Consider the following 72,089-nt stretch of genomic DNA (forward strand, 5'->3'; position numbering starts at 1 on the left):
GTCGAACATAATATCGACGAGCCCCGAGCTTGGAACGCGGAACTACTCCGCCCATTTTACACTTAAGTTTATCACTCGGATGAGTTGCAATAAAGTACTCCTGTAGTTCATGGATTTCAAAATAATAGTGTCATAGTTCCTCCATAATTTTTGTCACTTTTTATTTTGTCCAATAAAATTTTCCCCTCAGTGGGTGACTTAGCCGCGAATCCGTTTCGCCTAAGTTTGTAAAAATCCTTACCGAGTGGTGAGCCAGACTCCCACTCGGAGGCTTAGCTGCGAATCCGTTTCGCCTAAGATTAAATAAAATCCTACCGAGTGGTAAGCCAGACTTCCACTCGGAGGCTTAGCTGCAGTCCAAGTACTCGCCTAAGTTATAAAAATCCTACCGAGTGGTAAGCCAGACTTCCACTCGGAGGCTTAGCTGCAGTCCAAGTACTCGCCTAAGTTATAAAAATCCTACCGAGTGGTAAGCCAGACTTCCACTCGGAGGCTTAGCTGCAGTCCAAGTACTCGCCTAAGTTATAAAAATCCTACCGAGTGGTAAGCCAGACTTCCACTCGGAGGCTTAGCTGCAGTCCAAGTACTCGCCTAAGTTATCAAAATCCTACCGAGTGAAGAGCAAACCTCTCACTCGGGGGCTTAGCTGCAGCCCAGTGCTCGCCTAAGTTATAAAATCCTACCGAGTGAAGAGCAAACCTCTCACTCGGGGGCTTAGCTGCAGTCCAAGTGCTCGCCTAAGATATAAAAATCCTACCGAGTGAAGAGCAAACCTCTCACTCGGGGGCTTAGCTGCAGCCCAGTGCTCGCCTAAGATATAAAAATCCTACCGAGTGAAGAGCAAACCTCTCACTCGGGGGCTTAGCTGCAGCCCAGTGCTCGCCTAAGATATAAAAATCCTACCGAGTGAAGAGCCAAACCTCTCACTCGGGGGCTTAGCTGCAGCCAAGTGCTCGCCTAAGATATAAAAATCCTACCGAGTGGTAAGCCAGACCTTCCACTCGGAGGCTTAGCTGCAGTCCAAGTACTCGCCTAAGTTATAAAAATCCTACCGAGTGAAGAGCAAACCTCTCACTCGGGGGCTTAGCTGCAGCCCAGTGCTCGCCTAAGTATAAAAATCCTACCGAGTGAAGAGCAAACCTCTCACTCGGGGGCTTAGCTGCAGCCCAGTGCTCGCCTAAGATATAAAAATCCTACCGAGTGAAGAGCAAACCTCTCACTCGGGGGCTTAGCTGCAGCCCAGTGCTCGCCTAAGATATAAAAATCCTACCGAGTGAAGAGCAAACCTCTCACTCGGGGCTTAGCTGCAGCCCAGTGCTCGCCTAAGATATAAAAATCCTACCGAGTGAAGAGCAAACCTCTCACTCGGGGGCTTAGCTGCAGCCCAGTGCTCGCCTAAGATATAAAAATCCTACCGAGTGAAGAGCAAACCTCTCACTCGGGGGCTTAGCTGCAGCCCAGTGCTCGCCTAAGATATAAAAATCCTACCGAGTGAAGAGCAAACCTCTCACTCGGGGGCTTAGCTGCAGCCCAGTGCTCGCCTAAGATATAAAAATCCTACCGAGTGAAGAGCAAACCTCTCACTCGGGGGCTTAGCTGCAGCCCAGTGCTCGCCTAAGATATAAAAATCCTACCGAGTGAAGAGCAAACCTCTCACTCGGGGGCTTAGCTGCAGCCCAGTGCTCGCCTAAGATATAAAAATCCTACCGAGTGAAGAGCAAACCTCTCACTCGGGGGCTTAGCTGCAGCCCAGTGCTCGCCTAAGATATAAAAATCCTACCGAGTGAAGAGCAAACCTCTCACTCGGGGGCTTAGCTGCAGCCCAGTGCTCGCCTAAGATATAAAAATCCTACCGAGTGAAGAGCAAACCTCTCACTCGGGGGCTTAGCTGCAGCCCAGTGCTCGCCTAAGTGGATTAAGGAATAAGTCGACTGCAGTGAGCGTCTTGCTTTGAACCTGCAAAAGACATTTCAAGCCAAAAGCAATCATATTCAAACATCAAATTCAAGTTCGGAACGATACCTAAAGGAACCGAAAGTGCTCAGGCGCTAAGCCTGTTAAGGTTTATCGGTTACAACTCCACTCGGCATACCGAGGCAAATTTAAAGCGTCGAGCTTAAAAGAAGTTTTTTACCCCTCCTGTGGAGGGCTGGAAGGTGCAACAAACTCATCAAGATCAATTCCATCTGCGATCCGAGTGGCAGCAGCAATGAAAGTTTCCATAAAGGACCTGAAGTCGTGTTTCTTGGTGTTGGCCACCCGGAGGGCCGCCAGCTTGTCTTCTCGCGCATCTTTGCAGTGGACTCGGGCCAGACACAGAGCAACATCTGCACCGCACCGAGCCGAGGACTTTTTCCACTCCTGCACTCGACCAGGGACCGTGTTCAAGCGAGCCACCAGCGACTCGAGGTCGTTCTGGAGTGTCTCCCTGGGCCAGAGCGTTGAGTCGATGCGAGATGTGGCGACCTTCAGCCTTGCAAGATAGTCCACGACAGCTGCAACACGGGACTCCAGTCGGAAAACATTCATGGCAACTTCGTCGTTCACCGGAGAATTGACAGGGTCAAGGTTTGGTTCCAGCCGGCTAGTCTCTTCTTCAAAGTCTTGACAAAATTCTGCAAGGGCGATCACCGAGTCAAGGCAATGGTCGAATGGAAAAATCACAGTTGAAAATGATTGTTGAGCATAAAGGTTTACCTTCAAGCATAAGGAACAGCTTCTTGGCAAGACCACTCAGGAAGGCCTCCAGATCATTTTTCTTCTCAAGAGCAGCTTTCAGATTGGTATTTTCTTGTTCAAGCTTGGTGACTGAAGCTAACTTCTCGTCGGCAAGCTTGATCCTCTCAGCTAGTTCAAGGTCTTTTTTCTGTTGGGCCTCCTTCACCTTACCTGCAAGTTACAGCAAGATCAGATTTTGAAACAAGTAAAGGGAAAAAGCAGTCGTCGAGGTCTCACCAAACATACCTTTGGTCTCCTCCTTTGCCTTCGTCAGATTCTCCTGAGCCAGCTTCAAATCCAGCTCGAGCTGAATGTGCTTGTTTTCCAGCTCAGTGTAGCGAGCCGCAAGGTCACAGGATCTCTGCGAAGAATCAATCGACTAAATGTCAAAGATAATTCACTTCCGAGTGGAAAAGGAAAAATCATGCGTTTCTAAGACTACAGCCGAATACAAGCATTCGACCGTAGTCTCGGGGACTACACCCAGTGGGTGCACTCAGCGTGCCCCCACTAATCCTGTTGAAGACAGAGTCGACCAGTCGACCTCAAAAAAAACAAGATGTATTCTTTAAGACTGTAATCGACTGCAAGCAGTCGACCACAGTCTCGGGGACTACACCCAGTGGGTGCACTCAGCGTGCCCCCACCGGTTTGCGAAATCCATTCGCCATAGTCGAATGACGGAAAGACTGAACTTATAAAGCCTAAGGCCGACTGCCCGCAGTCGACCTTAGCCTTGGGGACTGCACCCAGTGGATGCACTCAGCGTGCCCCCACCGGTTTGCGAAATCCATTCACCATAGTCGAATGACGGAAAGACTGAACTTATAAAGCCTAAGGCCGACTGCCAGCAGTCGACCTTAGCCTTGGGGACTACACCCAGCGGGTGCACTCAGCGTGCCCCCGCTAACACGGAGTTTAAATCGACACACCCACTGGGTGATTACTATAAATTCTGGAAAGAAAACAAGCGGTGGTCGACTGACCTGAACATTGCTTTGAAGGGCGGAACTGGCATCGTAAGCTGCCTGGCTCGCATCCCGGATGGTCTTCAACTGCTCCATCATGATCCCTGCCTGGCGTATCGCCTCCTTCGCGGCGCCAGCTTGGTCCTCTGGGACGTGGTGCGTCGTGAAGAGGGAGGGCTGCAGAGCACTCGTCAGTGGATCTGCGAAGGACACAGTGTGTCGAGTGGTGTTCTCCTCCTCCACGACCAGAGTCTCAGGCACCGTCACATCCTGGGACACCCTGCCGGCAGACGCTTTCCTACTCCTTCTGTGCTTCAGCGGTTCCTCATCTTCATCATCATCAGGGAGAGTGATAACAACATTGGATGGAGCTACAGAAAAGAATCAGAATTAGAGATCATGAGTCAGTCGACTAGAAACGGTGTTAAGAGTATAGTACCAGGTTTTGAGGTTGCTGCGTCCTCCATCTCATGGTCGTCAGCCCGGGCTGAGGTCTCAGAAGTAGCAGCACTGCAACTCCAAAGAGTCAGTCGACTAACTCCAGCGCCAACCAGAGATAATGTTCGCACAAAACAAGAAGACTCAAGCAGCATGATTACCCTGATATGGTGGGGATGGACACCTTCATCTTCGGCAGGAGCTTGGTCGGCTTTGACGGGGCCGCCCTGGGCTGCTTCGACGCCTTTTCAGTCGGCGCCGGAGAGGTGGTCCGAGGGCGCTTGGTCGACTGTGTAACAGTCGCAACCCCCTTGCCACGTTCAGTCGCAGGGTCATGGACAAGTTTCGACCGCCTTTCCGAGCGCGGTGGTGCGACCTCCTCCTCCTCCTCCTCTTCCTCGTCCTCATCATCATCATCATCATCGTCATCATCATCATCATCATCCTCAGCGGCGTCCGAGTCCCACTCCTCCTCCTGGCTCTCGCCCCCGCTCGCTTCTCCCTCCTCGGTCGGAGCCTGTGCTCCATTGGGCATCGAGTACAGCTCAGTGAGGGCCTGATAGACATCAAGACAAAGATCAGTCGACCGATCGGCAGAGAAAACAGAAATAAATGTGACAAGAATACAATGGGAAGTGGAGCAGACATACCTTGTTTGGATCACTGTGGCAGTCGAGTGGAGGAATCCTTCTGGCTCCGCGAGGGTTATCCTTGTTCCCAGTAACAGCGGCCATCCACCTTTCCAGAGTGGCATCGTCGACTGCTTCTGGATTGACCCGAGTCACATCCTCAGTCCCGCAGTACAACCACATGCAATGGCTCCGGAACTGAAGAGGCTGGATACGACGCCTAAGAAAAACCTCCAGGAGATCCATACCCGTCACTCCCTCCCGAACCAACTGAACTACACGCTCCATCAGCATCTTCACGTCAGCTTTCTCCTCCGGAATCACCTTCAGAGAGGAGGGCTTGTTCACTCGGCCCATGGTGAACTGAGGGAGTCCACTCGACTGCCCCGGCGTCGACTGATCCTGGCAGTAGAACCAGGTCGACTGCCAGCCTCTGACTGACTCGGGAAATGTCATGGCTGGGAAGGTGCTCTTGTTCCTCACCTGGATCCCCAGACCCCCACACATTTGGACAACTCGGGTTTTTTCGTCGCCTGGGCTCGCCTTCTTCACGGTCTGAGAGCGACACGTGAATATGTGCTTGAACAAACCCCAATGCGGTCGACAACCCAGGAAACTCTCACACATGGACACAAACGCGGCAAGATAGGCGATAGAATTCGGGGTGAAGTGGTGGAGTTGCGCTCCAAAGAAGTTCAAGAAACCACGGAAGAAAACGCTCGGCGGCAAAGAAAATCCGCGGTCGACATGGGTAGCCAGAAGCACGCACTCACCCTCTTCCGGCTGGGGCTACCACTCTTTCCCCAGAAGCCTTGCAGCTCCATGAGGGATCAGGCCCTCGTTGGCCATGTCGAGGAGATCCTTCTCCGTGATGGTCGATTGGATCCAATCTCCCTGGACCCAGCCTTTCGGCAGGCGAGATCTAGACGAAGACCCGCCACGACTGGTGGATCTCCCCTTCGCCTTCTCCGTCGCCGACGCCTTCTTCGCGCGTTCTAGCGCCGCCGTCTTCTCCTTGGCCATGGCTGCCGGCGAGACGCGCGAGGAGAAGTTGTGCGGAGGCGAGAGCGAGCGCGTTGGGCGGAGACGAAGGGAACAGAGGGAGAATGCTGAGGCACTGTTCAAAAAACCCTCGCCGGGCGCATTTATAAGATCCCTTCCGAGTGGATGACAGGTGGGCCCGGTCGATCTAATCATATCCTGAACAGTTACGCGGACGCGATACGTGGCGAAAAAAGCGGCGCGGGGATCGAGGCGTCTATGCCCTGTCCCGTCCGAACACCGCGGTCCGCCCCGCTTCGCGCGCTTCCCCAAATTTCGCATCCCGCGGAATCCGCGAACGGCAGATCGGTCTGCCAAACGCGGGATTTCCTGCGATCCGTCGCTCGGAAATCGGCGAAGTCCAAAAGATCACTCGACGAAGGAAAAGAATGGATCGAGTCGACTGAAGAAAAGTTGCTCACTATCAACAAAGAGATTTTTTGGTTCAAAACAACGCACGACCAGTATGCGAAGGCTAATCGGAAACAACATCAACTCCTTCATCACTCAAGCCTCAATCCATTCGGGGGCTAATGATGGAGTCATGTACCTAGGGTAGGGTCACAGACCTGATCTAAGTACCCTGCCCAAGGACACCCTTAGAAGAGATCACCTTCCAGTCGACCTACGAGGGACTCACTCGACTGACTTGAAGGACTCGACCACGAAGACTCACTCGACCACCAGAAGGTCAAGAGGCACTCTGCACTGCAACGGTCTGTAATTAAGTAGACTTTATGATAGTAAAGACACTTTATGTGGGGCGTTACCAGTAACGCCCCGGACTTAATGTACCTTAAACCCTTCATTACGTGGGTTGGCTGGGGTCCTGGCGCACTCTATATAAGCCACCCCCCTCCACAGGCAGAAGGGTTCGGCACCCTGTAATCCATACACACATAATCCACTCGACCGCCTCCGGGCTCCGAGACGTAGGGCTTTTACTTCCTCCGAGAAGGGCCTGAACTCGTACATCTCTTGTGTTTACAACCTCTCGATAGCTTGGACCTTGCCTCTCCATACCTACCCCCACTCTACTGTCAGACTTAGATCCACGACACCCGGGGCCTCCCCGCGCCATGACCTGCGTCCACCGGGACCTCGCTGCCCGCGCAGCCGAGGGGAACCGGCCTACCTCACCGACGAGCACTCCCCGCCACGGGGGGAGCACCGACCGCACCAACGAGGCCGCCGCCTCAGATCCAGACTCTCACCATCGAAAGGGAGTAGTCTCGCCCCGTCGCCACCATCCCGGGAGCCGGCGCCGGCTTCGCCGGCCGTTCCTCCGGTGGCGGCGAGGTGGGGAGGGAGATGGGAAGGGTGAAGGGCGGCCGGATCTGGGTTCCCCCGTCGCCGGCTCATGGTGGTCAGTGGACTTTGGAACTCATTGTCATGAATTTCACATCTCCTTGCCCACCATATTACCCAGAGGGTAACCAAGACCCGAGCTAGATCATGTTGACTCGTAGTTTCAAACAGCCAGAAGAGCCATAGGCAAGCATCTTCAGTGTGGTTTGATATTATGTGCTCCAAAATCACTTCGTCACCAAAGTGCCCAAACACACCTGGCCATGCTACATTCAAACAAAGAATGCCTCCAGTTATCCCCCGCTGCATTGCAAATTGAGCAAACCGGAGAAGTTATCATGTTCCTTTTATACCTCGCCATTCCAGTTGGCAGTGATGCATGCGCTAATCTCCAAGTGAAAGGCCGCAGTTTTGAAGGCACCAAGACCTTCCACAATCTAGTCCGGTCCTTCTTTTCTCATTCTTGGTTCGAGTGGCTTGTTTTATTCTCTAACCAGTCTTCTCTCTGAGCCTTAATTCCTGTGAGCATTTTATAGGCCGATCTCACTAAAAAGGTGCTTGATAAATGATCGTGTGGCCTGCTCCGATTTGCTTTTGGGTATCGATGGTTAGATGTGCACCATCGTTTGCATGTCGGGTGGGGAACGTCGTTCGCATATCAAGGGACGGGCGAAATGTTGGTGTGCTAGCGGCGCACATACAAAACTTTTGGTCATGGCAAAAGGAAGCACTAGCTGCTTTTTGTTTTTTGGGGAAGCAGTTACCTACTTATGGATGGTATATGGCGGGTAAGTTCAACCAACTCCAATAGCAAATACCATGACTGACGAAAAATCCGGAGAAATCGAGAAATGCTTCGGGTACAAAAAATTCTATTTACTCAAGAGCTACACCTATTGCTAATAATATGATAATTTTCTTACAAGTCCAGCTATCTCTATTTTTAATCTTGTTTAACTACTGTATATACTCGGTCAGTATCCGATTCGGCGATTCCCATGGCTGCTTTTGCTGGACTGGAGTAACGAACCAGTAGTAGTACTCAGTACCATGATGACGTACTTACGAGCCTTCTCCCAAGGGCACAACACTTGCAGGATTAACAGCGGTGACGACACCATTACGCCACGTTGTATTTACTCATGACTCATAGCGTTGTTGTTTGCGTAGAGACGCTAGTGCTGAACACTAGTACTGTTCGCTTGTGCTGTAATACTGTTGCTCACTTCACTCTGACGTAGAAAAACCAAAGAACAGCACACGTTCTCGATCGCCGATGCGTCTGCGTCTCGCCGGCGCTCAAGTTGAGGCTCAACTTGCTCCGTAATTTACAGGGCTGCATGATCGATCCAGGCCATGATGGACGGTCCACGCCGTGCGTCTTATCTGCTAAGCATAGGCAGACACTCCAAATTCTCTACTGCACTAAACTGAACTGGAAGACCGAGACGGTGACGCGCTGTCCTCGCGTACTCATGACTCGCGCGGAAGACCCCGCATCCCGACGCACGCGCTGGCCCCCACCCGCCAGCCTCCGCGCAGGGGCATCTCACGGAGATCAGGAACGGGTAGCGGCACCGGTGACCTGTGATGACGTACGGAGGATGCCGCGGGCGGGGGTGGAGGCAAGCGGAGGGGACGACGACCTGCGACCCCGGGCTGGCCTGGCCGTTGTCCCTTCCCGTGGCCCGTATGCGAGCTGGCGCGGACGGATCTGTTCGGTTCCGCGTCCACACGGAACGGCACAAACGCCATCGCGCCCGTGGACGCGGGGTCTGCCTCGGAAGGAAAGGAAATGGATTCGGACATTAGATCGCCTCCATACGGTACGCATGTAATATGCGCGCAAAGATTCCATACGCTTTTCGTGCTTGTCTCGCCCCGTCGTGTATACGTGTACCAGCGCATCATTGCGTCGACCACGTGCGTCCAGTTTCGCCTATCTCGATCGTCTGCCGATATGATGCCTGCAGTCGGCAGATGCGCGCGCGATCGAAGAACGAAGCAACGTATACGTACGCGAGAAACTTGGTCAGAGATGGCGATGATTGATGCTAGGTAGCCACAGTAGATAAGTGACCTATACCGATCACCTAATGGCCAGTGAGTACATGCAATAATGGTGCTGACATAGTACGAGTTTTGGCATTGTTAGGAGCAGGGAGCCATGCATGCACGGCAAGGAATTTCACAAGGAATAATCCAGTGCTAGCTAGCTAGGAGAAAGGGCACCGGACAATTTAAGTTGCCGTATGGACCATGCAGTCCAGGTTGCCCCGGCCGCAATGCACGGGCGAGCGCGCATGCAAGCGAGACGGACCCTACTCTCTCTCCCGTTCCCATCCAACCACAACTGGCTGTCGCCCGTGCATGCATGGCATTCGTCTCCACTCCCCATCGGTCCAACTCCTAACCGAAGCAACGCACGCCCGATCTATCTTCCGGTAGTCTGGTAGACGCCGGCACGCCTACGTGCTCGGGCTTGTCGTAGGCGGGAATCCGCGCTGGCTTTGTAGCAAATGGAGCTGCATTGCACGTGAGAACAACGGAGACAAATAGTACGAAATCACACAAAGAGCTTTCTTATACGGATTCACTCACGTACAATAATAAGCCAGTGGCCATTCCAATACTAATTAACCGGAAATTAAATGAAATGATACAGTGGTAGTGGTATATTGAATCGAGGTAGCACGTTTCGGTACGTCTACACGCGCCATGCTGATGGCGATGGCGAGTGGTGGTGGCGCGGAGGGGTCCTCGGCATGGGCGGCCTTCCGTCGGCGGGCTCCTCGCGGCGGGTGTGCTTGCTGGGCGGGGCGGTGGCGGGGACGGGCACGTAGGAGGCCGCGAACACGGCGTCCCAGATCTCCGCGAAGGCGCGGAGGATGACGTCGTGGTGGTGCGGCGCGTTGAGGGTGAGGAAGCGGCGGAGCATCTGGCGCAACTCCTCCCCGGCGATGATCCCGTTCTCCACGATCATCTGCACCATCGACTGCCGGAAGTCGCTCAGCGGGTCCTCGGACTGCTTCACCACTGCCACGCTGCCGTCGAGCCCAACTTCCACGCAGGCGTCAACAGTCACCGGTTCGACGCTGTCACCGACGCGGCGATCCTTAGCGCCGCCCGTCGTGACGTCGCCGCCCTTGACGCCACTTTTCATGGTCGCCTTCTTGTGCTCCGGTGGCGGTGTCGAGGCTTTCTTGTCGCGGTTGCGGTGGCTCTTCCGGCCCCACGACACGACGCTCTGCTCCAGCTCGTTGAGCTCGCGCAGCAAGCCGGAGAAGCTCTGCGTGGCTGCCGATCCCTCCATCTTGAAGTGGCCGTCGTCGCCGCATTCGAACTCCGCCACGGCGTCCTCCCATAGCAAGGACGACGACGAGGCAGAGGTCAGAGTGTCCGTCGTCATCGACGCCGACGGGTTGGCCCTCCCGCCCCTGCGCCGCGTCTCGGTTGTGGTCGATGTACCCGCGCCGGACGGCGAGGGCGACGCAGACACCGACGCGGGGACCACCGACACGCTCTTGGCGTCCTTGCAGCCACACCCGAGCGCGAACCCGGCACCGCCGTGGCGCTTCTTGACCGAAATGCCGGGGCTCAACATTCTTTCTGTTCTTGTCCTTCCGGAGTGTGCGCGTGTGGGACGGCACTACCACCCGGAGGGACTTGCTCGTGTGAGGCTAATTGCGCAGCGCTCTAGGTTGTCCACTTTTGGTTTATCTTGCTGGGTCGGGGCCTCGGGGCTTTATATAGAAGAAGAAGTGTGCATCGCTCAGCTAGGCAGCTAGCCCCCTGCCCTGTACACATGGGCGCACACGACCCACTTTCGTTTCTACACTACTATCTCTACTATCTAAAAGAAACGCAAGGTTCCGTTTCTCATCTTACGTCGCTCGGTATCGTCGTCCCTCGTTGCTCGTCCCGCGCAGCCGCACATGGGCCAAGCCCCACAAAGCCCACATCTCTCACGTCACACAACAAACACACTATGTAGGGTTCCAACCCCACCCGCCCCTCTGGTCCTCGGCCGCCGCTCGCCATCCTCGGCACCACCTCGCAATCGCGCTCGCCCACTCGTGCTCCTCCACCGATCGCTGCAGCCCGTTGCCCCGACGACCTCATCTGCGGCCCTCCCGGACGTGGACCAGGGACTCAACTGCGCAGCCGCAATGGACCCTCACATCGGCCAGATCCGAGCACCTTCGGCGCCGCCTTCACATGTCTCCGTCACTTCCACGAGAACTACTGGTTCCGCCTGCTGGGTCCTGTCCCCGCCGTGGGTGTCGTTCTTCATGTTGTCCCGGTTTGGTCGGCCGCATGGGAAGAGGAAGAGGAAGGAGAGGGCAACACAGCCCAAACTCACAACGGACCGCCTCTCCAATGACGACGTGGGCTTCTACCTCCCCCTTATTTGTTCTTAGCGTGATTTCATTCTTCAGCATCTGAAGTAGTAGACCATTTAATTAATTGTTGCCGATAGGCTAGCTCATATGTTCTGATCTAAAGTGGTTTCACATGTTTGTTCATTGATTGGGAAATGATATTGTTTCTTCATGAAGCATCACAAGAAGGTTGATTCTTCTCCGTATGTTCAAATCAATTGTTGATTGATTAGCCAAGGTTGATTTGGGTCGTCCATGTCTGCAAGTGTTCAATTGCAACCTTAAAACCAATCACAAAGTTGATTTGGTCCATGTATGACTTAATTTTTTTTTCAGGTTTAGGTTATTGAGATTGTACATCAGTATGATATTTCTATACATGTTGATTTGTTCATTTGTTTAGAAGTATAAGAGGTGCAGAGCACAGGATTTGGAGGTATGGAGTTTATGATACAGTGACATATTTTGTTTTGGTACTGAATATCAAATTGTGTCTTTTCTATTTATGAACTCTTTGGATATGTTCTTTACTGGGCGGATCCGTGCACTGCCGAGACCTCTCTATCCATTGTAGCTCATACCATTTGACAGTTGTTTAGATATTTTTTTCCATGCCCGTTTTGTTGATCAAATTTCTGATTTTATATTTAGGTAGGAGTATTTTATGAACTTACTCTTCTCCATGGCGCGTCCACGAGGTCAGAAATTTCATGCTCCAAATGTGTTTGGCGAGCATAAGGTTATTTGGTGATTGCTTTTGTCAACTGCCGGTTATGAGATTTGTGTGCATCATGGTTTGTCGATTCACGTAGTGCAGGTAGTAGCCATTTATTACAGAACATGCTTCGCGATGGAAGAGAAAGTAATTTGTATGTGTGAATCATGAAGCGGATTGACGAGTTCACCGACGCGCAGGTATGACTGCTTTATGCATTTTCAGAGGTTTGATGCACGGGCTGCAATGGTTTAATAAATTGAATCTTCTATCATCCTAACATTTGGTAGACGATGAGGCAGGTCAAATAGATTATTCTCACACTGCACACATAATAAATTTTCAGAACCTTTTGTCCGGTCAATGTTATGACTAGAGTAGTTCATCTAACTTTTTTCATACGGCCTTAACCAGTTTCAGAGGTTGCGGCGCAAGCATGTGGAAACATATGCAGTTGATGAAAAGGCTAATCTTCTTTCACATGTTTTTGTGCCTTTTACCACTGCAAATTTGTGTTCAATTTGTTCAGTCTAGCTATACCAATTTGTTTATGCAATTAACTATAAGATTGTCTGGTATTGAGGGTCCTTTATATATTTAGATGTCCCAACCACTTCATACTTGCATTACAAAGGTGCGCGTGTGATATTTGTGATGTGTTTTACACTAATTGAATGCAAGTAAGGTGTGCTCTTCTCCTTTTCAATTGCTCTTATCTATTTAGATGTCCCAGCCACAGCCAGTTCACAGTTATATTACAAAGGTGTGCGTGTGATATTTGTTTTGTTTTTTTTTACACTGATTGAATGCAAGTAAGGTGTGTTCTCCTTCTTATTGAACAAATGAAATTCACACTTGGATGGAAGGATTTGTGATGTGCTTAGATCGATGATAAGATTCAGCAATAAGCATTTTTTTTGTAAAAATACATATTATGATTTGGTTAGTTTATCCGCACACCCACATGCATAGAAGTTAGGCCTGTTCTTTTTCTTCGCGTAATTGTGTTAAGAACAGAGAAAACATAACTTTGTATACTGATAGCTGTACAACATAATACAAGTACTTGTTGCTTGAGTATTATTGACATTCCTCCTCTCTGACGTTGTCTCCATCATGACGCTCTAGACGACAGGTGCCTGAGATGGTCCCATCAGTATATATGCAGCGAAAGTATTTGCAGAAGTAGTGGCATGTTTCAGTAAAGGCGGTCGACAATTTGGCTTTTATTCAATTGGTAATAGAAGCGTGCACAAATGCGAGCAAGGCTGGGTCACCTGGGTGTCATTCTGTAGTTTCGACTGTCTTATAAAGTGCTAACCTGCCATAATACAAAGCGCTAGGTAAAAAGTTGCTCCTATACTCATCTCATACATTCATTTGATCATCTTAACCCCAAGTGATCAGTTCTAATTTTCTTTCTACACCGGCTACGGTAATATTGATATATATGTATAGTTTTGTTTTTGTTTGAAGTAATACTGCTGATATGATTTTCCCTTCTTTTTATGCTTTTAGGTATTTGTATGATTGATCAGAATATTGAGCAGCAAAAGAGAGGAGAGAGAGGAGCTACCACGGTGGCCAGGTAAGTCGAAGATGTAGTGGAATGAGATAGAATAAGCGTGCACTCTACAAGCTTATCACGCCATGCTATTTGGATAAGTCACATAGCATAATTAGGATACGAGATACAACAAAATATTTGAGGGATTGCAAGGTGCTATAGGACTCGAACATCAATGGCGCTGATCATTTCAAACTTAGGCTTTATGATCAAATGGCAAGCATAGGGAGCTCTCATCATGGGAATCATATTTGAAGCGGCCTGAGGCAGTGTGTTTAGTCTCCATATCTCTACATCGCTACAGGATATTCACATAATGGAGACATTGCTGGAGAATGGTGAGCCACCCTTTCGCTGCTGGTGTCAATGATGTCCAATTTATAGTTCTCTTTCCAGAAACAAAGAAATTCAGATGAGTAGTGAATTCATTGCAGACATACAAGGTGCATCAGCTGACACAAAATTCATTTTGTAGCAGCTTGCAAGTGACTCAAGGTTTGGCAATAAAAACATAGGGCACACAATATTGATCAATGCCTTTATTCATATGGTCCCGTAGCAACGCACGGGCATTGTCCTAGTATTAAACAAGAAAACATGTTTCAGGACGGACGAAAACTCTCGCGTTTGCACGCCCGCATAGCGGAAACAACCGCATCCTCGATCAGCTCCTTAATTTTCGGGCCGATTCCAAGTGAATCGTGCCTCCCCGATCCTTCTTTCTCTTCCCAGATCGAGAAAAACGGCGCCGCCGCTCCTCGCTTCTCCTCCTTCTGTGCACTTCCCCCCGATCCACCCGAGTCGACCCTGCCTCCAGTCGTCGCTCGCGCTCCTGCAAGCCGCCGCCGACCTCATCAGCCGGTCAACCGCGCCCAACGCCCTCCTTCATTTTCTCCCCCTCTCCCCACTAATCTCTCTTTGTTCCCAAACTACAGGACGCCATGGCCACCGGGGGCAGGGGGACGCGGCCGCGATGGCCCCGAGCTCGGCGGCATGGAAGCCATTGGAGGCACTAGCGAGGCCGATGTCGGTGAGCCTAGCAGCGGCGGTCGGGTGCATTGAGCGCAGGTCTTCCCCGCCACGGCGCCCTGATGCTCTGCACCGCCATCGTTGCCACCGGATTCGGCAGGGAACAGACGGATCCGTGGAGCCCGCATCGTATCCGCCGTCCCAGCTTCCCGTTGCTCCACCGGCGTCCTGGTCCGTCCTGGTCTTCGTCACCAGCCAAGATCCCTTAGCACCGCCGCCCCGAACGATCTCCAGCCGCCTCCACGCGCACGGGATCGAGCAAGGCCGCGCCTGCGTCCCACGTCCGCTTCATCCCATGGGTCGTTAGCCTTCGCCTCGGCCCAGCTGCCTTGCGTCCAGCCTACAGCCGCCCTAAGGTGTAATGTTGCTGTTGATTATTTAAGTGTATTGTCATAAGGTGTAATGTTATAGCATATTTACTTGGAGAATCTCATGCATTCTTCATTCGGTATATGTTTTTTCAACTTTTTCTGCTGACTATATCTGAAGGAGCAATCCTCATTTAGCATTTGGAAGCCCATGTTTCCGTCACCCCGGATGTTGACGGGCGGCAGCTCGAAGGACGTGTGGCCACGATGAAAATGGCGCAGCAACCGGCACAAGTGGCGGGAGCAGCGGTCAGGACCACGGGCATGGCTGGGTAGTGACATGTGCGTAAGCAATGTCGAGCGTGGCGGATGACGCCAAGATGAGATTCTCCATATCGTTATTTCCTCTCTCTCTCTCTACCAATCCTTCTTGCTTCCCCTCTGTCTCTCTCAATGCCACTATATGCAGGTTCTGACATGTGCTTTTGTTTGATCCCGGCTTGATTTTTTCTTTGGTAAGATTCAATGATGGTTGATGCAAGCCCATGCTTCTCACAAGTTGGATTGAAGTTTGTTGTTCCTCTATTTGTACTATTGTTTCCTTACCAAGTACTATCAGTACTGGGGTAGAAAACACTTACCTATTACATAGTTCTTTGCTGACAGCCGAATGTGATGTTTGAACGGTTTCCCCTATATGCAGGAAGTACAATTTGCATGTAATTTTTTACTTTTAGTTTCAGATTATCCCCTTTTCTGTGTGCATTTACTAGAAGCTTATATGAATCTGTGTCATCTTTCATCGAGTAAAATGTAAGTCAGTTCAAGTTAACATTGAGCATTTTTCAGTTCTCTCTCTTGTTAGGCTAATTTAGGTAGTTTTACTGGGCCATGCATACTTGCTTCATGTCCTTTCTTTCAGACATTTGGCAAATTAAATCATCCAATGTTTAGTTATTTTCTCATTATATTTTCCTGAAGGTGTCCAAATACAATCAATTTACCCCCTGTAAGTGCACCCAATTCGATGTTTTTGTCAATTGTATTATTTAGAAGGCGCAGATTTCTAGCAACCATATAATTTAGAAATGGTATGATATATGTTGCCGTCTTGTGACCCCCAGTTGACAAGCAATTTCAAGAAAAAACACCATTTCACTTAGTTTGATTATCATTTTGCAGGCCTGGTATAGCAGAATTAGAGTTGAAGCTCTCTGAGTATACCAAAAAGATGTCATATCTGCAACAGATGGTTCAGGAGCTAGCCTCAAAGGTATAAATTCAGCACTGGATCTTATTTCCTTATTCACACAGTTGTGATCTGGTCATATATTCAAAATCAATTTATACAGTTCTATCTAAAATTCCCACGCATATCTTATTAGTTAGTTTGTTGACAGTACACTGCAATATACTATCTACACTAACAGGGTAGTCTCTACTGCCCAGTATGACTATAATCTGAATGAAGACTATGCCGAGACAGAGCTGAAGTTGAGGGAACATTGCAATCGTTTATCGGAACAGTAAAATCCTTCAATATGATATACAGTAAGGTGAACATCATTTCTACTTCTCATTATCATTTTCCATGTGTTTTTTAGTTGTGAGAAGATTGAAGTTATTTGTCATTGTACGAAATCCATCCTTTGGCCCACATGATGGAGGTGCCACTTGTTAGAGAGGCTTATAAGTTATAACACAATTTTAAAGGCACTTTCTACATTTTTTGAATCGTTTATTGGTTTGTTACTCATTTGAATTTCTTGTCTATCTCTGACCTACATGTCATGATCTGGTTATTTGAACTTTTGATGGGATGAAAATAGTGAAAGTTCATTTTTAAGTACGCACTTAGTATGTCATAGTACTGCCATAGTTCTATGGCATTTCTTTGAAGTTTCAGTGAACTTATTATTAAAGGCAATTTATTATCCTGCAACATGAACTTAGTGCGCAAGGCACATGTTTGTTTTTTCCTGTGAATAACTCAAAAATAGTCTTCGTACTAAACCTTATTTGTGTTATTTTTGAAAAATTCTGATGGCCGGCAATAATATCTTCTGAACTCTAGCCAACAGGAATTAAACACGCCGCTGCAAATTTAAAATCAACTAAAATGATGCATAGAATGTAACCTCCTAAGTAGACCATCTCCGGCAGAGCAAAAACTTCTACCGAATTGACATATATGCTCCGCACCGAGTTGTCGTCATCGGTGTCGATGAGGGGCGTAGGCACAGAGATGACGCCAATCGACAGCCAGGAGTAGTCGAGGAGCGGCACTCTGGCCGGAGCCGCCACGCCATCTCTTAACCAGCTCTGCTCTAAATTTTGAACTCTTAACAAAACTGTGAAACAAATCTCAGCTGGTTGTAATTGTGCAAATATATGTCAGGTGCAGGCCGGTCAAATGAGGGCACGGGCGAAGAACAACATGACCAAGAGACTGTCCCCATTGGGCCACAAGGTGGAGGGGAAGCATGCGAGGGTCGAGGCTGAGGTAGAACTGGCGGGCACTCTGGCTGGCGCGACAGGTGGAGCGCATCCGGAAGACCGAGCGCATGTCGTCCCGGTTCCGGTGCTGCAACTGGTTCATGTGCTGAAAACCAAACAAAACTCAGATGCGTCTGAAATGCAACCTGACTGAAGAAGCCTCAAGGTCTCAGTGCAAGCTTCTGGGGCAAGATGTACATGAAATTATTTGAATCAATGTGCTGTAGGTGTTGCTTTACTCTATAATCTATACAATCTTAATGGCTGTGACCTGAGATTCAGTAGCATGTTATGAGCTAGCGGTAATGGCCTGCTGACTAATGTACTCGGAACTTTAAGTCATCTTTTCTTTAAGCTTAGTGGTAATTGTAGAAAAAAGAAAAACATCAGGTAATACTATGATCTTTTATCTTCACACTTATTGGCACTTATTTTCGGTGTTATATTTTATCTCACTACTTTCTGGTTGCTTCCTAGCTTTTCTTCGGGAACAAATATTAAATTGTGAATTCATTTGAGACCTTGCCATCTTATAATGAAGAATCTATAAGAGATTGTTCAGTTCATGTGTCTTCTCACACTTTCATTGTGGGGTTTAGACTGTTTTAGGTGAAATTGTGAAGGGGCTGTGATATGGTTGATAACATTCAAATATGGAATTTTGATAACTCATTTATGTGCACGAGACCAGTAGATGGTAGGATGCCCTGGATATTGATTCGGTAATACCGGAAAAGAGACTTCGGAATTGTATAGCTATTCTATCCGAGTGATAACTGGGATAGATGTCCATGATGTACTAAATCTCGGTATATTGTAGGAGATCTCATCAAAATTTAAACTCGCGGAGTTTATGGAATGTATTGAAATCATTGCACATATATGTGGATTGAAAATTTAAGCTTTAAGTATTCGAATTTTGAATTCTGACAAGACGTGCATTGCACGTGCACACTTACTAGTCTAGATAAAGAGGCGCTTTATCTGTACTCTTAATGAAGCAGTTGGTAAATAGTCCAGGCGGTTTATTTTCACTGGTTTATTTTCGTCATCCCTCACCACCATTTTTTTTCGTCATCATCCCATCTCTGCCAAAAAACCTTTGCGAAAAAAACCCTCGAGCCCGAGCAGATCGATCTCCCGCGCCGACTAGACCTTCTCACGCCCGATCGCACGCCCGATCTACCACTACTCCCCCTCCCCGGCCGATCCATCCCGACCGCCGCCGCCCTCTCCCCGCACCCGTACCCAAGGAATCAGCCGGCGGCCAGATCCGCCCCTCCACTCATCCAACTCTCCCTCCGCCGCCGTGGACCTCGCAGGGAAGACGCGGACGAGATCCCAAGCCGCTCCTCCTCCTCTCCCGGGATGCAGCCGCCGCCGCCGAACCAGGGAGACGCCGCCGCCTGCACCGCCACCGCCGCGGCATCCCGGCTGGCGTTGGCGAATCCATTCCCAGCGGCGGGGGCTTCCGGCGAGGAGGCGAGCGAGCTCGGGGAGCTCCGGCGGGGGCTTGTCGCCGGTGAGGCGAGGCCAAGGCGGCGGCGCGCGGGCGCAAGGAGGCGGGGTCGAGGAGGCGCAGGAGGACGCCGACCGGTGGGGCTCCGACGGGGGCTTGGCGAGGGCGGCGGCGGCCGGCGTGCTCGCTTGGGAGGATGGAGGCTGCCTCACCGGGGCTCGGGCGCGGCAGCATGGCGTCGGGCCGTTGCCGATGGCGCCGGGGCCGGGGCGGTGGTTTGACGGGCGACGAGGAGGAGGTGCTGTCCTGGAGCCAGCGATGGCGACTGCAGCTTGACGATGCTGGCGTCAACAGCTTGCTTCAGGGGCTGCAGGCCGTGAACGGCGTTGTGCTTGCGCGCGAGACCCGTGTCTGATTTGGAAAGAATCAATCCGGTGAAGAAGAAGGCCAATGCAATTGCTCTCTAGCTAGGCATTGGAGTATCTGCACCCCCAATGGAACGCTACGAATTGCTGCTGGTACTGAACATTGACAGGTAAAACTTAGCATATCCAGAAGGGAAATACATCATTATAAGCTACTTCCATAGATGCATCTAGATCATAGCATCTGAACTTGAGGATAGCAGACAAAAATTCAAACAGAAAGCAAGCTACGCTCCATATTGTGTTCCGGGAAAAGTATATTTTTCGTCCCTCGATTATTTCAAAAGTATAGAAATGGTTTCTCAACTTCAAAACCAGCAAAACTTAGTCCCTTAATTTTTTAAACTGGATAAGTTTAGTCCCTCGTGCAACTTTGGGTGGTTTTCTGCCGATCTTTGAGCGGTTTTTGACTCGGATTGGCAAAGTGTGGGCCCCACCACCTCTACCCATTTTTTAAATTTTAATTCCGGTTATTTATCCCTCTAACTTACCTATGGACCCCACTGTAATGAGCATCGTCAACCTCAAACAGCACACGGTTCGTGTGTCGGCACCCTGGATGCCGGTGCTCTGAAGCTCGCCGATGACCAAGCCTGGCTCCGGAGGCGGCACGCGGCAGCATGCACTCCCTCGCCACGGCTCTATTTCTTGCTTGAGCTCTTGCGCTCAACGCTCCTTGTGGCTGAACGCGCGCACGGCCGTCGGAGGAACTTGCACGCGACGCGCTCCACCAGGAGTTGATGGGCTGCTGCGCATTGAGTAGCTCTAGGATTTGTGCTTGTGTGTGTGTGCTACCGTTCGCGCTGAGTGTGCGTGCTCCGTTCTGGGTTGACGTTGCTGCTCTTGTCTGTGTGCGTGATTTGCGTGATGCGCTCGGTGTGAGAGGGCGACGATGTGGTCGCCCGTGATTGCTGGGCGTTGTGATGACGGGACTCATGAACTCGCGGGTGGCGGCAGCGAACGTGCAACGACGGTGCGGGCCGACGGGATGGCTGTAGGCCGGGTTCCTGATGCAGAGAAGGTGCAGGATGCCGAGGCATGGCGAGGTCAGCAGGGTTGGGACAGAGTTTTGCGTGCAGTCAGCAGGCGCAGACGCACGCGACAGCTTGGCCTCCGCATACATGCGAGCTCGTACAACAGCAAGGCCAGGGCGGAGCTGTGCGTGCGGCCAGCGGGCCGGACACATGCGGCGGCAGCCTTCACGTCAACCCCGTGGGCGGCGCGCTGCGGGAAGCGCCGGAGCGGCCTTACGGAGGTCTCCAAGGACTAGAGCCACCTCGCCGGAGGCCTCCATGCCCACGCCATTCTCCTGCTGCTGGACGCGCATCAACTGCTTGATGAAATGCCTAGCCAAGTTCGAATGATAAGCAACGAGAAGATCCACCTGGGATCGCCACGTGGACGTAGACCCGGTCAAAACCACACAAAGCAGCACAGAGGGACTAAAATTATCTGGTTTGAAAAATTGAGGGACTAAAATTATCTGGTTTGAGAAATTAAGGGACTATGGTTTGCTGGTTTTGAAGTTGAGGGACCATTTCTATACTTTCGAAATAATTAAGGGACCAAAAATATACTTTTCCCTTATATCCCATATCGAATAACAGGTTCATATTTGATTGGTTTCTTCACAGCAGCGCATGGAAGATAAAATATCTCTGTTTTGATATATTTCTATGCCACTGTTTTTGAATTTTTTTCATCCATAAATCATGCGACTCAAGTCAATTTGAGATCGAATTTGTTCATGAGGTCAAGACTGAACCTTGCGACAGCTCCAGGTTAACATACATCCATACTGAATTTTCTTGGCTAATTGTAAATATTGTTCTATGTATTTTTGTGACAGCAACGTGAGGTTTTTAATTGGTATTGTGCTTGAAACAAAGTTGGATGATGCATATTTCCTACAATCATTTTGAAAGGTTTGCCCCCTTTATAGGTTATAAGGTAGGTCCCGAATTCTTGCCAGATATTGTATGAACGCCTATTCAGAGTATTTCGCCCTTGATTGCAAAGATATTTTCTTACAGATAACCTTTGACTTCTCGATGAACTCTGTACTGTCAGTATTTGTGCACAATGCACATTCTGAAACTTACAACTATTAGTGATCAATGAGACAAGAGTACTTGATCCTCGATCCTTAAACTATCATCTTACTCATAACCATGTACTACTCGGTGAACCCTATATATCTATCAGTAGTTGGAAGCACTACAAAGCAGTGTCAAATTCAGTATTATATGTACATGAGTTTGCTGATTTCAGGCAAGCAACAACAAACAGACTTTGCTGTTTTCAGTCTATTGAGATATTTGTTGGGCATCACCGAGGAACGCCAGCAAAGGCGTGAAGAAATACTCGCAATCAGGTATATATTTCAGTGGTCTTAATCGCACAAACCTTCAGTATAGTTACGGTATCATCCCACCTTTATGTTTTGCGACCATTAGACATCCAAAGGTCGAGCTATGCGTCGTGTGCCATCTGAGTCAACTGCTTCTCACTTGTAATCCATCTGATTGAACAATTGATCGACCATCTCTCATCGACCCATGCATGCAGCGATGGATTTACTCTGAATTTTTTCATGTCCTGGAACATTAACTGGATTGATTCATGGATGCAGTGTGACATGTCGTGTGAGATGAAGGTGGCAAACCATCCAAACTTGAAGCCAAGCATGTGGTGGATCCGCCATGGATGATGGATGGACCGGTGAGTGTAGAAGTTTGAGCTGTGAAACTTTGTGCGATCGAGCTCCTGGTGTAATTAAGCATATGGCTTTTGTGATGTGTTATGTAGGTAGTGATTGCCTATATTTCTTTCCCTCTTAAATTTGTTGTAATAAGGTTGTCCTTTGCAGAAGGAAGATTGAACCGCCTTTTGGTTTAGGTAGAAGCACCCATTGATGTTTTCCAGTTCTTTGTATTCATTCTATTATGTGCTATAATAGTTAATTGCATATATATGTACTATGTTTGGATATTCTCACGCAACATCTATGTACAACAGATGCAGATTTTCAGAATATTTAACCAAAAACCTTTGCCTGCACTGTTCAGAATATGAAGCCATATTATAACAAAGTTTATTACTACATTATTTATTTTATTCATGCTAGAAATGACTTTTGTTTTCACAAAGTCCCTAGCTTATAGGTTTGTGCTTTACTTTACTTTTTACTGCAGTAACAATGTTACAACACGATGCAACATCCCCTCATGATACTCAAGTTATCCGTTGCTTATAGCATTCAATTTGGTTTGGTCAGTCAAAATGATACCATTGGTATCTAAAACTCTTGCTATTTAGTTCTGACTCTCAAGTGGCAATATATGTGCCAGATTTACTGAATCTTAAATGTATTGTTTTCCTGTATTTCTGTGGTATAACTTGTGCCATATTAAGTGGAAAAGACACTTAGCTTCTTATCACAGGTGACGTGCTCTAATTTGAACTTTTTTCTTTTCTGTTTGACAACAGACAACGGGTTCCCTCTATTTATGGGCAACTCATCTTGTTGGCCCGGTCTGGGGTCAGTGTTGCTGGATACCTTTTTTCCAATAGAGCCATAGATGATGTGCTTTCTTGCTTTTTTACTTCCAAGGGGGTGTTTAGAAATTCAGTATGATATATTTTTCATCATTCACAAATATGTTCAGAGAGTTCTTGGTTGTGTCGTTCCAGATACAGGGACGACACAAGCAACACCTCCTTGAACACATCTGTTGTTGTTACTACTAAGGGGAAGTTTAGATAAAATTCAGTGTGATATATTTTCCATCATTCACAAATGTGTTCCGAGAGTTTTTGCTTGTGTCGTTCCTGTTCTTGGCAAAGGCACCACTCTGGCCATTCGCCACTCTGCCTCCAAGCTCGACACCACAGTTTGACAGGGCAAAGGAGGTTCTTGACGATGACGAATATGGCGCCCTGGTTGTCTCAGTTTATGAGATTCTCCTATGGTGGACATATTTGTATCACACTAGGCTGCTCCTCTCCTATTGCAAATCAGAGCTAGCTTATATCCATCTGTCCATCATGGCTGGCTCTAAAGGCAACACTCCTCCAGTCCTCATGTGCGTGATGGCAAAGCTAAACTACATTATATTAACAGGTTATCATTACTCACCACTCACTAGACCACCTTTTGCTGTACTTTTTCTTCTGGTCAGATTTATTTCATGTCCCAATGTTCCGTTATGTGCAGCTATGAAATTTTATTTGAAGAACCATGCAAAGCAATTTGAGATGATGCATATAAAGCATCATTGATTTATTAAGAGTTTTTTAAGTGTTCAATTTATTAAGAGTTCATTTATCATTGTTATGGAAATCTCATTTGTTATGGTTGGACTAGCTTTAGAATGTAGCAATGCTTTTATTCTCACAATGTTTTTATACTGTAGTATTTGTTTAACTTCCATAGTGTAGCTTGTATAGTGATGTATGCTTGATCACCGTAATTTTTCATGATGAATCATGCTTTGATGTGGTTTGCACAACAAAAAAAATCATGAACTTTTATAGTGAACAATACATGTGTTAGAAAGTCATAACATGATATTATCAGGTTATCATTACTCACCGGGTCACATTTGATGTTCTTTTTTCTTCATTTTGTTCAGATTTATTTCATGTCCCAATGTTCTCTTGAAAAAGATGTATGGTCTCGGATTGAGAGATAGGGAGGGAGAGAGATCCTGGGAGGGAAGCCACTTCTGCTTTGATGATTTCTTGAAGTTCAGGTTAATTTACAATCAGTATATACAAGTCAGGTTTTTTTGCGAGAGAATTTAATTCCATTGTCATTGTCATTGTTGTTGCCTACAAGGCACTTGAACAAAATGTCCGAGACATATTCTAAGGAGTATAATTAATCTATGAGCATATTATCACACAAATGTCACCGAGCGCGTCAATCTATCGGCTTACTGAAGTGAACTTTTTTATTTTTCTGTGTGGACTTCCACAGGCTTACTATAGTACATCTTATTTATTCTTTTAGGAAATTAGTTCCTTGATCTTTGCAGCTGCCCATGTCCATATCACAAAGGTGCTTAGTGCAATGCATCCTGCAGTGATTCCATCATAGGAATTAGGAACAAGTATGGAAATCTGGAACAAATCACTTTTGTTGCGTAATAGTACTTTGTTTGATCCTAGAGGAAGTAGTTGAGGGGTCATCGCTTTTTCACCACTGATCATAATGAATTGTCATCCTTTTTCTTTTGTTGAAGTTGATGCATATCATGGCAAAGCATACGATACCCAAATTTCAATTCTGTAATGTTTCCGTTACTCTTTAATGAAACATGCTTGGGCTGTTATAAAAATGAAGCTCTATGCTTCATCGTTCTTAAGTTTCTGCAATTTTCCCGCTTGTTCAAACATGTTTGATGTACTTACACAATAAGATGTTGGATGTACTTGCACATTAACAAAAATGATATGTAACATTCATGTCCAATTATTTGTGTCTACTCCTCTGCTTTTCTACTGATTATTTGATGATGAGGATAACAGATGTTCCTGTTTTTAAGTATAGTTATTTGTGCTTATAGTTGGTAGAGATCAAAGTATTAACTCAACTGAAGTAGGGAAAAAGAGCTATTTTTATTGACACCACTAGCAGTGGATACATGGTGATCCTTTTTGAAGTTATTTTATGAAATAAGGCACGTATAAGGTGGCTGGTCTATTGGGTATACAATCCTTTCTTGAGAATACTATGTTTGCATGAGAATAACACTGTTATTATAGAATGCCACTTTTTCAGGCGGAGGCATGCCATTTTGTCTCCTTCACTACGGACCCTTAATTGGCTGAACTCAACATGTGTAGACGGGCTGCTCAACTTGCATGTGAACTGGATGTGGCAAAACTTATCTTAGAGACAGACTGGAAACCAGTGGCCGCTAAGTTAAGAAGCTCATAAATGGATATATCTCTCAATCTATGGGCCTATTGTGAAGGAGTAAGAGGAGTGCATTCGATCAAGGGAGGAGTTCAGGATGACATGGGTGAAATGCTCAGCTAATGGAGCTGCTCATCAGCTAGCGAAGGAGGGTTGTGCGAACGCGTTAAGTAAAGCTTGGGTCAGGTACCCGCTGGGTTGTATTCATGATCTTTGCATCAGATTGTGCCAAGATGAATGAATAAAACACAACCAATTCCAGCTAAAAACATATTTTTTCTTTGAGCTGATTGTTAGAAGAAAAGATGTGTGTTAGCTAAGACGGCACAGTTTTCCGTTAATTTAGCTCTATGAATAATATTTTATTTTTTAAAGCCCGTGGCAACGCACAGGCGTTTTACTAGTTAACTGTAACATCGCATCAAACGATACAAGTAAAACGAGCACACACCCATAGCATCTGAGCATGGCTATACTACTGTTTTCTTTTTCTTCTGAACTAGCTCATCAGGGCACCTTCAACGGCAACCTGCAAATTTCCTCCCGCATCCGTATGCCAACAGGGGAGACCAGTCCACGGACATGGATGCGGGAGGCCGCCATCCAACCGCAGCCGCATACATTTCAAACTCTTTTTCAACAAACTGGATGAAATTCGTACATATCAGGCCGAATTTCATATAAACATGATTGATTTTATTACATTTACATCAAAGCGATGCTAGTCCGGCTCTAGAGGTATAATCAATACCTAATCTAAATGGCCGCGAGCGCCCGTTCCCCGTGTCCGGCCATCAACCCTGAGAACTGAAACTTCATCGTCTCCACTTCCGCCTCGGCGCTCTCTAGCTCCGCCCCCGTAACCTCTGCCTCTGGAGGCCCAGGAAGTGAAGCTGTCCGCCTCCACATCGCCACCAAGTGACTAATCGGCCGAAGACGGTGAGCCCAAAAAGCTTGGCGTCGACGGGAGGAGAGAAGCGGTGGCCTTCCTGGGACACGAGCAGTGGTGACCTACCATGCACTACTCTTCCTCGCCGCCGCCTGCGGACGTGCCGGCTACGTGGTCGCCGCGGCGGGGCATGGACTCGACGATGTCCTCCTCCTTGTTGTTGGTCTCGCCAAACACCGCCTCGCCCGCGTCATCGCTCTCCTTGTAGGCGGCGGCCACCTCCGCCACCCGCTGGTAGTGCCGCCACCAGGCGAGGCGGATCTCGCGGGCAGAGTGGTAGGACTCGAGTAGCGCCTCCTGCTCCGACAGGTCCGCGTTCTGCGCGACAGCCCTGCCGACGGCGAGCTGCTCCTCTGCCTGCACGTGCTCCTGCAAAAGGTGGTGGTTGTAGGTGGTGTCGGCATGCGCCTCCCGGAACTTCCCCTCTCGCTCCTCCCGCACCATGCCCATGTAGTGGGCACGGGCCTCGCCGATGATCAAGGTGCAATGCACCGGCATGGTTGGCGCAGAGGAGGAGGAGGGTGGCGCCGGTTCGTCGTTGGCGGCGTCCTCCATTGGGACCAGTAAAATGGAGGGTTGGTTGGGCTGTGTGACGCCCCCGATTCAATCGTACACTAATCATGCACGCAAACGTGTACGATCAAGATCAGGGACTCACGGGAAGATATCACAACACAACTCTAAAAACATAAATAAGTCATACAAGCATCATAATACAAGCCAGGGGCCTCGAGGGCTCGAATACAAGTGCTCAATCATAGACGAGTCAGCGGAAGCAACAATATCTGAGTATAGACATAAGTTAAACAAGTTTGCCTTAAGAAGGCTAGCACAAACTGTGATACAGATCGAAAGAGGTGCAGGCCTCCTGCCTGGGATCCTCCTAAACTACTCCCGGTCGTCATCAGCGGCCTGTACGTAGTAGAAGGCACCTCCATTGTAGCAGGAATCGTCGTCGATGGTGGTGTCTGGCTCCAGGGCTCCAACATCTGGTTGCGACAACCAGGTAGAAGGGAAAGGGGGAAAAGAGGGAGAAAAGCAACCGTGAGTACTCATCCAAAGTACTCGCAAGCAAGGAGCTACACTACATATGCATGGATATATGTGTAAAGGCCATATCAGTGGACTGAACTGCAGAATGCCAGAATAAGAGGGGGATAGCTAATCCTGTCGAAGACTATGCTTCGGGCAGCCTCCGTCTTGCAGCATGTAGAAGAGAGTAGATTGAAGTCCTCCAGTAGCATCTCCAAGTAGCATCGCATAGCATAATCCTACCCGGCGATCCTCTCCTCGTCGCCTTGTTAGAGAGCGATCACCGGGTTGTTTCTGGCACTTGGAAGGGTGTGTTTTATTAAGTATCCGGTTCTAGTTGTCATAAGGTCAAGGTACAACTCCAAGTCGTCCTGTTACCGAAGATCACGGCTATTCGAATAGATTAACTTCCCTGCAGGGGTGCACCACATAACCCAACACGCTCGATCCCATTTGGCCGGACACACTTTCTTGGGTCATGCCCGGCCTCGGAAGATCAACACGTCGCAGCCCCACCTAGGCACAACAGAGAGGTCAGCACGCCGGTCTAACTCCTATGGCGCAGGGGTCTGGCCCATCACCCTTTGCACACCTGCACGTTGCGAACGCGGCCGGAAGCAGAACTAGGCCCCTTAATACAAGTGCATGCTTATGTTCCAATCCGGCGCGCGCCACTCAGTCGCTGATGTCAAGAAGGCTTCGGCTGATACCACGACGTCGAGTGCCCATATCTTTCCCACGTAGTTGGTTAGTGCGTATAGGCCAGTGGCTAGACTCAGATCAAATACCAAGATCTCGTTAAGTGTGTTATTATGAAGCAACCGCGAACGCCGACCAGGGCCAGGCCCACCTGTCTCCCAGGTGGTCTCAACCCGCCCGGTCGCTCCGCCACAAAGATCCACACAGAGGGCCGTCGGGACAAAGGTCCTTTCAGCCCCCAATCCGTGAATCACTCGCGGGTACTCCTCGAGCCGACCCGACTTTAGTCACCATCTGTAGTAAGTATATATGTATAGTATATACCCGTGATCACCTCCCGAGTGATCACGGCCCAATAGTATAGCAAGGCAGACTGACAAGAATGTAGGGCCAATGATGATAAACTAGCATCCTATACTAAGCATTTAGGATTGCGGGTAAGGTATCAATGACTGTAGCAACAATGACAGGCTATGCAACAGAATAGGAGTAACCGAACAGTAACAAGCTACACTACTCTAATGCAAGCAGTATAGAGAAGAATAGGCGATATCTGGTGATCAAGGGGGGGGGGCTTGCCTGGTTGCTCTGGCAAGAAGGAGGGGTCGTCAACTTCGTAGTCAAACTGGGCAGCAGCAGCGTCGGTCTCGTAGTCTATCGGAGAGAAGAGGGGGAAGAAACAATAAATACAATGCAAACAGATGCATATCGATGCATGACATGACAAGTAATGATGCTAGGTGTGCCCAATCACGGTAGTAAGTGATACCGACGAAGGGGGGAAACATCCGGGAAAGTATCCCCGATGTTTCGCGTTTTCGGGCAGAGGTACCGGAGGGGGAAAGTTGCGAGTCCGATAGGTTAGGGATGTGTGGCAGACGAACGGGCTGCGTATCCGGATTCATCTCGTCGTTCTGAGCAACTTTCATGTAGAAAGTATTTTCATCCGAGCTACGGTTTATTTTATATTAATTTTAAAAGATTTAAATCATTGTTAGGATTTATTTAACTATTTAATTTTAACATTATCCAGAATAGTGTTTGCTGACGTCATCATGACGTCAGCATGACATCAGCAGTCAACAGAGGTGTTGACTGGTCAACTGACGTGTGGGCCCAGTGGGACCCACCTGTCATACACTGTTAGGTTGATTAGGGTTTAGGTTAAACTAATTACTGTTTAATTAAACTAACAGATTAATTAGATTAATTAAATGGGATTAATTAACTTAATTAATTTAATTAATTAATTAATCAATTAATTAAATTTATTATTATTACTATTATTTTTCTATCTCCTTTTCTTTTTATAAAACGTTTGGGGGGGGGGGCCCTTGTCATTGGCCCCAAAGGGCCTTAACGGGCACGGGCATGCAAGCGCTGGGTTAGCGGGCGAACGGGCGCCGTTGCGGGCGCCCAACAGAGCACTGCGAGGTCGGCGGCGGGGCATGGCGTGTCAACGCGGGGAGGTGAGGACGGCGCGCCGGAGTTGCAGCGCCGTTGGTGGAGCGGTGAGGCGACGAGGTGGGGCGCAAGGCGAGGGGCGCCGTGGTTGGGTCGTCGGACGCAGGTGCGCGGTCAGGGCCGGACCGGACAGCTGCGCGGGCAGAGCCGCGCCGGAGCAGAAGTGAGCAGGGGGAGAGGCGCACGAGGCACGCTGCAAGCGGGCGCAAGGTGCGGCGCGGCCGTGGCGCGATGGAGGCAAAGGACGCCGGCGGGGGCGCACGCGAGCCATGGCGAGGGCACGGGACTGCGGGGGAAGTGCGAGTCAGGGGAGGTCCGGGGCGCAGGCGACGCGCGGGTGCAGCAGAGGGCACCGACGACGTCGGGCGCGGGCGCGGTCTGGCGCGATGTGCAGGGAGCGGGAACGGCACGGGCGGCGAGTGTGCGCATGTGGACGCGACGGTGGATCCGCCAGGGAAGAAGAGGGGAAGGGAAGGGGGGCTCACATAGCCCTATAGATGTGCTATAGCGGGCTCGGGGCGGTGCCGGAGCTCGGGCCGGCGGTGGTCGATGACGAGACAGCAGCATCGGGCGATGGCACGCGACGGAGGCAGCTGGTCTTCGGGAAGGGCATCCGGTGCGCGATGTGGCGCAGGAGGTTGGCGAGGTCGCCAGCGGGAGGTAGGAGGCGCACTAGGCGGGGTGGGGTGCTACCCTGCGCGAGCACGGTTGTGCGGCGACGCGTGTGGAGCGAGGGGATCGGGCTCGATCCAAATCCAGCGAGGGTGGGGGGAGAACGAGAGAGAGACGTGGGGGAATGGGGCGGTTGGGGACTAGGGTTCGGTTCGGTGGGGGGTTGGGGTGACCTAGTAGGGCACCGGGGTGGGCCGGCCTTGTCGGCCTGATTGGCCCAGAGGCCAGCTGGGCCATGGCCCAAAAGGGGGGGGGGGTTCTCCTTTTGTTTTATTTGCACTTTTCCTTTTGTTTATTTCCTTTTCTGTTTTATTTCATTTCAAAGTAATCAGGCATTTTCTAAAAATGTGTTTACTTCACCATAATTACCATTGCAATATTTGGCACCCACCAAACATTTTTGTTTTGACTTTTGAAAACTTTGGTGTTTGTCGCTAATTCATTTTTGAATTTGCAATGTTTTTGAACTACCACTTAATTAGCAACAGGAACATAGATGACAAGGCATCATCAGGAGAGTTTTACTGTAGCATAATTATCCGGGCGTTACAAATCTCCTCCACTACAAGAAATCTCGTCCCGAGATTTAGGAGGTAGAAGGAAAGAGTGCGGGGTATTCATCACACAGACGATCCTCTCGTTCCCAAGTGGCTTCATCTTCAGAATGGTGCGACCACTGAACTTTGAGGAACTTGATCGCCTTCTGACGTGTGCGGCGTTCAGCTTGGTCGAGAATGCGAACCGGATGCTCTTTATAGGAGAGGTCCTGTTGTAATTCGAGCACTTCATGATCCACTCCTCGGATTGGGTCCTTGAAGCAGTGGTGGAGTTGTGACACGTGGAACACATCGTGAACGTGAGAAAGGTTCAGCGGAAGCTCCAGTTGATATGCCACTTTTCCACGCCTTTCGAGAATAGTGAATGGGCCAATATAGCGAGGAGCTAGTTTGCCCTTGATCCCGAAGCGGTGAGCACCCTTCATTGGTGTAACTCGAAGATAGGCCTTTTCGCCAGGTTGATAGACCATGTCCTTATGTTTACGGTCATACTGACTCTTCTGACGCGACTGAGCAGTCTTGAGATTCTCGCGAATAATGCGGACTTGTTCTTCGGCATTTTGGCTAATATCTGGACCAAAGAGTGGACGTTCCCCAGTTTCTGACCAGTGCAGAGGGGTTCGGCACTTTCGTCCATATAACACTTCGAAGGGGGCCATCTTCAAACTAGCTTGATAGCTATTATTATAAGAGAACTCAGCATACGGGAGAGATTCCTCCCATTTCTTGCCGAAGGAAATAACACAAGCTCGAAGCATGTCTTCGGGAATTTGGTTGACACGTTCAACTTGCCCTTGCGACTGCGGATGAAACGCAGTACTAAATGACAGATGCGTTCCCATAGCTTCTTGGAAACTTTCCCAGAATCTTGAAGTGAATAAGCTGCCACGGTCCGAACTGATAACCAGTGGAATACCGTGAAGTGAAACAATTCTGGACATGTAGAGAGTTGCAAGCTGACTAGCAGTGATCGTTTCTTTGACCGCCAGAAAATGTGCAACCTTAGAAAGCCGGTCAATGACGACAAGAATAGCATCATTACCTTTTTGCGATTTGGGAAATCCAGTGACGAAGTCCATTTCAACATGGTCCCATTTCCATTCAGGAATAGAGATAGGTTGCAGAGTTCCAGCAGGCCTTTGATGTTCTGCTTTGATACGACGGCAAACGTCACACTCAGCAACATAGCGAGCAATGTCTTGCTTCATGTTAGACCACCAGAATCTTTGACGAATGTCCTGGTACATCTTTGTACTACCAGGATGAATAGACAAAGGTGTATCATGAGCTTCTTTCATAACCTCGTGGGTCATATCCAGGTTACCTTTTGAAGGGACCACTAGGCGACCGTTAAAGAACAAGGTGCCAGTATCATCAACAGTGAAGAACGAGGGCTTCCCTTCTTTAAGGTAGTGTTTAATCTTATGGGCTTGAGAGTCATACTTCTGCAGCGTCTTGATGCTTTCCACGAGATCTGGTATAGCAACCAGGGTATTGAGAGAACCCTGGGAAACAACATGGAGGTTCATCTTGCGGCTCTCAGGAGGAGGAGGAGTGAGAGCTCCAGGAGGAACAATATGGAGGTTCAGCTTCCTGAATTCCTCAACAAGCGAGGGCTGAACTTTGTGAACCTGGAGGTGGTTGCAGTAAGACTTGCGGCTCAAGGCATCAGCCATTACATTAGCCTTGCCTGGGGTATACGAAATACCCAGGTTAAAATCTGCAACAATCTCCATCCATCTTTGCTGACGGAGGTTCAGATCTGGTTGAGTAAACAGATACTTCAAACTTTGGTGGTCGGTGAAGATCTCGCAACGATTACCTAGAAGGTAATGTCACCACTGCTTTAGTGCATGGATAACAGCAGCAAGCTCGAGGTCGTGAACTGGATAGTTCTCTTCGTGAGGGCACAATTGACGAGAGGCATAAGCAATCACTTTGCGCTCTTGCATTAGTATAGCGCCAAGGCCTTGACGTGAAGCATCACAATAAATGACGAAGTCCTTCTTAGTATCAGGTGGAGCTAGTACTGGGGCAGAAGTCAACTTGTCTTTGAGTGCCTGGAAGCTTTCCTGACATTTGTCTGTCCATTGGAACTTGACGCCCTTATGCAACAGGTTAGTCAGAGGTCTAGCGATCTTGGAGAAGTTCTCGACAAATCGACGACAATAGCTGGCGAGACCGAGAAAACTTTTGACTTGCTTAACGTTCTTCAGAGGAGTCCAATCAAGAATAGCCTGGACTCGTTCAGGGTTGACGGCAATACCATCCTTAGAGATGACATGCCCAAGATAGGTTACTTCGGGAAGCCAGAATTCACATTTGGAGAACTTGGCATAAAGTTGATGCTCTCGTAGCTTTTCCAACACAAGACGAAGATGTTCAGCATGTTCCTCTTCATTCTTGGAAAATACCAGAATATCATCCAGATAAACCACGACGAACTTGTCGAGGTAATCAATGAATATATAGTTCATCAGGCGAGAGAAGGTGGCTGGAGCATTGGTTAAGCCAAAAGACATGACAGTGTACTCGTATGAACCATATCGAGTCACAAAGGCAGTCTTTGGGATATCCTCTTCACGAACACGGATCTGATGGTAACCCAACCTCAAGTTGAGTTTAGGGAACACTGATGAACCAGCCAGTTGATCATACAAATCATTGATCCGAGGAAGAGGATACTTATTCTGAATGGTAGCTTGGTTTATAGGACGATAGTCTTGGACTAATCGGTTTGTCCGATCTTTCTTCTTGACAAACAAAGAAGGTGCTCCCCAAGGAGAGCAACTTGGGCGAATGAAACCACTTCGAAGAGATTTATCGATTTCCTCCTTAAGCTCAAGAAGTTCATGCGGCGGCATCTTGTAGGGTCGCTTGGCTATAGGAGTGGTGCCTGGTTTCAAGTCGATGACGAATTCGACAGCTCTAGCAGGGGGAATCCCTGGAAGTTCTTAAGGAAAGACATCTTGGAATTCGCGAATGATAGGAATGTTTTCAATGCCCTCAAGGGGTGCAACGTTCAATGCATTCAACGCATAAAGCCTTGCCTCGGCATTCTGAACTAGACGAGCATTATAGCTAATTATTTCATCAGAAGGGTGTAGCAGGTGGACGGTCTTAGTGGCACAAACTATAGAAGCAGTATGCGCTTTCAACCAATCCATTCCCAGAATGAGATCAATGCTACATGACTTTAGTACAATGGGAGAGACAAGGAATTCTAGTCCTTCGATTTCAACTGGGACGTCGTGACTAACCATAGAGGTTTGACATTGGCCCGCAGGGGTGTGTACCACTAGTGGAGTGTTCATCTCCTCGTATTTAATGCCATGCATGAATACAAACTCAGCTGATATGAACGAATGTGATGCTCCTGTATCAAACAAAACAGATGCTGGTACTGAATTTACGAGGAGTGTACCCATCACAGTAGCAGGCTGGTCTTGAGCTTCGTTCAGATCGACGTGGTTGGCATGAACACGACCATAAGACCTGGCATTGTTGTTGCGGGGCTGGTTGTTACCACGACCAGTTGCTGGAAGGGCCAGTTGATTCTGATTCTGGTTGCATTCCCTAGCACGGTGCCCTGGTTGACCACACTTGTAGCACAGACCATTATTGGGAGTGGGAACAGGAGCTCGGGGGGGTGGAGCTGGAAGCCTTGGCTGCCTAGATGGTGGAGGAGGCAGATGAGGTGCAGCATAGGTCTGCCTTGGGGCAGGTGCATTTGGACGGTACATGCTGTTCAGGATCCATATCTTACGCTTCTGTGAGGGCGGGCCCGAAGATGAGCCCGTGTCACGGTTGCGCCTCTGAGAGCTCTGGTGTTCCTGTAGACCAGTCTCGACATTGATGGCCTTGTTCACCAAGGTGGCGAAATCGACAAAGTCTTGCACTAGAAGTGCGAGCTTGATATCAGCTTGAAGGCCATCACGGAACTTCTCCTGTCTGCGAGCATCAGTTGCAATGTCTTCTTCAGCATAGCGGGATAAGTCCAGAAACTCCCGCTGATAAGCTTCCACAGTTTTGTTGCCCTGGGTGAGGTTGCGGAACTCACGCTTCTTCCAGTCCATGATCCCCTGAGGAATGAAGCGGGCACGGAAGGCAGCTTGAAAGTCTGGCCAGGTGATGATTGTCCCAACTGGCAGAGTACGCCTATGGCTGTCCCACCATTGAGCTGCGGGTCCCTTCAGAAAGAAGGAAGCAAAGGTGACATAGCGGGCAGGGGCTACTTCAGCAGACTCCATCTCATAGGTGATGTCACAGAGCCAGTCATCAGCATCCAGCGGCTGAGTTGAGCTGCGGTACACGGTTGGGTTGAGGCGCATGAAATCCTGCAGAGTCACTTGGGCTGGCTGCTCGTTCATATTGGGACAAGGGAACTGAGCCATCACATTCTCCATGAACTGGCGATTCATCTCGAGCTATTGGACCATACCAGCCATGTACTCAGGCGGTGGTGGGGCGTTGCCGCCACGACCCCTACCAGCTGGTCTAACCATCCTGCTAATATATAACAGGGGTAGTTCAGCATTGAGAAATTTGCATAGACAAGAATCATTCATGATGAAACATGCATAATGAAAGGAGCACGACAGATACCACATAGTAGTCGGCATAACTTACAAAAGGGGTCGGACATAGAGTTCAGTACACAGAGTTCAGTACACAGAGTTAAGTACATAGACTAAGTCATCATAGGCGGCACGCATGCTCGCGAATGCATCTAATACCAATGAGCAAGACTACATCAGTCCCAGGAGGTACTGTGAAGGTAGCTGTAGCCTGACAGCTGGTAGTGAGGCAACGGATAGTCCTCCACGTCAGTGGCCTGGGGGCCGCGGATACTCTGGTGTAGAACCCGACGCTCAGGTGGCATAAGAGGACCAAGTGCGGGAGAGTAGCCTCCCACCTCCGGCCAACCGACACCGTGGGGCATCACGGTCCTGGCTGGGTAGATCGCAGAACGCGGCAGCTGTCCAGACCGGACAAAGGGGTGCAACAGCGTCAGAGCCCTGTAAAGGTGCTGAAGAGTGGTGCACAACTCGTGGTGAAGAGCTCTGTTAGCTCGGTCCAGCCCATCAGCATGCAAAACCAGGCACTGATGGTGGAAGGGCTCTCGGGTGACGGTGGAGTAGGCGGCAGTGTAGTATCCCTCTGCACCAACGTCAGATGCGATAGGAATGTGCCTGAAAGGGGAAGTGTCCAACTCCTGATACTCTCCACGAAGACGTGTCAGAGCAGCATGAGCAGCATCGTGGACTGCCATCTCGATGGTCACTCCAACACCATGAGCGGTGTGCAGCACGGTAGTGGACTCATACTCCCGAGAGTAGAGGTGGACGATGGCACGGTACTGCTCCTGGTTAAAGTCCTGGTACTCCTCGTAGACGGTGTACTCAGGGTGCCAGCGATAACCCAGATAGGTCATCATCTCAGCTAGCACAGCAGGTGATCCTGAGGCACCAATGGCTGCAGTGTGGCGCACGACCTGCCTCGTGGGTTCCATCTGAAAACAAAGATGTTTCAATGGAGTCAAATGACAATATGGGCACTATTCAAAACACTACCCTACAGAATAACTATGGCTTATCCAACTTTGGGGTGAACGTGGTAACGGGATCCTAATGTCAGAGTTAGTAAATTCGTTTAACCCGAGTAGGAGAGAGTTCAGATCCCCAGAGTAAAGCTCAAGAAGTAAAAGATCCTAATACCACCCAATTGGCGACGTGGGCCCATGGGCCGCATAGCCAAGTTAGTAAAACAATTTTCATCAACTAGACTCAACTTCGGCCAAGGAGTTGGAAAGGGGGATTCCTACAGGCAGTCGGCTCTGATACCAACTTGTGATGCCCCCGATTCAATCATACACTAATCATGCACGCAAACGTGTACGATCAAGATCAGGGACTCACGGGAAGATATCACAACACAACTCTAAAAACATAAATAAGTCATACAAGCATCATAGTACAAGCCAGGGGCCTCGAGGGCTCGAATACAAGTGCTCGATCATAGACGAGTCAGCGGAAGCAACAATATCTGAGTACTGACATAAGTTAAACAAGTTTGCCTTAAGAAGGCTAGCACAAACTGGGATACAGATCAAAAGAGGCGCAGGCCTCCTGCCTGGGATCCTCCTAAACTACTCCCGGTCGTCATCAGCGGCCTGCACGTAGTAGAAGGCACCTCCATTGTAGCAGGAATCGTCGTCGATGGTGGCGTCTGGCTCTAGGGCTCCAGCATCTGGTTGCGACAACCAGGTAGAAGGGAAAGGGGGAAAAGAGGGAGAAAAGCAACCGTGAGTACTCATCCAAAGTACTCGCAAGCAAGGAGCTACACTACATATGCATGGATATATGTGTAAAGGCCATATCAGTGGACTGAACTGCAGAATGCCAGAATAAGAGGGGGATAGCTAATCCTGTCGAAGACTATGCTTCGGGCAGCCTCCGTCTTGCAGCATGTAGAAGAGAGTAGATTGAAGTCCTCCAGTAGCATCTCCAAGTAGCATCGCATAGCATAATCCTACCCGGTGATCCTCTCCTCATCGCCCTGTTAGAGAGCGATCACCGGGTTGTTTCTGGCACTTGGAAGGGTGTGTTTTATTAAGTATCCGGTTCTATTTGTCATAAGGTCAAGGTACAACTCCAAGTCGTCCTGTTACCGAAGATCACGGCTATTCGAATAGATTAACTTCCCTGCAGGGGTGCACCACATAACCCAACACGCTCGATCCCATTTGGCTGGACACACTTTCTTGGGTCATGCCCGGCCTCGAAAGATTAACATGTCGCAGCCCCACCTAGGCACAACAGAGAGGTCAGCACGCCGGTCTAACTCCTATGGCGCAGGGGTCTGGGCCCATCGCCCTTTGCACACCTGCATGTTGCGAACGCGGCCGGAAGCAGAACTAGGCCCCTTAATACAAGTGCAAGCTTACGTTCCAATCCGGCGCACGCCACTCAGTCACTGACGTCAAGAAGGCTTCGGCTGATACCACGACGTCGAGTGCCCATATCTTTCCCACGTAGTTGGTTAGTGCGTATAGGCCAGTGGCCAGACTCAGATCAAATACCAAGATCTCGTTAAGCGTGTTATTATGAAGCAACCGCAAACGCCGACCAGGGCCAGGCCCACCTGTCTCCCAGGTGGTCTCAACCCGCCCGGTTGCTCCGCCACAAAGATCCACACAGAGGGCCGTCGGGACAAAGGTCCTTTCAGCCCCCAATCCGTGAATCACTCACGGGTACTCCTCGAGCCGACCCGACTTTAGTCACCATTTGTAGTAAGTATATATGTATAGTATATACCCGTGATCACCTCCCGAGTGATCACGGCCCAATAGTATAGCAAGGCAGACTGACAAGAATGTAGGGCCAATGATGATAAACTAGCATCCTATACTAAGCATTTAGGATTGCGGGTAAGGTATCAATGATTGTAGCAACAATGACAGGCTATGCAACAGAATAGGAGTAACCGAACAGTAACAAGCTACACTACTCTAATGCAAGCAGTATAGAGAAGAATAGGTGATATCTGGTGATCAAGGGGGGGGGCTTGCCTGGTTGCTCTGGTAAGAAGGAGGGGTTGTCAACTCCGTAGTCGAACTGGGCAGCAGCAGGATCGGTCTCGTAGTCTACCGGAGAGAAGAGGGGGAAGAAACAATGAATACAATGCAAACAGATGCATATCGATGCATGACATGACAAGTAACGATGCTAGGTGTGCCCAATCGCGGTAGTAAGTGATACCGACGAAGGGGGGAAACATTCGGGAAAGTATCCCCGTTGTTTCGCGTTTTCGGGCAGAGTACCGGAGGGGGAAAGTTGCGAGTTCGATAGGTTAGGGATGTGTGGCAGACGAACGGGCTGCGTATCCGGATTCATCTCGTCGTTCTGAGCAACTTTCATGTAGAAAGTATTTTCATCTGAGCTACGGTTTATTTTATATTAATTTTAAAAGATTTAAATCATTTTTAGGATTTATTTAACTATTTAATTTTAACATTATCCAGAATAGTGTTTGCTGCAGCATGACATCAGTAGTCAACAGAGGTGTTGACTGGTCAACTGACGTGTGGGCCCAGTGGGACCCACCTGTCATACACTGTTAGGTTGATTAGGGTTTAGGTTAAACTAATTACTGTTTAATTAAACTAACAGATTAATTAGATTAATTAAATAGGACTAATTAACTTAATTAATTTAATTAATTAATTAAATTTATTATTATTACTATTATTTTTCTATCTCCTTTTCTTTTTATAAAACGTTTTGGGGGGGGGCCCTTGTCATTGGCCCCAAAGGGCCTTAACGGGCACGGGCATGCAAGCGCTGTGTTAGCGGGCGAACGGGCGCCCAACAGAGCACTGCGAGGCCGGCGGCGGGGCATGGCGTGGCAACGCGGGGAGGTGAGGACGGCGCGCCGGAGTTGCAGCGGTGAGGCGACGAGGTGGGGCGCAAGGCGAGGGGCGCCGTGGTTGGGTCGTCGGACGCAATTGCGTGGTCATGGCCGGACCGGACGGCTGCGCGGGCAGAGCCACGCCGGAGCAGCAGTGAGCAGGGGGGAGAGGCGCACGAGGCACGCTGCAAGCGGGCGCAAGGTGCGGCGCGGCCGTGGCGCGATGGAGGCAAAGGACGCCAGCGGGGGCGCGCGCGAGCCGTGGCGAGGGCACGGGACTGCGGGGGAAGTGCGAGTCAGGGGAGGTCCGGGGCGCAGGCGACGCGCGGGTGCAGCAGAGGGCACCGACGACGTCGGGCGCGGGCGCGGTCTGGCGCGGTGTGCAAGGAGCGGGAACGGCATGGGCGGAGAGTGTGCGCATGTGGACGCGACGACGGATCTGCCAGGGAAGAAGAGGGGAAGGGAAGGGGGGCTCACATAGCCCTGTTGATGTGCTATTGCGGGCTCTGGGCGGCGCCGGAGCTCGGGCCGGCGGTGGTCAACGACGAGACAGCAGCATCGGGCGATGGCGCGCGACAGAGGCAGCTAGTCTTCGGGAAGGGCATCCGGTGCGCGATGTGGCGCAGGAGGTTGGCGAGGTCGCCAGCGGGAGGTAGGAGGCGCACTAGGCGGGGTGGGGTGCTGCCCTGCGCGAGCACGGTTGTGCGGCGACGCGTGTGGAGCGAGGGGATCGGGCTCGATCCAGATCCAGCGAGGGTGGGGGGGAGAACGAGATAGAGACGTGGGGGAATGGGGCGGTTGGGGACTAGGGTTCGGTTCGGTGGGGGGTTGGGGTGACCTAGTAGGGCGCCGGGGTGGGCCGGCCTTGTCGGCATGATTGGACCAGAGGCCAGCTGGGCCATGGCCCAAAAGGGGGGGGGGTTCTCCTTTTGTTTTATTTTCACTTTTCCTTTTGTTTATTTCCTTTTCTGTTTTATTTCATTTCAAAGTAATCAGGCATTTTCTAAAAATGTGTTTACTTCACCATAATTACCATTGCAATATTTGGCACCCACCGAACATTTTTGTTTTGACTTTTGAAAACTTTGGGTGTTTGTCGCTAATTCATTTTTGAATTTGCAATGTTTTTGAACAACCACTTAATTAGCAACAGGAACATAGATGACAAGGCATCATCAGGAGAGTTTTACTGTAGCATAATTATTCGGGCGTTACAGGCTGCCTATTTCATGCGAAAATATGTTGTGCTGGGCTGACAAATGGCTGGATTAGGCCTTTAAACTAGTAGTAAAAACTAATTTAGCAAAGCTGGAGGGGGGAGGGGGCTTAAGCCTGTTAAGGCCCCCTAGTAGATTCGCCACTGATTGGAACATCGTAGTCCTCGGGCTGCCTGCCAGCCAGCCAGCCAGCCGATAGCAATGCCGACCATCTCCTTCTTCTTGTCTGACGTCAGCCCGTTCCAGATAGCTTTGGCGGGGGAAGGATCCATGGTGGGAGTGGTGCGAAGATGGATCAGAGGTGGATGACTGCGGCTATGGCCGGAGCACCGGTTTTATAGCAATGATGGGCAGCAAGGGGACTCACGGGTGGTGCCAGAGGAGACGACTCGGCAACCGTGTGTCATCAATGTGGGCGATAGACAGACGGACGGGCAATTGTCGTCATTTGAACATGCGAGAGTCGCATGCACCGGGAAGCGGCACAGGCGGCGCTCTTTCGTCCGGCGCGCCGCTTCAATGCCGGCGTCAGTGAGCTGTCGCGCCTGCTCTGGCCAGGCATGCATGCGGGCGCCGACGCTCTTGAGCAGCGCTGACCGAAAACGCGCGGGAGGGGTGAGGTCTTTTGGTGGGCCAGGGCGGTCAGAATAGTGCTTTGGATTGGTCTGGACTTCCGCAAAGCCTCACACGTTTGTCTTCAATTTGCGGGAGTCCGGACCGCCCCGCGAACCGATACAGGCCCTCGTTGGATGGTTTCTGCTGTCCAGACAACGTGGTCTGGATGGATGCGGGAGGTTTGAGGGTCGGCGTTTAAAGATGCCCTTAGAGTTCAAGTCTTAGGATTGTCATTAACGCTAACATTTTTGTAAATTCAATTCATAGAAATAGTAAAACTTTAAGTTTTCACCTTATGCAAATATGAATAAATAAGACGTGTTTGCTATTCCCTCCATCCTATGTAAGACTTTTTTGGTATTACTGTAGTGTCAAGAAAACGTCTTACTATGCGACCTAGGGAGTATCATGCGCAACACTCAAGGTCGAGTCATGTCTTTGCCGCATGAGGGCGATGTGGTGCAACTAGCCACATCGCCCGAGATTTTAAACCTAAAGACCAAGGCCGAGTCTAGGGATGGTCTCTGTCCCATTTGTTTGGTGCTGGAGGATTGCAACCACATCTTCTTTCGGTGTTCTGCGGCACAATTCCTATGGAGTTGCTCCCGGGAGGTCGTGTGCGGCAACTGGTGCCACGATAACCTTCCGGACTTGTTTGTGGAGGTCTTTCGGCTCCCGGGTCCAAGGAAAGCCCCCACTTGGGTGGCTTTGGGAACCCTAGCTTGGACCCTCTGGTGTTCCCGCAATAAACTTGTCATCGAGTGTGTGATTCCATGCCGTGTGACTGATGCAATCTATAAAATGTGCGGCTTCTTACAGCTCTGGAGATCGCTTAGCAAGCGGCACGATCGGGGCGTTATCGACAACATCATTGCGGGTCTCCGTTCCTTGGCATCAGCTTTTGCTCCACCACCGCCACCACCGCCACCCCTCTCGAGCCGGATTAGTTTTCTTTTGTTTTCTTTGGGGCTTGGCCTGCTGTGCCCCCAACATGACTTTATGACTTGATTGTACTTTGTACTGCTATGTTGGATGCTTGGTTCGTTGCTTTATAATATAAAGCGGGGAGAAACCCTTTTTCTCGAGTCGCACCAAGGATTCGTAGGTTTCGTTGGGGCACTTTCTCGTTTTGATGCAAATGAGACTAGCAACGCCTGAATTTGAGACAGGTACGCCGCACTCGACTGCGTTGTCGCTGGCGAGGACTCGCCTGTACCTTTTCAAAGGCTAGGCCGACGCAACTCGTCGCGATGGAGGAAAAGGAAGGGCTGGAGAAGGAGATGATTGAAGGTGAAAGATGAAGTAGAGCCGTTGGATGCGGATCGAATGGAGAGGGGAAAATAACCAAAATTGTGTTTTTTCCCAGTGGCATATAGTCGGCCCTTGAAGAGGATGACGAAAGAGGATCAAAGCCGTTGGGTGCCAAATCCAACTGGTCATCTCCGACACACACACGCGCGCGACGTACCCATCGAATGATTCCTCTCGAACAGAAAGCAACAACAGTTGCACAATTAATTGCAAGTCTGTTCGCATGTGCCATGATACACGCTCTGTTCTTCTCACCCGACAGTCCGCTGGTCCCTATGGGGAATGTATACGGTGGTACTTGTGCATAGCGGCCTTTATGCTCCCGGGCTCAGATGAGCGCGGGCAAAATAAAAAAATCTTTAAAAATAGAAAGAAAAAAAATTCAAAAAAATTCAATTTTTTTTGGAAGCAAGATGCTCATGTGCGTGATATTCGTGTAAAAATGGTGGAGTTTGAACATTCGAGGGCGTGCGACAAAAAAAGATAAATTTTGGCTATGTGAGTAAGGTTACTGTTCATGCACTGTTTGGACCGATCTTTTCTTTTTTGTCACGAGCTCCTCAGATGCCGAAACATGATGAAATTTTGCACGGACATCACGCATGCAAACATCTTCCATAAAAACAGTTTTTTTATTTTTCTAGTTTTTTGAATTACTGTAGCTCGAGAGCAGATGAGCCCGGGCACCGAGTTAGATTTTCGGGTACTTGTGGTGCTATTGCTATCGGTGCCTCGGATGCCCGTAGCATATTTTCAAATGTAAAAACCTAGTACATGCACACAACATCAGTCTATCTTGTTGTAAAATTTTAAAACAAAATTCAAAACATTGCACGAGATACAAAAACAACAAATTCGACATTGAATAGTGCATAACATAAGTTGGGCTTTATAATTAACCCATTACCACATTGATATCATTTTTGTATCTCGTGCAATATTTTGAATTTTGGTATGAAATTTTATGACAACATACATCGATGAAGTGTCAATGTCCTAAATTTGTTTTCAGATTTTTGGAACATTTTAAAATGTGCTATGTCTTTTCGGTGCACTCAAGCACGAGATATATATATATATATTCACAGTGTTGGACATCTTCAAAGAGGACCCTCAAATCCTTGGCAAGTGTCTGGTGAAATGCCCGTGCTAATTTGTGACAATTTTTCTCCTTTCTTTGAATAAACGGATTCACACATGGAGTACATCTACGAGAACTACGTTGAGTCGTCCGATGAGGAGGATTTTGCAGATGAAACGGCGATGATGCAGGCGATCATTGCGAACGCAGAGTGTGTGGAAGAGTGTGTTCTCAATTTAAAGGAATCGATCAAGGGTCATCGAGGACTGAAGCGAAAGGCACTGGGTCATTTGATGCAGATGGATGACTACTTTGCCCCTCGATGCCCTGTTCGCGGACAATTTTCACCAACGCTTTCAAATGTGGGAAAAATGAGGCCGATCGCCTCTATAATGGTGTCTGGGTCTACGATGACCACTTCATCTTGAAAAAGGATGACATAGGAAGAATTGGATTCTTTGCTTACCAGAAATGCACGACGGCATTGCAGATGCTTGCCTATGACACAATCGCTAATTGTTTGACAAGTACCTCCGGATGTCTCAGACCACATGTGGAAACACCATGGTGAGGTTTTCTACTGCGACACTCGAGGTGTTTCAACCTTAGTACTTGAGAGAACCAACTATCACAGACACCGAAAGGCTCATGGCAATGTCCAAAGCAAAAGGGTGCCCACGTATGCTTGGATCTCTTGATTGCATTGACCATAGATGGAAGTACTACCCAAAATCCCTACATGGGCAATATCAAGGCCATGTTTAGAAGCCCAACATCATTTTTGAAGTACTTGCATCACATGACCTATGAATTTGACACACTTTCTTTGGCATTTTTTGGTCTCACAATGACAACAATATGCTGCGGCGGTTTCCACTGTTTGCTAGGTTGACTAAAGGACAAGCTCCTCCGTGCAACTATACAGTCAAATGGGCATGAGTACAACATGGGCTACTATCTGGTTGCAGCATCTATCCTCCGAGAGTGACTTCCGTCAAGACCATATTTGAGCTAGTTGGTGAGAAAATAGCTCACTTTGCCCAAAGACAAGGAGCTAGAAAGGATGTGCGGAGGGCATTGGAGTGCTCCATGCCCGTTTTACAACTCTTCGTGGACCTACTAAACAATGAGATCCAGAGAACTTATGGGAGGTGATGACATGTTGTGTGATCATGCACAAAATGATCATGGAGGATGAGGGTGAGACGCTACCGGAGGTCTGGAATTTTAGAACATGGGTGATCTTATCCAACTTTCAAATAAAAAACCAACCATGTCTAATGAGTTTGTCGAAATGTATCGACAATTTTGGCATCGACCAACTCATGAGCAGCTTAAGGAAGATATGATTGACCATTCGTGGATGGTTAAAGGGGACAACTAAAACATATATGGAGTTGAATTCATGTCTGAACTATTTTATTTTAAATTTAACCAAATTGTAATATTTGCATATGACTACTATCACTTTTGAATATTTTCACTCATCGATGATTGATATGCTATTATTTTGGTTGTTGTGGACCTAAAAAAGAAATAGGGCTAGACATTTAGGGCATCCACAATGCGGGCTCTTAGCCTTGGCACCAGGGTCTCTTTCTCTGCCGTTTCACTCAATTCCTGGTCGATCCCAGGATCACTATCATTTCATATCCAATTGCCTAAGGACAATCTTTTTCTTATTGTTCTCTAAAAACCCTTTACTTTATTGTTCTTTTATTAAAGTAGCACCTAAATCTTTATATTCCTGCAAAGCTATCTTTCCATTCTCGCAAAGAAGTTTTACTTTTGTTCTAGATAAAGCAACGTTTAACGTACGTAGAGTTGTATCAATGGTTGATAGAACTTTTGTGAGAATATTAATTCTACCTATAGATCCTTGTTGAGTTCAACACTCTAACTTATCGAAAATGCTACAATTGATCACCTAAACTTGTGGGTTATTAGGCAACACACGCAACATTAGGACAGCGTTGAGCAGCAGCCACTCCGCCGTACGCCTCCTCGATGACATCTCATCCCTGGCGCTGCCAATAAGGTGTTCGATGAAATGTCTAGGAAAGTGGAGGAAGGAAGAAATTTTGTCTCCTGCTTCCGTTTTCCTTGTGCTATCACTACAACAAAAAGACACATCCGTGACATTTTGGGTCGAATGAATTTTTTTCTGTCATACTTATGACACTTCTATGACGATAATTGTAACAAAACCCGGTATCATCATAGATGTGGTGGGCTCCTACTATGACAAAAAATCATGACAGAAAATGGGCTTTTCGTCCTGGGCGGGCCGGAGACGCAGCTGCATGACATTCTTTGGGCCGTCCATGACGGAAAAAACCATGGTAGAAGCGAGGGCGAGGAAAATTTCGAGGAGTTCCCGGTTATGGTGGGTGGTCGGGGGCCGAGCGATGCACGTTTCTCTCATAAACGTATGCACGTGTGTGCGAGGCGTTGGGCTCTAACTGAACCCGAGCGAGGCGTCGCCTAACTGAACCCAATTGATTGCACTGCAGGCTACGCGTTACTGAACCCGAGCTATCGACCGATGGCTGTTAACTGATTCCTTCGCTACTGCTGCTAACTGAAGCCGATTGATGCTGCCTCTAGATGAACAGTGAGCGTTGCAGGGGGGTTTGGATGAACAGTGAGCAGTGGGGGTGAATGAACAGGACCCCGTGGCGTTGCCTCTGGATGAACAGGACCCCGATCGATCGAGCCGGTTGGGGCTGGATGAACAGGACCCCGTGGAGGGCTGGATGAACAGGATGACCCCGTGGAGGGCTGGATGAACAGTAGATGGTGGAGGGATGGTTGAACAGGAGCCCGTGGAGGGGTGGTTGAACAGTAGCTGGTGGAGTAGCACGCGGTGAAGGCTGGATGAACAGGAGCACGTGGAGGTTGGAGGAGGTCGACGGTGGATGAACAGTAGCCCGTGGAGGCTGGAGGAGGTCGACGGTGGAGATGAACAGTATCTCGTGGAGTCCCGTTTTGTGGTACGCCACACCCCTCCCGATGAACACGACCCCCGTTTCGACCATAGCGCTCCAACACAAGTCCGTTTCGTCCGTTTTGCGGTACGCCACACCCCTCCCGATCAACAGGACCCCCGTTTCGACTGTAGGAGGTCCGTTTCCTCCATTTTGCGGTACATCAGACCCCTCACAATGAACAGGATCCCGTTTCGAACATGGCCGGTCGAACACAAGGCCGTTTCCTCCGTTTTGCGGTACACCAGGCCTCGTTTCCATCGCCTGTTCCATCCAAGGCCCCCCCGATGAACACGACGACACATTCCGTTCCGACCCAGCCGGTTGGCTCCCCATGAACACGACGGCGACGCTGTTTCTCCGTTACGACCCGGCCATGTACACGAGCCCTGGTCGTACGTATGCGCGAGTAGGCGTTTGAGACCCCGCCCATATGTACACATACGTGGCCGTATTTGCTTTCTTGCACACTGCCCGCTATACGTACGTGTACATGCTACGTGCGCGCCTCTACTACGACACGTGCGCGCCTCTACATCCACCAGTATGTACGTACATGTTCGCAACCAGAATGACAACGCTACGTACGCTTCGACCAGGTGGGTCCCAACTATCAGGCACTTCCTTGCGTGCGAAGATGTAGATGGTGGGTCCCAATAGTCAGGGGGGCGAATCATTTTTTTGCCCGGATGCACTTCCTTGCGTGCGAAGGTGTAGCTGGTGGGTCCCAGCAGTCAGGGGGGAAACATCTTTTCATGAAATACGGTGGCCCGTCTGGTGGGTCCCTGCTGTCAGGTGGAGGAATAATTATTTTGCGCGTAATAAGGAGGCACTTCCTTGTGGCCGCCGTGGACCCAACTATCAGCCTCTCCACACATAGTACTCTCCTGATGGAAGTCGGTCGTTGACCACATTAACCACGCCACGCCGAGAGCACCACGACAGTGGACGACGGTGAGGCCTAGGAAGGGGACGACACGGAGCCGGGGGAGATGCAGCAGTGGATGCCCATGCGAAGAGGAGTACGAGGATTCACTGGTTCGGCTGCGGTGTGAGGCTGCCGTCGCCGCAAAATAACAGGGGGTGTGTTTGAGTAGAGGATGCCTGGCCAGCGGTGGGAGTAGTAGGGGGCGGTGAGGCCTCCACGGCATCACAGCCGGCCACGGGAGGCAGGAGCATGCAGCACGACCGGCACTGCTTTGGGCGGCTGGAGCACAAAGACCAGAGGTTGAAGAAGCACTACGGCCGTTGGATGGACATCGTACGGTCACTGGAGCTAGAATCGTTCATATTGACTAAGTTGACAAAGCCCTCCATCCCCGTCAACTTAGTAGGCCCACAAGTCAGCCTCCCACCAAGGTGGGTCCTAGCTAGCAGGGGGAGTATTCATTTTTTTTGTGCGTAATAAGGAGGCACTTCCGGTCGGTCCGAGTTGACAGCGGGGGGAACATTTTTTTTCGCAAAATACGGTGGCCCGTCCGGTGGGTTCTAGCAGTCAGGGGAAACGTTTTTTTTCGCGAAATACTAGTGGCCGTCCTGTGGGTCCCTGCTGTCAGGTGGAGGAATAATTATTTTCCGCATAATAAGGAGGCACTTCCTTGCAGATGCCGTGGACCCAGCTGTCAGCCTCTCCACATACAGTACTCTTCCGATGGAAGTCGGTCGTTGACCACATTGACCACGCCGCGCCGAGAGCACCACGGCGGTGGACGACAACGAGGCCTAGGAAGGGGATGACGCGGAGCTGGGGAAGACACGATAGTGGATGCCCATGTGGAGAGGAGTACGAGGGTTCACTGGTTCGGCTGCGGTGTGAGATTGCCGTCGCCGCAGAATAACAGGGGGAGTGGGTGGCATGGCCAGCGGTGGGAGTAGTATGGGGGTGGTGAGGCCTCCACGGTAGCACAGTCGACCACGGGAGGCAGGAGCATGCGGCACGACCGGCGCTGCTTTGGGCGGCTAGAGCAAGAAGACCAGAGGTTGAAGAAGCACTACGGCGGTTGGATGGACATTGCACGGTCACTGGAGCTAGAATCGTTCATATATTGACTAAGTTGACAAAGCCCTCCATCCCCGTCAACTTAGTAGGCCCACAAGTTAGCCTCCCACTATGGTGGGTCCCAGCTGGCAGGGGGTATTCATTTTTTTTGTGCGCAATAAGAAGGCACTTCCTTGCGTGCGAAGATATAGTTGGTGGGTCCGACCTGTCAGCGGAGGAAACTTTTTTTCATGAAATACAGAGGCCCTTCCGGCGGGTCCCAGATGTCAGGTGGAGGAATCATTATTTTGCGCGTAATAAGGAGGCATTTCCTTGTGTGCGGCCGTGGACCCAGCTATCAGCCTCTCCACGTACAATCCACTTCCGATGGATGTCGTTCGTTGACCAAGTTGACCATGCCGCGCTGAGAGCACCAGGGCGGTAGACGACGGCGAGGCCTATGAAGGAAACGACACGGAGCCGGGGAAGACACGGCAGTGGCTGCCCACGCGATGGAGAGTACAAGGGTTGACTGGTTCGGCTGCCGTCGTCGGAAAATAACAGGAGGTGTGGGTGAGTAGAGGGATAGACAGGCTAGGGATGCGAGTATGATGGGGCCGTGAGGCCTGCCCGGCAGCACAGCCGGACACGGGAGGCGGGAGCAGCGGTTCTGACGGCGCTGGTTTGGGCGGCTGGGGCAGGAAGATCAGAGACTGAAGAAGCACAATTGCCGTTATATTGACATCTAACGGTCTGACGCTGGTAGAGTCGATTGTTGACTAAGTTTCTTTTTTGAGAAACCTTGTGTACGCATGAACTTAGTAGGCCCACAAGTCAGCCTCCAAATCTGTGGCAGACAACATAAAGCCCATTTGCTATTTTTTAATAATTTGCATCCCATTTGCTAATTCTTAAGTAATTTATTACAGCCCATTTTCTGCCCAGGACCACGATCAAAAATTTCAACCTTATTTTGCATATTTCGGTGGAGTCTGAACTATTGTAATCCCGAAATGATAAACATTTTTTAAGAAATTATTGATTTGCCAAAAAAATCGTTTTGTTTTTGTAAGCAAATCAGACGTGGGACAATTGAGTTGGTTTAAGGGAAAATCAGTGGTAAAAAAATCAGCGCTGGGTGAAAAAAAACAACAAAAATAAGGATGTAAATATGAAAAGGTAATTTTATGTGTTTTCAATATAATAATACGTGTATATGAACTAGTAAAACTATAGGTAGAGATTAGAAAACGGATGTAGGACATGCGTTTCAAGAGGGAACTAGAACTGGGCTGTGTGTTTGATTCAGTAAAAAAACTGCCTACGGATGTTGTAAGACAAAATATAACTAATGCTGGCGGGCCAGAGGCCAGTAGATACCTACTGGATCTTTGTGCCCCATTGTCCTCATGGGCTGGGTCTGTTAAAGACAAAACCAAGCCTGGGCAGTCTACAACCCAGTTGAAAGTTGCTCAACCTGAAAAAACAATGTACGTGCTCAATAAACGAGAGAATTCTGCAAGTACAGACTGATAACTGGGATGCAGCAGGGATATTGTTTTTTCATCATGATAATAAGTGCATGCACTTGTTTCAAAAAAATTGGAGAACTGGGAATTCGAACGGCAGGTGCTTATGCTACCCATCAAATAAAAATCAGGTGCCTGAAAATTCGTTTCGAAACAAATGATTCAGCTTTATATCCACGTCGACCATCGGCATGACGGTTGGAAGCAAATGCAAGTTCATACCAAAAGATCGTTAACAACAATACCAACTTGCGGACGACAAGGTAGTACAACTACCAATACCAAACTAACTTATAATCTTTTTACTCCTGGCCCTAGTGTTCGTCTGGTACAAAATCTTGCAGAGGACCAGCTCCCGCTCCTTCTCTTGCTCCAGGTCCCCGAGGTGGTACTGATGCATCACCTAGTTGGTCCTCTGCTGGTCGAAGTTCTTATTGGTGTGCAGCATTAGAACCTTTTTGTTGCCCGTCTGCCGGCCGTTGACCATCACCAGCAAGGTATTGCCAGTCTTGTGCCACATCGCGTGCATGCCGCACTCCGACTGTATCTTGCGACGCGTCCACATGCCCCTTTTGAACGCCTTGGAATTGCGCTGGAAGAAATGCTTCCTTAGGCCACTCAGTGTGATACCTGCAGTATTGTCGAATACAGGTTTTAGTGTATGTAGTTGGCATTTTCATAACATCTTTGGCATGTTGCAGTCACTTGTTTCACTTTTTATTAACTGTCAAATTGTAATTGCTTCACCAGGTCTGCGTCTAAAAAAGAAAAATAGAGCTATAAACAACGGAATATATTTGTGCAAGTAGACGGCCGATCGGTGTCTTACCTGGAAGTTTCTCAGGTTGGGTGTAGCATATGTCGTGCTTGCTGTCGATGGTTGGTATGAACAAATCGATGAGAGGGTGAGATTTCGCGCTGTCAGCACTCACTTTGGCCTCAAGGTGCTCGATCAGCTCTTGATCCGTGGGATCGAACTTGACGCCAGCCGGCAGCATCGGCCAATCCTTCTTCGACTTGCATCGGTAACTCCAGTTATATGCTACTCAATGTATGATCAATCGACTGTTTTAAGTGAATGATGAAAGATTTCGACAGATAAGTGGTACTCCAAATCTGAAGTCCAGAATACCCGAACACGCCTCCGGGATTCTTGTGTCACCTCACGCGTAGCGTGTTGTCACGTCAATTCAATGTGTGGACATGATGAATTTTTTTTTGAAACTGGACATGATGAATAATTTGACCGACGTATACTAGTACTGCTACTGTACTACTTACTAGTCATATTTAGTGTCAAAATTTATACATAGGTTTAACTAACAAGTACACACTTGAAGCCTAATTGATATGTATATATATATATGGCTTCTGCACAGCATCTCCATCATCATTATCAGTACATCCTATGCAGGTGAGTTAGGATGCACTTGATCCCAGGAAGGTATCTATCCTTCAAACAAGAGGAGTGCTTCAAACTAACAACAGTACATAATATCCAACAAAACAGGGTCATGCTACAGTAGCAGAATACATGGCTCAGTCTAGATATCAGCACGAATCAAATTGTGCATATTTGCAGTTGGCATGAACCACATCGCCGCATGTCGGGTTTGCAAAAGCCATCCATCGCATGGAAGCTTGATGCCTTTCACACACTGAAGATTATCTAGCAACAAGCTGTGTCGACAAATCTCTGGATATGGTGATTCATGAAACCCATGGTATGATGTGTAAACACAGTCCCCCCTGGCGAATGGAAGTTGCATAGCACGGTAATCATCACTTGTGATATGATTGATGATTGGTTGGATGATTGGATAACTGAGCCCGAGGAGCAAGGAGTGGTTGCCGAGGCTGTAAACCCGCCTCCAGTTGAATACGCCTGGCCCAACGGAGCTGGGGTCTTTCTCGAACACGAAGCAATCATAGCCATCAATGTCACGAACGCCCCATGCATTGTACTACATGTGGTTTGATGTAATGGTTTGGTCAATTTGGTACGTGCGAATGAGTATCAAATGACCGCCGTCAGTTGAACAAGCGATAAACCACCACCCATCGGCTGGTATGATTCCAAGTCCTGGAATCATGAAGGCCAGCGCATTTGCGTCTGCTGCAACAATTCAAATTGGAGACCAAAAGGACAAAAATACACAATCATGTTCAGAGTATATGTGGAATTAAGATTATTATAACAGCGACACATATCATAGACAGAGAATTGCAATGTCGTGGTCATAATCATACCCCAAGTTAAAAAAATAAGCCAATGGCTTTCATATTCTAGCAATATGTCATGGTTCAAACATCATGTAACAATGAGAGAAAACAGGTATGACAGGGCCTACTCATATTCTACCATAGCACGTACTACTACTGTTCTCATATCAACTCTAAGCAATAACATGCGTTGTTATAAAAATCTTGGAAACGAGAGTAACACATAGCAATCATGATGTTATGCTCATAATATGTATTCTAACAATCATTAGATGCCAATTGTTCTCATATCAACTCTAACAATAACATGTGTGGTCATAAACATCTAGGAAATGAGAGGAACATATACTCCCTCCGTCCCAAAATAACTGTCTTAAGCTTAGTACAACTTTGTACGAGAGCTAGTACAAATTTGAGACACTTATTTTGGGACGGAGGGAGTAGCAATGATGTGGTTATAGACATACTATCTATTCTAAATTTGTAACAATGAACAGGCAGTCGTATTCATAAGGTAAAGATGAGATGAGATAGAACAATTACACGACGATAGATTCCACCAGTATAGGCAGCCAATCTGTGCGTCGACTGCATAAACGATGCCATCATGCACTATAGCATCAGACATAAATGTTGCCTCAACAGGATTGATGATGAGCCATAACCATGTATGGCGACCGGATTCCAGATAGACTAATCCCATGTTGAACAAGGCAATGAGCTTGTAATCCATGTAGTCTTCTGATGGCGTGGGCACTGCGCAGATTACAACTTTCAGCAAACAGAGGTCGAGCCAATAGCTTGACGCGTCTCATGCGTAGTAGGCAGGAGTGTCCGGTGGGCCGCGAGGCTCGATGGTGGCGGTATCCAAGGATGGAAGGGTGATCTCTCGCTGGGTGTAGATATCCACGAGACGCCACGGACTACCGAATTGGTGGATGAGGACGATCCAGTTGGCCTTCATGCCCGCCCAGTAGTGGCCGCGCATGAAGGACATGTGGACGGGTAGTGGTAGCATGTCGAGGGGCACCACGGCAACCTCCGTAGGATCGTCAAGTCGGTGTCTGGGTCACCTACGAGGATCGGGCATCAGCAAGCAGGGTGTCTTGAAAAGAGCCAGCCGGTTGCAGACGAGTAGATGGTACAAAGACACCGAGCATGCGGCCAGACGGATGGTGCTGAGTAGGTCCATACGATTACAGATCTGCTCCAAGAGAACATCAGGGAGGGAATTCGAATCACGGATCTGCGTGTCAGTCGGTTCTGCCATTGGGGTTTTCGGTGCCTGCGAGCCAGCGGGGAAGTGGATTCGGGCGGGCGAGTGAGGAAGCTTCTCCTCGTGTGGCCGGGCAGTGAGCGGGGGATATTGTACGTGCGAGTTACCAAGGAAGATGGCGCGGGCGGGCGAGCAGTGAGCGGAGGTAAATGGTGTGCGGCCGACGATGGGGAAGAGAGGAGGAAGAAGAAGAGAGGAGGAAGAAGAAGAGAGGAGGAAGAAGAAGAGAGGAGGAAGAAGAGTGGAAGATGGGGAAGAAAGTGCATTAAATCTCAATTCTACTAGTACTACTACCAGGACATACCGTCCTTTGGAGTGTAAATAGTTACACCGATGACATGTGGGTCTACCACAAGAGGGCCCATATGTTAGTTAATGGAGGACAGAGGTGCGTAGGCGTATTTGCGGAAGTGTGGTCTACTGGAAAACATGATGGCAGTACTGGGTAAGGCTGATTTAGTAACACCAACATGCTGGTTCAGCTTATTAATTACGTGTCCCATCTGCTGCAGCGTGTATTGTCACTTCACTGCGAAGACTAGTTGAATAGTTCTCTCTGACCGAGATGGGTAATAATGGATCGTGAAGACTTCCTTTCTACAGTATCCCTATGCCTCTACGCTCACTTCACTCATTTTGCTCCGTACCTAGTCGCTTGTTGAAATCTGTAGAAAGACAAATACTCCGTATTCGGGAATAGAGGGAGGCTTTTACTCCGTATTTGGGAACAGAGGGAGTGTCACCATATGGAGGGAACAGAGAAAGCTTGAAATATGAACATGTCAATGGGAGGGAGTAAGCCCCATGCATGCATGCAACATGCAACACTCACACGTACACATGGACGCACGCAACACTCACGCACCCATGCGGCACACATCACACGATGCAACACACACGCTCACGCTCAAGTGCTCAACCTACTCCCTACGTCCGTGAAAGACTGTACATTTAGATATTTACACATTGACCAGGGCATAATTAACGCCCAAAAGTAGCAGACTTATGTGTGCATGCGACCATTGAGAGAAGAAGATTAAATGAAGACCGTTGCATGCTGTAATTAAGGATAGATATGTAGCCTATACGGCTACACCTAGAGCACAAGTTGGTGCATTAGTCAATCAATATCGATTTAGATTAAAGGCTAAATGCATTGGAAGTGTAGATGTACATCATGTACCACACTCTTAGTTTTATAGCCGATGTACACTCTTTGTTAGAAGACCGAGGGAGTACATGTGCATGCACTCACATACACAGCCAGGGTGGTTCGCGCGCAAGGGTTGGACTCATGTCGCGCCTGCATAAAGTTTTGTTTAACTGATTTCTTTGCTCTGCCAACTAAAAGGTGGGACCCAGAAACCAGGTGACAATTTAACCAGTCAACAAAGTGCCATGTCGACTATGTGGCCGGTCAGTAGGGTGCAATACGGTGCTCTACGATGAGCTATTGATCGTATAATCACCAAAAAACTATATATAGTGACCGTAAAGAGCGTATTGTTACATACGTTGACCGCCAGTGTATTTTTCTTGTTTCAAATTAAGCCATATTAATCAGAAAGGACGCAGTATGGACTACTAGTACTAGTACTGCTTTGATGTGTCCCGTCAACTCGCCGAATGAGGAGAAGCTTGCTTACTACGCCTCTCCCTCGCCCACACGCGCGGTGGTTCGTAGGACAAGGAGAGAGTTTTGACTACAGCGCCCTCTCCCTCTCCCTCTCCCTCTCCATCGCCCTCGCCCTGGCCCTCGCGGTGGACGTGCAACAGTTCAATCAGTGTCAGATTGCCAGAAGCATATTGTACTGTAGTATCATCATTGTTGAACCTTCCGAAGAGGCGAAGAGCCAAGTGCAAGGTTCACACGAGTATGAACTGTTGAACCTCCTGAAGAGGCAAAGAGCCAAGCGCAAGGTTTTATACGAGTTGTCGTCCTAGTAGGAGTGTCGGCGATCTTATTTTGATCGAGGGATGACTGGTCCCTGCAAAATAATGGAGTACCGTTAGGGATGCAAATGATGGTTTGTGCATTCCGTTTGTAATCTCCCGTACCATAGGATGGCAACCAGATGAAACAAGTCCCCTGGCTTGTCACCGCGAAGATGCGGCCTAGATGGTGCACGGCGTCTTCGAATGTGTAGGGGTACAAATCTACCGCCGCCAACATGCGCCAGTCTCTGCCGTTACTGCCTCTTGCATTGATGGCAATCCTTATGTCAAACACCGCGATGAGATAGTAATCGTCGTAGCTGCGTCGCTTTGTCGGAGGGTCCGCAATTGCTATCTTCTTCAATCTCATGTAGGCATCATCATACGTATTCAAGCCCAGCCAGTCCGGAAGGCCGATCCCAATGGTGGAGAAGGGGTTTACCGGAACGGCCGCACTGTTGTGGATGTTGTGCAAAATGATGGTGGTATCCGACTGGAGGTATGCAAACCAATCTTCGTTGGCACCGACCCAGACCTATATATAATATGGTGGGCAGCAAAGAAATTACGGGATGGAAATGGGACAACTAAGTACTACATGATCAAACCTCATTACTGACCTGCTCATCGGACAAAATCCGACTACCTCTCAACGTCGGCAACTCTAGCGGAGTCAACGTGCAACCATGGCCAGGGAGCAGTGGACTGTTCGAACGATTGTCCCATAGAAGAACCTTCTCCCCGAGGATGCATGGAAGACCAACAAGCATGGCCTTTTCCCAAGCCTGTTTAAGCACCGTCTTGAAAAAGTTGGTGCAGGAAGCACTGAGTCTTGCGGCGGTGAGGACGTCGGAGCGGCGTGCGATTTCTCCCAGAGGATCATCGTCCAAGGTCTCCCAGCCCCGAAGAGGAGGAGAACTGCCTGGCGAATCCATGGGAGCAGCGATGAACTACCTTCTCTTCAGGGGGAGGGGAACTGGCGAGTAGGAGATAAGAGCGTAGTAACCGCAGGGCCTCGTCCCTTCCAACTGTAGATCGTTCTTTAGCGAAGGGGTAAGGCTACTATTTACTACTAGTACTAGCATTATGGAACGTTATGGGACTGCATTATACTGTAAATAATAGCACTAGTAAGAAATTTTTGGCACTATGTAGTAGTTTTTGGCGTGGATTAAGAAATGTTGGGTCTGTTTTTGCTATTTTTTGTACATGCGAACTAGTGTCAAAAAACGTCTTACATTATGTGACGGAGGAGTATGTACTCGTACTGCAGCAGTACTAGTACTACTTTTTCTCAACTAGTAGTGTGATGTACTGTACTTCTAGTCTAGTCTAGTATAGTGCACTAGTTTTGAACTCTTGAATCTCAGGGCCAAGGAGCTACACTTGGAAGTGGAGGGTACTACTGTTCTCTAGAACCATCGATGTACTATCAATGCAGGGAAAGTACACCTATGTAGTAGCCTAGGGGGTACTCTCGGTGCTCTATTCAGCCGCTCCTCTCATGTAGCTAGCCTACTCAGCCACTTCTCTCACGCACACACTAGCATCCTGTTTATCAGCGACGGTTACTGCGGGGGCAGAACATTTGAGTTATTTGATACAGCAAGACTAGGCTTTTCGCTTCCATTTGTGGAGGTGTAATGGATCTCGTCGAACTTTGTTAGTAGTTCCTTCTTTATGAATGAGATGAAGCAAAGCTTTTGCCTCCGTTTCAAAAATAAACACGTCAAGAGGAATTTCTTTTATAGTAGAGCCGATAATGGAGTGAAGTCCATGCGTGCAACACCACAAGCTACAGAGTAGTAGCAGAGCACTTTACGTACAGAGCCATATTGCACAGTTCCCAATGCCCCGCCAGGCTTTTCTGGCTCCTCGGGCTTAATTGGGAGGCGCTAGTTTAAATTTAAATATGCTACTAGCTGATGAGGAAGCTGCAAGGGAGGTGCGGCTAGGGCGAGCACGCGAGCCATGGCATGCTGGGAAGGAAAACCCGTTCACGTGGCTAGGCTATCCAGTGCACCCAGATTGTGGTGCCGCACGTCCGTTTGACTTCAAAACTCAAACTACCCGTGTAAAATATTGGCTCGCAGCGAAGTTACTATTTAAAAAAAAAGGCTGCCGTGCGTTCGGCCGGGATCGAACCCACAAAACGAGGTATACACTCCCGCGACCACTAGTAGTACTCGTTGGAGTACAACACAACCTAGAATCGCCTTTTGTCGCTAGTAGTACATACATTGTTCCTTACAAGAAACCCCTAATAATGCAAGAAACCACTAAAATGCCAAGAAACTACTACCACTTGCATACGTGGCAGACTTAAGATAAGACTACCTTATCAACCATTGTACATGCTCTTACCAACCAGCCCTACCAAGAAACGACTACTCTACAAAGTGACGTTATAGGCACGTTTCAACCCATGGCCCTGTTTGGATACATTTCTTGTCAATCTAACCCTGCCATCCAAACACCACTTTGGTTAGAGTTAGTTCAGGGTTAGAATCTAACTCTACCCTCTGACAGGGCCCATGTCGCCCATTAAGTCAACGCCTTCTATTCGACCGGGCATTATGACTTGTGGGACCTACATGTCAGTCTGCACAAAAATCCCCGAGTGACCTCCTACCTCCAGCCTGTCCACCTAGTCATCCTCGGCCATGGGACGCAGCTACCGCCGCCGGCAGAAGGCGAGGTCAAAACCGCCGGTGGTGCGGAGCCCATGTTGCGGTAGCCCGGAAGCCAGCTCCGTCCAGCTACTTGTCTGCAAGGTTTGCTAGCTAGATTGGCACGGCAGTGCGGCGGCTTGCTCGCACGTGCCGCGCTAAGGCCAGCCATCTGGCTCGAGCAAAGGCCAGCGCGGCGGCTTGCTCGCTCGTGAGTCACGCTCGGGCCAGCCTGCCAACCCGTGCGGAGGCCAGCGCGGCGTCCGGCCTGTCCGGCGGAGCGGCGGCCAACTCGCTCATCACCGGTGCCACCGACGAACACACATCAGTATTGTTTGAAGTAATGTTCAGGAAAAATAATGATTTGAGGGGAATAACAGGATAGAAGGTCAGATGCGGGTCCCTCGTGTCAACGGTCAAACAAAATGTGTTGGTTTAAGCTGCCTCGTCAGCACGGACGTGTGGGCCAACCTTTTCATAAATGGGTTTAAATGAGCCTAATCGGTAGGAGTACTAGGTAGTAGTTTTTGGCATGGATTAAGAAATTTTGGGTATGTTTTTGCTATTTTTTGTACAATAGATTCTTCCTAGGGCTGGTTGAAAGTGGTAGTTTTTTGTGAAGTACTCTACATATTGTAAGTAGGAGTGAAAGTTAAGCTTTGGAAGTCAATAAGCAAGGCTAGTTACATAGTGCATATGTGTACATGATTGATAGTAAATATCAACCATGAGTGACTAATATCTTGATGGAAAACTCGAAACTATGGAATACTAGGTAAAAATGCACGGTTGGAAATACTAGCAATGTTCATGTGCGTTGCAATGAATCATAATTAGAACAATACTTATTCACAAACTTGATACAAAACACTCTAATTTTGATATACATATGTCACTAGAGATATATTATGTTTCAATTAGAATATATTCATTGGGCTGTTTTGGTGAGGTCGGGGAGGGATGTGGTTGGTTTTAAGATACTAAATATGGGTTTTTGTGCAAATTGGTAGACAAGTGGGATGTTGGTGAGAAAAGGCAACAAACTTACCTCACAGTCGTTAGATGTAGATCTAATGGTCAGAAACGACGGATGGCAGACACACCATCATCACCAACTTAGTCTTCTGTAGGAGTACTAGCAAGATCCCTGCATTGCACGGAACATCAAGATGCATTTTTTTATAAAACACTTGTTGTGATTGACCCTTGCGGGAGTAATCCCATGTGTAAAAACTAATGATATCTCGAGAAATATGAGATAAGGTGAAGAGGAGTGGGGTGTGGTGGTGATTGGTGGTCGGACTGAGCGAAGGCATGGGGATTGACGATGCCGGCAGTGGCCACCAAGCCAGTTTGTTCCAGAGGCTTCCTTTCTTAATTGCTCAACAATGAGGTTTGTTGGAGCCAAGGATGAACAAGGGAAGGCCTTGTCTGCAAATGTGGAGAGGGGTGCGGGTATCTTTTAGTTTAATTTCCATCCGTCAGATATAGATCGGACGGTCTATATTGCAAGATGGCACACGTACCATCATCACCAACTTGGTTTTTTTATAAGAGAAGAAGTATAAGTATGGAGATACAAATGTATTATCGATACTTGCTTCTGTAAACTAGCATCTACATTCTATTCAACGCCTCAGCATGTGGGGTCTTAGCACAATGACTTCTCGACTGTGTAAAACAAAGATTTTCCCGTCGCCGATAAGGAGGGGGTGACGGCAGCGCGCTTTTTGGCTTGCTCTAGTCCTAGTAGTCATACTAGGTGGTCTAAGCACGTGTAGATTTATTATTTTTCACGTCTTGTGTTCGTCGTACTGCCACGACTGTTGATGAATAGACGGTAAGTTATTCACAGGGAAACCCTTGTTGAGCATGTTTGCAAGAGAGAGAGACAATGTGCGTGTGTGATATGTTAGAGACTGAGGCAATGATAACAGATTCTTTGTGTCTATGTGTGTGGAGGATAGAGAGAGACATGTAAATGTGGCTTTGTGTTGTGTAACGTGGAGACACATATACATAATTAGAGAGTGAGTGTGTGAGATACACATGCGGACATGGGGAGAGATGAGGATCCAGATAAATGGGTGTTTGTGCATGTCTGTGTGTGTTTGTGCACGTGTTTGTGTGTGAGAGGGAGTGTGTGTATGTGGAGTAGAGAGACCACTAATGATGTAAACCTAGTATAAGGGAAGGGGGAATGGTGTGACATGTGTAGTAGCGGGATAGCATGGGTGCGGGTGGGGGGAGCAGACTATTTGGAAGAGACATCGAGTGTGTGTGTGGGAGAGGGGTGTGAGAGCGCGCGCGCGAGAGAGAGAGAGCTAGCGACGGAGAGAGAGAGATGAAGAGAGGGGGCGAGAGAGGTCGTTTGTGTCCATAAATGGCGTATAGATAGGGAGACAATGTTGATGTTGTTCGAAATTGGCCTATGTACGGAGACGCAAGGGAAGCGAGTCATCGTGTGTGTGCTAGGGACTTCATGAGAGATCTAGAATAGACGGTGTACAGAAAAATGTGTGAAATCGAGAACGATGATACATTAGGGAGCTATGGAAAGAGTCACGACATATATGTATACAGGGAAGGAGCTTGGGCGGGTCCGCATGTGGGAGAGATAGAAAGAGGAGAGTGGTGCACAAGGAGACAAAGTGTGCTTGTTTGCAGTGGGGGTGGTGTGTGAGGTGAGTGTGCGAGAACCACATAACTAGGGAGAAAGACGTTTGGGGGTGACGTTTTGTGTGTATGGGAAATATACACTCTACATAGTGCGTGTGCTTGGGAAAGAGAGATAACGGGAGACCTAGAGAGTGAGGGAAGAGATGTGTGCATGCCCGAGAGACAAAGTGATATAGACCTATATTGGGGTCCGGACTTTAGAAGAGAGATGGGTGTTAATGTGCTCGTGTGTTGGTGTTTGGGGGAGAAAATGACTTCTCTATGTGTCTGTGGGGGGGGGGGGGGGGGGGGGGCGAGGAGAGGGGGAGGGGGTTGGCTTCAGATAAAGAGTGAGGTGTCTATATTTGAGGGACTTTAGCGTAATTGAGATATTGTGCACTCATGGTTGATGAATTTGTTTCACAATTTGGACTATGAGATAACGATACTTTTGAACATGCGTGATATACCTTGATGTACCAGAAATACAAACCTAAGATTGGAATTTTGGAATTCGACTCCATCATTAGCTTTTGTAATTCATTTAAACGGAGGTACATTTTTTAAGCCTGGATTTTCGTCATTTCAAATTCATATATAAAACCTAGAGATATACACATACGGGCATGTTCAAACTTTATAATCATCCACTTTATTCATACACATACACATTTTTGCTTTTGTCATCATATTTAGGACAAACACATTTGGAATTTCATTTGAATTGGACCATATGATGGTATTTGCTTGTAGTAGCTCGATGATCCATATTCGAATTGAATGGACAATCTAAGTTTCGAGTTGGAGATACTGATTTTCAAAACTTGCACTTTTTTTGCATGCAAAACAAACAAATTGTTGGCCATGATATCATAGTCGGCCGTACAAGAGCAGAACACTTATAATTTTAGGCACCAAAAGCTTTCAAACTTCCCGCTCACATCGAAATATCACGCGCCTGAAATTTTAGCCGTGCCATATTCCTGTTTTACCCCTGCCACATGAACGGAAAAGGGCTGCTTTGGTAACTCCATTGTTTTCCCCTCTTTGCCCCCAACATTCTTCCCCAGAGCCCCTCCCCTTCCCCTCCCCGACCCCCAACCATGGCAAGCCGCCGAATCTGGTCCTCCGCCACAGCGATGGACCTCACACCCCGCCGGATCTACCTTCCGCGCCTTGGAACCCCCAACTGCCAACTCACCACTTCCCGGAGCCGCTTCAGCGTCTGGCTTGTCCACCGCTCCAGATCTCCTTGACCGCCATCATGGTCCACCGCACCGGATCTGCTTAACCGGCACCCTCGTCCACCACAGTGTAGGCCCTTCATACAAGCCCTCGTCCGCCGCAATAGATCTGCCTCACCGAAAGCACTATCAATGCGCCCGCCGAAGCCTTCGTCCACTGCACCGGACCCGCTCCACGGACGCCATATTCAACTCCACCGGCCCTGCTTTACTGATGCCGTAGCCTCATCAGGTTATTTCGATTTGTACTCCTTCGATTTTTCTCTTTATCGTGCAACTGTTCACTTACCACAGATGAGCTTTCTTGTATGTCGACGGGCGTTGCAACCGTAGCACCGGAGCCGCTTCAGCGACGGCGACAGCCGGTCCAAACTCAACCGCAACACGAGCACCATCGATGATCCTTAGCTATCAAGTATGACAACGATACCCATACGCCGCCGAGAATCAGGTACTATTATCCAACGACCGACACCTACGTTCACTTTCCTAGCATAAGCACCGCACCTTTGAATTTCTTCAGGGCATCATTCAGTTTTTCATGAGACACGTTATTCTGCTTGCACCTGTAGGGCCATACTTCTGGCAGTGTACATGTTACATGTGCTAAATTACATACCAGTGCACATATAGTTAATATGCTTTAGTTTTGTCCTAAGTACTCCCTCCGTTCCAAAATAGATGACCCAACTTTGTACTAACTTTGTACTAAAGTTAGTACAAAATTGAGTCATCTATTTTGGAACGGAGGGAGTATTACTGTACTTCCTAGATATCACTGCCTACTATTTTACTTCTTGAATGCTATATTTATGATAATGGTGTTGTTCTGATGCCACCTGTTAGTTCCATCAGACTGCTTAATGTTCTCTATGCTTAATTACACATAAGCAAACTAGCATGTGGTTCCGCTGCTTTTTGTTCGTTTTACCCTACATTTTCTGATGCTAGCTATTACATCACTGCTCTGAGCCTCTGTTCATTACTTGTTTGTGTGTTCTTGATCTTCCCAAGTTGCATGACTAATTTGATGCTTCTATTAATTATGGAGCCGCCAACCCCATCAAGCAAAATATTTATTCTTTTGGGGTTGGCACCTCGAACAAGCATAAAAATAGAGGGAAGCAGATATATTGTCGTGTATGCACACACCCTTCTTTCATTAGTTTAGATGAACCACTGATGATCAATTCAGACCAGTGCATGCGATTAAAATTAATTTTACCTAAATAGATGTTGGGGAACGTAGTAATTTCAAAAAAATTCCTATGTACACGCAAGATCATGGTGATGGCATAGCAACGAGAGGGGAGAGTGTTGTCCACGTACCCTCGTAGACCGTAAGCGGAAGTGTTATGACAACGCGGTTGATGTAGTCATACGTCTTCACGATCCAACCGATCCAAGTACCGAACGTACGGCACCTCCGAGTTCAGCATACGTTCAGCTCGATGACGATCCCCGGACTCCGATCCAGCAAAGTGTCGGGGATGAGTTCCGTCAGCATGATGGAGTGGTGATGATGATGATGCTCTACCGACGCAGGGCTTCGCCTAAACTCCGCGACGATATGACCGAGGTGGAATATGGTGGAGGGGGGGCACCGCACACGGCTAAGGAACGATCCATAGATCAACTTGTGTGTTTCTAGGGTGCCCCCTGCCCCCGTGTATAAAGGAGCAAGGGGGGAGGCCGGCCGGCCTTAGGGGGCGCGCCAAGGAGGGGGAAGTCCTCCTCCTGGTGGGAGTAGGACTCCCCTTTCCTAGTCCCACTAGGAAGGAGGAAGGGGGAAGGAAAGAGAGGGAGAGGGAGAGGGAAAGGGGGGGCCGCGCCCCCTCCCCTAGTCCAATTCAGACTCCTCATGGGGGGGGGGCACCTCTTGGGCTGCTTCCCTCTCTCTCCCCTCAGGCCCACTAAGGCCCAATACTTCCCCAGGGGGTTCCGGTAACCCCTCCGGCACTCCGGTTTTCTCCGAAATCACCCGGAACACTTCCGGTGTCCGAATATAGTCGTCCAATATATCAATCTTTATGTCTCGACCATTTTGAGACTCCTCATCATGTCCGTGATCACATCCGGCACTCTGAACAAACTTCGGTACATCAAAACTTATAAACTCATAATAAAACTGTCATCGTAACGTTAAGCGTGCGGACCCTACGGGTTCGAGAACTATGTAGACATGACCTAGAACTATTCTCGGTCAATAACCAATATCGGAACCTGGATGCCCATATTGGCTCCAACATATTCTACCAAGATCTTTATCGGTCAAACTGCATAACAACATACGTTGGTCCCTTTGTCATCGGTATGTTACTTGCCCGAGATTCGATCGTCGGTATCCAATACCTAGTTCAATCTCGTTACCGGCAAGTCTCTTTACTCGTTACCTAATGCATCATTCTGTAACTAACTCATTAGCTACATTGCTTGCAAGGCTTATAGTGATGTGCATTACCGAGAGGGCCCAGACATACCTCTCTGACAATCGGAGTGACAAAACCTGATCTCGAAATACGCCAACCCAACATGTACCTTTGGAGACACCTGTAGTACTCCTTTATAATCACCCAGTTACGTTGTGACGTTTGGTAGCACCCAAAGTGTTCCTCAGGTAAATGGGAGTTGCATAATCTCATAGTTACAGGAACTTGTATAAGTCATGAAGAAAGCAATAGCAATATACTAAATGATCAAGTGCTAGGCTAACGGAATGGGTCATGTCAATCACATCATTCTCCTAATGATGTGATCCCATTAATCAAATGACAACACATGCCTATGGTTAGGAAACATAACCATCTTTGATTAATGAGCTATTCAAGTAGAGGCATACTAGTGACGTTATGTTTTTCTATGTATTCACACATGTATCATGTTTCCGGTTAATACAATTCTAGCATGAATAATAAACATTTATCATGATATGAGGAAATAAATAATAACTTTATTATTGCCTCTAGGGCATATTTCCTTCAGTCTCCCACTTGCACTAGAGTCAATAATCTAGATTACACAGTAATGATTCTAACACCCATGGAGTCTTGGTGCTGATCATGTTTTGCTCGTGAGAGAGGCTTAGTCAATGGGTATGCAACATTCAGATCCGTATGTATCTTGCAAATTTCTATGTCTCCCACCTGGACTTGGTCCTGGATGGAATTGAAGCGTCTCTTGATATGCTTGGTCCTCTTGTGAAATCTGGATTCCTTTGCCAAGGCAATTGCACAAGTATTGTCACAAAAGATCTTCATTGGTCCCGATGCACTAGGTATGACACCTAGATCGGAAATGAACTCCTTCATCCAGACTCCTTCATTTGCTGCTTCCGAAGCAGCTATGTACTCCGCTTCACATGTAGATCCTGCCACGACGCTTTGTTTAGAACTGCACCAACTTACAGCTCCACCGTTTAATAAGAACACGTATCCGGTTTGCGATTTAGAATCGTCCGGATCAGTGTCAAAGCTTGCATCGACGTAACCTTTTACGACTAGCTCTTTGTCACCTCCATATACGAGAAACATATCCTTAGTCCTTTTCAGGTATTTCAGGATGTTCTTGACCGTTGTCCCGTGATCCACTCCTGGATTACTTTGGTACCTTCCTGCCAAGCTTATTGCTAAGCACACGTCAGGTCTGGTACACGGAATTGCATACATGATAGAGCCTATGGCTAAACCATAGGGAACATCTTTCATTTTCTCTCTATCTTCTGCTGTGGTCGGGCATTGAGTCTGACTCAACTTCACACCTTGTAGCACGAGCAAGAACCCTTTCTTTGCCTGATCCATTTTGAACTTTTTCAAAACTTTATCAAGGTATGTGCTTTGTGAAAGTCTAATTAAGCGTCTCGATCTATCTCTATAAATCATGATGCCCAATATATAAGCAGCTTCACCGAGGTCTTTCATAGAAAAACTTTTATTCAAGTATCCCTTTATGCTCTCCAGAAATTCTATATCATTTCCAATTAATAATATGTCATCTACATATAATATCAGAAATGCTACAGAGCTCCTACTCACTTTCTTGTAAATACAGGCTTCTCCAAAAGTCTATATAAAACCATATGCTTTGATCACACTATCAAAGCGTTTATTCCAACTCCGAGATGCTTGCACCAGTCCATAGATGGATCGCTGGAGCTTGCACACTTTGTTAGCACCTTTTGGATCAACAAAACCTTCTGGTTGCATCATATACAACTCTTCTTCTAGAAATCCATTCAAGAATGCAGTTTTGACATCCATTTGCCAAATTTCATAATCATAAAATGCGGCAATTGCTAACATGATTCGGACAGACTTAAGCATCGCTACGGGTGAGAAAGTCTCATCGTAGTCAACCCCTTGAACTTGTCGAAAACCTTTCGCAACAAGTCGAGCTTTATAGACAGTTACATTACCATCAGCGTCAGTCTTCTTCTTAAAGATCTATTTATTCTCAATGGCTTGCCGATCATCGGGCAAGTCAACCAAAGTCCATACTTTGTTCTCATACATGGATCCCATCTCAGATTTCATGGCCTCTAGCCATTTTGCGGAATCTGGGCTCATCATCGCTTCCTCATAGTTCGTAGGTTCATCATGGTCAAGTAACATGACTTCCAGAATAGGATTACCGTACCACTCTAGTGCGGATCTTACTCTGGTAGACCTACGAGGTTCAGTAGAAACTTGATCTGAAGTTTCATGATCAATATCATTAGCTTCCTCACTAATTGGTGTAGTTGTCATAGGAACCGGTTCTTGTGATGAACTACTTTCCAATAAGGGAGCAGGTATAGTTACCTCATCAAGTTCTAATTTCCTCCCACTCACTTCTTTCGAGAGAAACTCCTTCTCTAGAAAGGATCCGAATTTAGCAACGAAAATCTTGCCCTCAGATCTGTGATAGAAGGTGTACCCAACAGTTTCTTTTGGGTATCCTATGAAGACACATTTCTCCGATTTGGGTTCGAGCTTATCTGGTTGAAGTTTCTTCACATAAGCATCGCAGCCCCAAACTTTAAGAAACGACAACTTTGGTTTCTTGCCAAACCACAGTTCATGAGGTGTCGTCTCAACGGATTTTGATGGTACCCTATTTGACGTGAATGCGGACGTCTCTAAAGCATAACCCCAAAACGATAGCGGTAAATCAGTAAGAGACATCATAGATCGCACCATATCTAGTAAAGTACGATTACGACATTCGGACACACCATTTCGTTGTGGTGTTCCGGGTGGCGTGAGTTGCGAAACTATTCCGCATTGTTTCAAGTGTAGACCAAACTCGTAACTCAAATATTCTCCTCCACAATCAGATCGTAGGAATTTTATTTTCTTGTTACGATGATTTTCCACTTCACTCTGAAATTCTTTGAACTTTTCAAATGTTTCAGACTTGTGTTTCATTTAGATATACCCATATCTGCTCAAATCATCTGTGAATGGTGAGAAAATAATGATACCCGCCGTGAGCCTCAACATTCATTGGACCACAAACATCAGTATGTATGATTTCCAATAAATCAGTTGCTCACTCCATAGTTCCGGAGAACGGCGTTTTAGTCATCTTGCCCATGAGGCACGGTTCGCAAGTACCAAGTGATTCATAATCAAGTGATTCCAAAATCCCATCAGTATGGAGTTTCTTCATGCGCTTTACACCGATATGACCTAAACGGCAGTGCCACAAATAAGTTGCACTATCATTATCAACTCTGCATCTTTTGGTTTCAACACTATGAATATGTGTATCACTGCTATCGAGATTCAATAAAAATAGACCACTCTTCAAGGGTGCATGACCATAAAAGATATTACTCATATAGATAGAACAACCATTATTCTCTGACTTAAATGAATAACCATCTCGCATCAAACAAGATCCAGATATAATGTTCATGCTCAACGCTGGCACCAAATAACAATTATTTAGGTCTAAAACTTATCCCGATGGTAGATGTAGAGGTAGCGTGCCGTCTGCGATCACATCGACTTTGGAACCATTTCCCATGCGCATCGTCACCTCGTCCTTAGCCAATCTTCGCTTAATCTGTAGTCCCTGTTTCGAGTTGCAAATATTAGCGACAGAACCAGTATCAAATACCCAGGTGCTATTGCGAGCATTAGTAAGATACACATCAATAACATGTATATCACATATACCTTTGTTCACTTTTCCATCCTTCTTATCCGCCAAATACTTGGGGCAGTTCCGCTTCCAGTGTCTAGTCTGCTTGCAGTAGAAGCACTCAGTTTCAGGCTTAGGTCCAGACTTGGGTTTCTTCTCTTGAGCAGCAACTTGTTTGCTGTTCTTCTTGAAGTTCCCCTTCTTCTTCCCTTTGCCCTTTTTCTTGAAACTGGTAGTCTTGTTAACCATCAACACTTGATGCTCCTTCTTGATTTCTACCTCCGCGGCTTTTAGCATTGCGAAGAGCTCGGGAATAGTCTTGTCCATCCCTTGCATATTATAGTTCATCACGAAGCTCTTGTAGCTTGGTGGCAGTGATTGAAGAATTCTGTCAATGACACTATCATCAGGAAGATTAACTCCCAGTTGAACCAAGTGATTATTATACCCAGACATTTTGAGTATGTGTTCACTGACAGAACTATTCTCCTCCATCTTGCAGCTATAGAACTTATTGGAGACTTCATATCTCTCAATCCGGGCATTTGCTTGAAATATTAACTTCAACTCGTGGAACATCTCATATGCTCCATGACGTTCAAAACATCGTTGTAGACCCGGTTCTAAGCCGTAAAGGAAGGGATACTGAACTATCGAGTAGTCATCAGCTTTGCTCTGCCAGACGTTCTTAACATCGTCAGTTGCATCAGCAGCAGGCCTGGCACCCAGCGGTGCTTCCAGGACGTAATTCTTCTATGCAGCAATGAGGATAATCCTCAGGTTACGGACCCAGTCCGTGTAATTGCTGCCATGATCTTTCAACTTTGCTTTCTCAAGGAACGCATTAAAATTCAACGGAACAACAACACGAGCCATCTATCTACAATAAACATAGACAAGCAAAATACTATCAGGTACTAAGTTCATGATAAATTTAAGTTCAATTAATCATATTACTTAAGAACTCCCACTTAGATAGACATCCCTCTAATCCTCTAAGTGATTATGTGATCCATATCAACTACACCATGTCCGATCGTCACGTGAGATGGAGTAGTTTCAACGGTGAACATCAATATGTTGATCATATCTACTATATGATTCACGCTCGACCTTTCGGTCTCCGTGTTCCGAGGCCATATCTGTTATATGCTAGGCTCTTCAAGTTTAACCTGAGTATTCCGCGTGTGCAACTGTTTTGCACCCATTGTATTTGAACATAGAGCCTATCACACCCGATCATCACGTGGTGTCTTAGCACAAAGAACTTTCGCAACGGTGCATACTCAGGGATCTCCATCTTCGAAGAACTTTCACACCCGATCTCCATCTTCGAAGCACCGTCGTGATCACCATCGTCACCGGCGCGACACCTTGATCTCCATCGTAGCATCATTGTCGTTACGCCATCTATTGCTTCTACGACTATCGCTACCGCTTAGTGATAAAGTATAGCAATTACAGGGCATTTGCATTTCATACAATAAAGCGACAACCATATGGCTCCTGCCTGTTGCCGATAACTTCGGTTACAAAACATGATAATCTCATACAATAAAATATAGCATCACGTCTTTGACCATATCACATCACAACATGCCCTGCAAAAACAAGTTAGACGTCCTCTACTTTGTTGTTGCAAATTTTACGTGGCTGCTACGGGCTTAGCAAGAACCGTTCTTACCTACGCATCAAAACCACAACGATAGTTCATCAAGTTAGTGCTGTTTTAACCTTCGCAAGGACCGGGCGTAGCCACACTCGATTCAGCTAAAGTGAGAGAGACAGACACCCGCCATCCACCTTTAAGCACGAGTGCTCGTAACAGTGAAACCAGTCTCGCGTAAGCGTACGCGTAATGTCGGTCCGGGCCGCTTCATCTCACAATACCGCCGAACCAAAGTATGACATGCTGGTAAGTAGTATGACTTGTATCTCCCACAACTCACTTGTGTTCTACTCGTGCATATGACATCTACGCATAAAACCTAGCTCGGATGCCACTGTTGGGGAACGTAGTAATTTCAAAACTTTCCTACGTACACGCAAGACCATGGTGATGGCATAGCAACGAGAGGGGAGAGTGTTGTCCATGTACCCTCGTAGACCGTAAGCGGAAGCGTTATGACAACGCGGTTGATGTAGTCGTACGTCTTCACGATCCGACCGATCCAAGTACCGAACATACGGCACCTCCGAGTTAAGCACATGTTCAGCTCGATGACGATCCCCGGACTCCGATCCAGCAAAGTGTCGGGGATGAGTTCCGTCAGGATGATGGCGTGGTGACGATGATGATGCTCTACCGACGCAGGGCTTCGCCTAAACTCCGCGATGATATGACCGAGGTGGAATATGGTGGAGGGGGCACCGCACACGGCTAAGGAACGATCCTTGGATCAACTTGTGTGTTTCTAGGGTGCCCCCCTGCCCCCGTATATAAAGGAGCAAGGGGGAGGCCGGTCGACCCTAGGGGCGCGCCAAGGAGGGGGAAGTCCTCCTCCTAGTGGGAGTAGGACTCCCCTTTCCTCGTCCCACTAGGAAGGAGGAAGGGGGAAGGAAAGAGAGGGAGAGGGAGAGGGGAAGGGGGGGCGCCCCCTCCCCTAGTCCAATTCGGACTCCTCATGGGGGAGGGTGCCACCTCCTGGGCTGCTGCCCTCTCTCTCCCCTCAGGCCCACTAAGGCCCAATACTTCCCCGAGGGGTTCCGGTAACCCCTTCGGCACTCCGGTTTTCTCCGAAATCACCCGGAACACTTCCGGTGTCCGAATATAGTCGTCCAATATATCAATCTTTATGTCTCGACCATTTTGAGACTCCTCGTCATGTCCGTGATCACATCCGGGACTCCGAACAAACTTCGATACATCAAAACTTATAAACTCATAATAAAACTGTCATCGTAACGTTAAGCATGCGGACCCTACGGGTTCGAGAACTATGTAGACATGACCTAGAACTATTCTCGGCCAATAACCAATAGCGGAACCTGGATGCCCATATTGGCTCCTACATATTCTATGAATATCTTTATCGGTCAAACCGCACAACAACATACGTTGTTCCCTTTGTCATCGGCATGTTACTTGCCCGAGATTCGATCGTCGGTATCCAATACCTAGTTCAATCTCGTTACCGGCAAGTCTCTTTACTCGTTACGTAATGCATCATTCCGTAACTAACTCATTAGCTACATTGCTTGCAAGGCTTATAGTGATGTGCATTACTGAGAGGGCCCAGAGATACCTCTCCGACAATCGGAGTGACAAAACCTAATCTCGAAATACGCCAACCCAACATGTACCTTTGGAGACACCTGTAGTACTCCTTTATAATCACCCAGTTATGTTGTGACGTTTGGTAGCACCCAAAGTGTTCCTCCGGTAAACGTGAGTTGCATAATCTCATAGTTACAGGAACATGTATAAGTCATGAAGAAAGCAATGGCAATATACTAAATGATCAAGTGCTAGGCTAACGGAATGGGTCATGTCAATCACATCATTCTCCTAATGATGTGATCCCATTAATCAAATGACAACACATGCCTATGGTTAGGAAACATAACCATCTTTGATTAATGAGCTAGTCAAGTAGAGGCATACTAGTGACGTTATGTTTGTCTATGTATTCACACATGTATCATGTTTCCGGTTAATACAATTCTAGCATAAATAATAAACATTTATCATGATATGAGGAAATAAATAATAACTTTATTATTGCCTCTAGGGAATATTTCCTTCAATAGAGGGTGCAGAATAAACTACAAGAACTAGATTTGCAACCATGGGATGCTGACGATATCTTCAAAGAACATTGCAATAGCAGCGAGGCTTCACAGCAACATATGCTAAGCCAGTGTGTTTTAGTACATGTGAAATGTAATGCGAGTGGGCTGCTTTCTTGGCTTGTGCCCTCAACCTGTAATCCTATCAAATTACAAATAGTTTAGTTGTCTGCTTTGCTGTATTGCTTGATTCGAATGCTTGTTTGTTGTTACGCTAATACCTGAGTTGGCCAATATGTCAGCAGTGCCTGCTGTACCATCGTAAA

General features: G+C 48.1%; 1 protein-coding gene and 2 long non-coding RNA genes across 8 annotated transcripts; 2 read left to right on the forward strand and 1 right to left on the reverse strand.

Moving 5' to 3' along the window:
- Positions 1-9,658: 9,658 nt before the first annotated feature.
- On the reverse strand, positions 9,659-10,831 carry LOC123137620 (transcription repressor OFP8). The gene has a single exon (XM_044557440.1). The coding sequence runs from the start codon at positions 10,704-10,706 to the stop codon at positions 9,810-9,812; it is 897 nt and encodes a 298-aa protein (XP_044413375.1). The 5' UTR covers positions 10,707-10,831; the 3' UTR covers positions 9,659-9,809.
- A 247-nt stretch (positions 10,832-11,078) lies between these two features.
- LOC123137621 (uncharacterized) lies at positions 11,079-18,014 on the forward strand. Of its 6 annotated transcripts, XR_006468378.1 has the most exons (6): positions 11,080-11,490; positions 12,136-12,399; positions 13,328-13,542; positions 13,718-16,376; positions 16,553-16,659; positions 17,502-18,014. It is a non-coding gene; the product is annotated as an uncharacterized lncRNA (long non-coding RNA). The 6 variants fall into 6 exon arrangements; XR_006468380.1 differs by having other exon boundaries at positions 11,079-12,223; positions 12,302-13,542; XR_006468381.1 differs by having other exon boundaries at positions 11,079-12,182; positions 12,302-13,542.
- A 3,744-nt stretch (positions 18,015-21,758) lies between these two features.
- On the forward strand, positions 21,759-22,555 carry LOC123134280 (uncharacterized). Its single transcript, XR_006465605.1, has 3 exons — positions 21,759-21,857; positions 22,116-22,204; positions 22,353-22,555. It is a non-coding gene; the product is annotated as an uncharacterized lncRNA (long non-coding RNA).
- Positions 22,556-72,089: the final 49,534 nt, after the last annotated feature.

The sequence above is a fragment of the Triticum aestivum genome, chromosome 6B (genome assembly GCF_018294505.1).
Source record: "Triticum aestivum cultivar Chinese Spring chromosome 6B, IWGSC CS RefSeq v2.1, whole genome shotgun sequence".
Lineage (NCBI taxonomy): Eukaryota > Viridiplantae > Streptophyta > Magnoliopsida > Poales > Poaceae > Triticum > Triticum aestivum.

Bases quoted from the DNA above. Each gene is read 5' to 3' on its own strand.
- LOC123137620 (XM_044557440.1), bottom strand. From the start codon at position 10,706: ATGTTGAGCCCCGGCATTTCGGTCAAGAAGCGCCACGGCGGTGCCGGG.